The sequence below is a fragment of the Panulirus ornatus genome, chromosome 66 (genome assembly GCF_036320965.1).
Source record: "Panulirus ornatus isolate Po-2019 chromosome 66, ASM3632096v1, whole genome shotgun sequence".
In the NCBI taxonomy this organism is placed as follows: Eukaryota; Metazoa; Arthropoda; class Malacostraca; order Decapoda; family Palinuridae; genus Panulirus; species Panulirus ornatus.
In genome coordinates this window covers 22,228,404-22,300,492 of record NC_092289.1, presented here as the reverse complement: position 1 = coordinate 22,300,492, position 72,089 = coordinate 22,228,404, and the positions used below count along the sequence as shown (strand labels likewise).

The window sequence follows — 72,089 nt, the reverse complement described above, 5'->3', positions numbered from 1 at the left end:
AATCTTGATGACATTTTCGACAAATAATGGAAATAATGCGCCCTGCATCGTCATGCGGCTGTATGTAAATGAACGGTGAGGCTTCAGTAATCTCAGATTAACAGACACCTGAACCATGACAACGTGGCGGTATTAATCCAACATGTGTGAGCCACCAACGCCGACTGTTCTAGGTTTGGGAATTCGCTGTTAATCGGGGCAGAACCTTGGCAAACGATGAGAATGACACGCTGGGAAGCAGGAATGAACTGCATGGGTGAAGGAAGAGATACGGCCACACGTTACTGAAGCATACTGACAGAAACTTGCAAGATTATACGGTACACCTCACACGTTCACAAAGATATATATATATATATATATATATATATATATATATATATATATATATATATATATATATATATATATATATACACTGTCATCATTATGAACGTGTGAGTCGTACTATACAATCATCATGCAAGTTTCTGTCCGAATCTTACATTTACTTGTGAGTGAGTGCGTGCCTTCCTCGCTTCCTTCGTGCGTGCAGTTTACTCCTGCCTCTTAGCGAGTCATTCTCATCGATCGATCGCCAAGGTTCTCCTGTCGCGGTTCACAGCGAATTCCAAAAGTCAGGACTCCCAGCGCTCCTTCCCCCCCCCCCCCCCCCCAACACACACACACACACACACACACACACGGCGGGTCATGATTATTACTGACATGTCGTCATGGCTAGTGTCGAGAGAGAGAGAGAGAGAGAGAGAGAGAGGACAAACCTCTCGTCAGGACAACTTTCAAGATCTCGCTAATGAGGCAACTACGACCCTGGTCATGGAAACCACTACAGCTCATCCACGCATTCTAAAACCGATGAAATTTAGGATTAAGGTTAGACCTCCACAACTGCTGTTACCTTCGTCCTCAAGCAAGTGAACAGGTCTGAGGCTTCGGCAGGATGGATGAGTCCCCAGAAAACCTCCAGCACTCTGGATCGATTCCAGAACGTGGCATGAAGAGTCCAAGCTGCTGGAAGTGTACGACGCCGGTCCATCCAGCTGACTCTCCCGTCAGGTTACCGGGGACCCATCACTGGAACCTCGAGTCCAGGTTGGAATCCCTACAATGAGCACGCGGGACTTCCCCAACCCCCAAGAGAGCTCCGAGGGTGACCCCTGGGTCGGCAAGATCATGACCTGGATTTTCTGGGACGTGGGAGGGAATCTGTTGAGTGATCACACCACAAGTCAGCCGTCGGCCACCACTGACTGTGAGTGAGGCTGGTGTGTGATGCGTGATATTATACAGTGGCATCATCATGAGGGAGGAGACGGCCGGGCGTGGTGACCCAGAGGTCTGGTCTTCACGACAACGCGCCGCTCCACAAGACCCGTCTTGCGCGAGCTCCTCCTCCTCACCTCTGTGGTTTCGAGCAGCTCAAACCTCCCTCCACACAACCCAGATCTGGACGACCCCAAGTGATTGTTTTTACATTTCGAAACGAAGGTGGTACTGTCTGGCCATTGTTACTTCGAGGATAACGACCTTATAGAGACTGGTGGCATCACCAACTCGAAGGACACACGGAACATGCGTACACAGGTCTGGGACCATCATTATGAAACATGAAATAAGATATACGTGTCTACATCTTCACTGTACAACACCTACTTCCTGATAGCGCCACACAGGTACTTCTGTCATGTTCCTAATTTCCTTACCTGTCACGTGTTCCGGGACCCCCTTTGTTCCTGTCCTGCCACATCCCCTTACCTGTCACGTGTTCCTGTACCCTATACCGCTACTGCTCCTGTTCCTGCGTCACTCGTTCCTCCGCCGATGTCTAGAAGGAAATGGACACCTAGTATTACTAGACACCTAGTATTACCAGACACCTAGTATTACCTGACACTTAGTATTACTAGACACCTAGTACCAACGGATACCTCGTATCAACGGACATCGTGTATTAACACCTGACAAATAATTCAAGTACACTGAAAGAAATACACTCGTGTATTACGAAATACCATCAACAAACAGTATATCAACAGTATACATAGAACAATTGAAAAGAGGGTGTTAACTCCTTACACTGATTCACAAGACAGTTACCTTAACTTACCCCCTGTGGATTAATACACTATATCTAAACACATGAAAATTTGTATCAACGCTTCAAAATCGACTCCAAAATCCAGAAATGATCTAATGTTACACAAAAACATCTTCCTGGACCAGGGTGGCTTTGTTTGTTTTCCCATATACTGCCTCTGGGCCAGGCTGGTAGTAGCAGGAAGAGTATAGTATAGTATAGTATAGTATAGTATAGTATAGTATAGTATAGTATAGTATAGTATATTATAGTATAGTATAGTATAGTACAGTATAGTATAGTATAGTATAGTATAGTATAGTATAGTATAGTATAGTATAGTATAGTATAGTATAGTAGAGTAGAGTAGAGTAGAGTAGAGTATACTACAGTATAGTATAGTATAGTATAGTATAGTATAGTATAGTATAGTATAGTATAGTATAGTATAGTATAGTATTAGTATAGTACAATATAGTATAGAGAATGAGATACTATAGTATATAGCATAGTAGAGAATAGAATACTAGAGTATAGCATTAGTAGTGGTTGGGTGATGCACTGGTGATGGTGGCAGTGGTGTTGGGAATGGGGACATTACAACAGGACCCCCATCTCCACCCGGTCAAGTTGTGGGTTGAACAACTTATAACCTTCCTGGTCATACGTGGGTTAAAAGCTCTCTCCACGATCTCAAGTCTCATTAAATCATTTTTTTTAGGATGTTTCTGGATTTTCAGAGATTCTGTTATACAAGTATACAAAATACTACGTACACAAGAATTTGGTCGACTTCCAAAGTCTACTGACAATATACTCTTCACTACAAAAATTCACCACTTACCGTCTGAATCATGTAAGTGTGAGGACATCAACTACAAATTCAAAAGTGTACACGGAAGACTGAGTTAAGTAGACGCCAGAAAACAGAAGAGTCAAAGGTAAATGAATTATGATCACTTTATCGTAAAGGGATCCGTCATGTACGGAGCAAGAAGGAGGTGGTAAGTGAATATACAGAAGGTAGGGATCTCCACACACTGATTCACAAGAGTTCAAAATGACACCATCATTGAAAACTCGAATATATGGATAAGCCACTCTGACAAATGACGATCATGCATTAACTAAAGTTCATAAATCATTTACCATGAGACGTTCAGTAACACGTCTCTCTCGGGGGCGAGAGGAGTGATCTATCTAGTGAAAATATCAAACACCGAGGAACCTTACAAAAGGGCCACCATTCAAAGCCTGAGTGAACCTTAGAACTCACAGCCAAGCCTGGCTGATGAGAGGGGAGGCCGGCGGCGGGGCGTGTGTGTGTGTCTGTGTCTGACGTTTGAGGACTCCTCCTCCTCCTCCTCTCTTGACAAGTCGTTCCCTTCCTCACTCCTCCAGGCACCCACCTTGTACCTCCACCTCCACTAAGCCTCTCAACCTCCATTTGAGACTCCTGCTGCTAATTGGAGGCTTAGTGAGGCAGTGTTTCCTGTGTTGGCAAAAAAGAGGAAAAGACAAGCCATATAGAAATGTGCATGAACAAAAGAAATGCGTTACAGCAACAGCTTGCGAGTCTGGGCTCAATGCAATCACGGTGTTTAAGGATACCATGACAGGTTATTATGTGGCAGGGCAGTAGCAAGGTATTTACCGTTAGGCCAGGGTGCAAATCATACAAAGAAAAAAAAATCAGACATAACCAGGTGATGATATAACTTGCTATACTTACCACCAATCCTCAACACATGCAAGGCTCTCAAATCCCAGGCTAAATGAACCTTTAAGGATATACCATATGACCACTGTGATATAGGTGATGAGGAGGCTACGTCTCGGTTAATCGTCGAGGATTACCGAATGGATTATCCTCTCTTGTCTGTGTCTGTGTCTGCAGTGTACAGTACACAGACTTCCCCCAGCCCACCCGACAGGAACCCAGGCAGAGAGGGAGGCACTGCAGACATAGCCAGCCAGTCTCCCAGGAGCGACCAGGTGCGACAGAGGAGGCACACCTCAACCTCACATCTCAGACGAGGAATCTTATCACTTCTCGTTTCGTCATCATCCAGACATTCTTCGTCACCCAGGGGATATAACTTCATCTGAACTCAGCCTAAAAGAATTTCCCTCATTTTTTTCTCCCTTTTCCTTTATATAAAATTCTGATTGGCTACCAAAGTTTTTGTTTAACAACACATAGGTCCCTTTTCACTTGAGATTAATATTTTTTTCAAACTAAAAACAGCACTGAACTCATCATTATCTTGGTCCGCTACATTGTGTGTAGTTATAAGCAGCCGATGTGAACTGTCAATTCTTCAACCTTACGTCGCACTGATCTCCTCACTACTGCGAAATGTATCACAAATAAATACCTTTGCCTACACCAGACGCAGGAGCATCAGCACGTCAGGTGAGAAGTCGGTACGTCAGTGTGAGAGAAGAGGAGACACAACGGTGAGTCGTGGGACTTTCCCTAGCTGGGATGGCCAGGGATTCCCCCACACACCAGCTACCAACACGACTTCAGCAAGACCGTGGCGACCAAGGAGACTCAACAGACCCGGTGAAGAACGTCGCTTCAGCGGCCGTGACGACCAATGTAGTGTCTATCAACTCCGCCTCCTCGTCTCCATACCTCACCTCACCTCACCTTCCTGTTCCAACATTTCGTCATTATCTTCCGAGCTTTACGTACAGGTTCACTGACTGCGATATCCCGGTATCACTTACGATCCAGCCTTGTCTCCGTCCCCAACGCAGGTATCGTTCTACCTCCGACAACTCAACTCCATCGTACGATCTCTTGACTCTGGAAGCAGGAGGCACGTCGCCAACCGCGAGCGTCAGGTACACATTTTATGATCCAGACCTCTCAGCTCCACCCGCTTGCTGGGCAACACAGGGGATGCCCTGCTCCACGTGGAAGACCCATCTGCGTGTCAGGACCAGCACAACAGAAGGAAATGTGTTCGAGTACGTCATAAAATGTCGCCAGTGTCGTGTGAGTGGGTACGTCAGCTGACGGGGTGTGACAGACCAGTGAAGTGGAGGGAGGTCGAACCCACTAAACCCTTTAGACTGGTGGTGTCCCTCCCTCATCCCCCGCTTCAGAAACACAAATACGCCTCCTGACCTCCCTGTTCCCGTGGGGGGTTTAGGACCGATTCAAACTTTCCACATTCTGACATCATTTCTATGATTAGTGGGTCGCCAAGGAAAATCCGAGCGTCGATCCCCAGTGGCTTATGTATCAATCCCTCCCGGGAAGGCGAGGCGATCAAGAAGGATACTTTTAAAGGGGTAATGACGAGGACGTCTCACGGGACGATCTCCTACCCAGCTAATCATTTCACCAACGTCCCCGCGAGAGAGAGAGAGAGAGAGAGAGAGAGAGAGAGAGAGAGAGAGAGAGAGAGAGAGAGAGAGAGAGAGAGAGAGGATGCTTGTGGTGGTGGCGTGAAGGAGGCGTCACTTATGGAGGAGGAGGAAGTCGTCTTACGTTACGTAGCAGCGGCACTATTTGAGGTGTGAAGGAACCTTCAGGAGCACGAACGAGAGCACGAATGACGCAGGACGTACACAAACCTGACGAACCTGGAGGACGATTCGTTACATGGAGAACGAAGGACCTGGAGCACGAACGACCTGGCTAAGAGGGAACGAACCTGAAGGACAAACGACTTGGCGAAAGACGAACGACCTATTTAAGTATTAGCAACTGAGGCACGAACTCGTTACAGTCACCAGTTGAGATGTAAATAAGACGGGTGAAAGTTGGCCTGTATGTCAGCATAACTGACGGTTTCTATCAAATAATTACCATATGTTGACGATGTAGGTCAGTATGGTGGCTCCTTTATCAAGCCGGTTAGCAACGACTCTTTAAGAAGGCCTGGCTTTCAACGTGACCCTTATTAGCCATGGTCTCAAGGTCAGACCATCACACGCAAGGGTCGCACCGTCATGTTCAGGGTCCGTGTCGCAGCCCCGTGCTGGAAGGGCGTTAGTCCCACTGGGCTCGCACGATTCAAGACACCATAACAAGGACCTCTGAGACTTAGCACCCTATTGTCTCCACAGACACAATGGCACAATGAGATTAAACTGGCTAATGGGAGGAACCCCTCGGGGGAATATGAGGCAAGACCGTCTCATTAATGAGGGCCTCGGGGGAATGAAGGAAGAGCATGAGTGGATAGGCGACAGGGCCAAGGTACTCTGGAGCCTTGGACAAGACATGACGATACATCAAGTCCTTGAGAAAACTGGAAGACTCGTAAAAATCAGGTTGGTGAATGTGAAAGACAAGAGTAGATGTGAATAAAAGGGTGAATGAGAGTAAGAGGAGTGAAACGTAGATGAAGGCGTGAGAATGTCAAGATGAAGTAAGAGAGTGTACGTGTGTTTGTATGTGTGAAACTGGCAGGAACTGATCACAAGTTAGTTGTGTGAGTGACGTTTAGTGTGTGTGGGGGTAGGGGGGGGAGAGTGCGGAGAATGAGATGCTTGTATTCGAGAGAGAGAGAGAGAGAGAGAGAGAGAGAGAGAGAGAGAGAGAGAGAGAGAGAGAGAGAGAGAGAGAGTAGAGCGTAGGCGGGCGCATGCGCACCCGCGTCCGTCTCCAGTTTGTAACCACATCATACGGGACATTACGCAAGAACGAATCGACCGCTGAGCTACTGAGGCCGCATCCAACGACATTTATCCCACGGGTCGTGGTACTGACACATGCACAGCCTTCCCACCATCACCATCTGAAGGTCACCACGACCACCCCGCTGGTCGGGGCGGAGGGAGGGGGTGAGGCGCTCCCTCTGACACTGCCGGAGGAAACTACTTCCGCACTCGGTCTGTTGACGAGCGGATCAATCCTGTGCCTTTATCTTTTCGATAAAGATTTGCGTTTACATGCTAGACATCTAAACTGACACGAGCGTTCGGTAATTTTTTGTTTGGGTGTATCGAGAAAAAATGACTAACTTCAAAAGACTGCTGGATCAAACATCTATATAGATTCAACCATTTGATATCATCTAATTATGATTCAGCCACTCGCAACGTCGAACGGTGAATCAACCCTTAACTGCGTCTGATTCCGGTTCATCCATCAGCTACGTCCTATTCTTACTCATCCAGCTGCTACGTCTGACACAACCATTAGCCTCATCTGAGTCAGAGGCGACCATTACCTCCCCGTGATCCGTCTCAGAAGGAAGGAAGGTCGACGATTACACCCATGCATCTCTGCCAACGCTCAAGGTTCCCAGGTCGACAGCTGAGGTATTGATCCTCCTCCTCCTCCTCCTCCTCCTCCTCCTCCTGCTGCTGCTGCTGGTGGTGTGGTCCTCCTGTTGTTCGCCCGGCTCCCACATCCCCGTCGACAGGGAGGAACCTACTTCTGTCTGCGTCGCTCATGACCATTCTGGATCAAATCTCCCTCCCCTCAGCTCCCTGAGGCACACGAAGACCGACCACCAACCCCCTCTGGTAGATATATACATGTGCAACCAGACCTTCTCCTGCCAAGAAACAGACACACACACACACACACACACACACACATACACACACATACACACACACACACACACACACACACACACATGCGAATTTCCTACAGATCGCCCAAGAAGATGGCGTTGATGATGCTTTACAAGAGAAATAGGCTGACTGAGCCTGTGTGTGATGCGCGAATACGATTCATTAATCTGTAAATCAATTAAATAATTTTCTTCTTGTCGCCTGAAGTAATCCTTACCATCACTGCAGAAGACTAATCACACACAACAAACATGCAAAACATTATCATGGCTGTAGGAGGTAAGCCCTGGTCTCACCTCTCCGCGACCCCATCTGACCTGGTTCCTCAGGCTAGAACATTCTGACATTACCACTCGACGGGTCACTGTAGAAAAAGAAACTTCACGGGAAAGCAGTGAAATGATGGTCTCGTTCCCCCAAGACTTTCACCGCAATCCAGAATCCAAATATTCACAGTACAACACAGACGTCTGTACTTTCTTAATAGTCACAGTCTTCGTCACATTATATTTGTCGCTTTAAACTACACGGAGGAAGTCAAAATGAGGGTGTGAGCTGCGCGTACTGCCACAGCGTACGCGTCTGCCAGGTTCCGCGCCCATCTAACTCGGAGCCTGACAGTTGGGTGACACTGCAGCTGAAGGTGAGGCAACAAAACGTGTAAACGGAACGGACCGTTGAGGGAACAAGCGGAACGGGCCGTTGAGGGAACAAGCCAAACGTACCGTTGTTATTGAAGCTATAACACATACCTCTGGTCCCAGACGATGCCATCTAGCCGGACATGTAAACTCGGCTTTAGAATATCCTGTTTACCCTACAACGTCACAAATCCACGTGGGTTTTCGAGGTCACGCACGGAAGGAGACGCCCGTCAAGAACGACCACCACACTGATAGTCACGGTGTGCGAGGACAGAACGATCACTTTATACTGGGGTGAGGAGGAGGAGGAGGAGGGGTAAAATGTCTTCATCCATTAATCACTGGTCGCGGTCTCTCGTGGCAGACGCTCGCGGAGTTGATCAGCTCAAATGTCAACAACACCAACTGGAAAGCTGCACTACTCCCCTCATCCTGGAGACGAGCTGTGAGTACCCTCCACCACACTCGTCTTACTCTCGGCAAACTTGATCAAAAAAGTGGGGGAGTTCCTCTCTAGTTTTTCTTCTTGTTTTACATAACTTCCGACAGGCTTAGTTACAGAGGTTCTCCGCGTCTGGTCGCCGTGTGTTGAAGGTAACGTTCGTCCATCAAGACTGAAGTCTGGAGACTCCCAGCAGCCGCCGCTAAAGACGACTTTTGTCTTGTATCAAATCTCAAGGATTTGTTTTTCTCCTCAGACTATAAAAACTAAAGTAAATATCCAATGAATTAAAATCTATACATTTTCACCATACTGAAGGCATCGCTGACATTCATAAAATCATAGTATGATTGATACATTTAAGTCATACACAGAATATCATTTCAAATTCATATTTTTCTTCCCATTTTCACCACCGTGCAATTGCAAGTCCTTGCTTCAGTGCCATAAACTGTCTCAAGTCTCAAAAGCTCGTAAATGTGATGCTTTCTTGCCCCGAAACTGACGGCTCCAAGACCCCGTCCCGACAGCTCCAGGCTACTTTGGTCCCGACAGCTCCCTTAAGACTTCCCCAGGCCTGACGCCTTCAAGTCTTCAATCCCGATGGACTCAGTCCCTCGGTCGTCCCGACAGCTTCCCTAAAACAATTACTCGGATCCCTGACCCCACTCCAAATACCTCCCCATCCTGAGACGTTAAAGCTCCCATCATTAGGTCTTCCAGATCGCGTCTTAAGAACTAGAATTCCAGACCCTGCTCTTCAAGAAAGCTTCCAGGCTGTGGAGGGTGAGGTACTGACCCCACTGCCTCTTTGCTTCCTCTCCCATAAAGAAAAAAAACTTGTTAGAGAAGGTGTTTCAGGAGAGTAGAGCCTGAACTTCACTTCCATCTGAATGCCAACGTCGAACTGTTTAACTTCAACATTTTAAACTGGAAAGGAACGTCCGTTTTCTAACTTCAACATTTTAAACTGGAAGGGAACGTCCGTTTTCTAATTGCCTGATTCTCACCACAATGGATTTTTCTCTACGTATTCTTTGTCTCTTAGTTTCCTTAACATTCACTGATGGTCAATTTTTTTTTCGTTCTTTCTTCAATGGTAACATTCATTACATCAACAGCTTATAATTTTGTGCTTGTATGACTAGTAAAAAAAACCTCTAAACTTCAGTATTTTATCTAATATTCTTTTTAACTCTCAACTTGAAATTACGTCGACATCTGGAAGTCACTGATAACTTTCTTAGACGTAGATCCCATTTCTTGTGTGTGTGTGTGTGTGTGTGTGTGTGTGTGTGTGTGTGTGTGTGTGTGTGTACAGTCTGTTCAGGTATCGAGCGTCTAGTCCAGCATCGCCAAGGCCGAGGCAGAGGTCTATTCTGGGAGTGGGAGACTAAGTAATGCACCAACTGTGTTTAAGGTCACCGCTGGACATCCCCTACGCTGCTACCTAGGTCGGCCAGATGCGTGCCTCGAAACCCGCCCTAGACACACACAGTACGCAACCCACTTCCGCACGACGTCCTCCGAGCGAGTAGTGGTAGTAGTAGTAGTAGTAGTGACAGTAGTAGTAACAGTAGTAGCATTCGTAGTATTAGTAGTAGTGATAGTATAGGTATTAGAAAGATATGAAAATATCAATGATATTAATCATTTTCGTTCTTTCACGAAAATAAATCATTTTTCAAAACCGTTACACATAATATCCATTTTCTCATCATTTTCATTTTGCAAATAATTCCCGCGTGTTCTCCTCAGCCCAATTATACAGGACATTTGAATACGTCTGTATTGTTTTATTTGTCATCCTCTGACAGTATCATTTTACTGACTGGGGTTTTACCGGAAGAAAAAGTCGTTTTAAAAATCACCACCCGCGTATATCGCACTGGCTCGCCATCCAACTTTTACACACACCCGTCGATCGTCATCCGCGACACAGTCACCTGCAACTCTACATCCGTGTTCCTCCTTCATCCTCACCCACCGTCAGGTTGGTACACTCTTGCTCCAGGGATTAATCAAGTCTCCCACTCTCTTTCCAGGCTTCTGCTGGAACCAAGACCTGGTTCTGCATCTCATGTTTCCAAAATCCAGCCATTCCTTCCGGGGTTTTTCTCAAATTTTCCGTGACTTTTAGTCTTCGCTTTGATCCATCTCATAAACTTTCACCCATAAATGCAAAACATAAAAAAAGTACCAACTTTTGCTGAAAATGTGATTAAACTACACTTAGTTTCGCCCGCGGAGTCTCAATTCCAAGTATCATTTTGAGATGGGGTCTTTGGACATAATAGTATAGTTCCAGTTTGATACGATCTCTGGCCCTCCAGTTCTGTCCTCAAGCTCCAGTTCTTTCCAGGCCCTAACCCAAAACCTCTCATACTAAAGTTCCCTTACCAAAAGCCCCCAACTTCAAGCCCCAATAGCTTTCACCTTTCCGGCCCCATCCCAAAAGCTCCCAACTTCAAACTCCCATCCCAAAAGCTCTCACCTTCCAGCTACCATCCTGGGAGCAGCCACTTTCCCAGCTCTATCCTCAACTCCCCCACCTTCTAGCCCCCACCCCGAGAGCTCCCACTTCCCTAACCTTAACTCAACAGAACCTGCAAGTTCATATTTGCTCCTCCAAGCACATATTTGCCTCTGTGGACTTTAGTGTTCGTATGCGTTTCAAGATGGATGATTAAGCAGCATTTCCTTCACTCCTAAGCTAAACATTTAAGAAAAACTTGAAATTATGCAGTTATTTTCTGTGATCGACCTCGCCACCACCACAGCCTGTGGTAGTAATGGATGTGGTCAAACAATAGCAGTAGCAACTATAACAACACCAGCAACGGCAGTAATGCTCTTACAAACACCAGCAATAGCAGCAGCAGCGCCTTCGCCACAACCAACAGCAGCAGAAGCAGCAGTAAATTCAACAGTTCCAGCAACAACAACAGTTCCTTTAACAGTATCAACAACAACAACAACAACAGCAGCAGTACTTGCAACACCTTCAATATGTCCTGCACACGATCCCCAGCCCACGAACACCTCCCCTACCTCACCCTCACACTTGGCCCTACGTAACGCCTCACAGCCCTGCTATCCTTCCCTGATATACGAGTGGACCTGAATCCATCTCCCAGGGCGATGGTATAGTGAGGCTACAGCCCTTAAACTCTCGCTCCACTGACACTTGACTATACACAGTGATTGATAACATTTTGTCCTACCTCCGCTGGATGTGATTTAGTAAACAGTGACGACGACAGAGTGAGGTAATGAGCAAAGATGACAACTAGACATGAGGGGTTAAGCGTTCATTTCCCAGAGGTGCTGGATTCTCCAGCGTCTTCATCTAGATAATTACTTCCTTCACCAATACAACTAATTACTACATACTTAGACGAAGTTACTTCTTTTTCCCTTCACTTTCTAGTCATCCCATGGACCGAACACTACTGTGCTGTCTACCTAGACCGTTGTAAACACGTATCGTTAATGAGTTTCCAGTGGGTATATCAATTCCAGACTGCCCTTGTTTACCCGAGCTGAAGAGGCAGTCGGGTGCGAAGTGGTCACCTTATCTTGTCCCAACACTAGTCCCGGGATGTGCGCCTGGGACGGCAACACCAACACTTACCCAGTAATTACCAATTTCCAGCCAGACTTCCCCGCTCACTTACCGGGGCGAGCCGATCCATTAACAGGCTAAATGCTCTCTCACCCGGCACCTGCGGTTGTCAGCCGACTCTGCGAATGCCGGAGGGTTCACGGGTGCCATCTGTTTTGCCCCTGAGGCAAGAGGGGCGTACTTCTGTATTGCCAAACGCACGTCAGTGCCTCTATACTGCCTGGCACCTCATAGAGGAGAAGGGACCTCAACACGTACGCTAGACTAAGATCGCTAACACTCTCGGGACGCGCTTGTGCCTCGCTCTACTAGTGACCATAGCAGAGCTACAGGGAGGTAACTATCCGGCCTTCTCACGCCCTCAGTGCAGCCACCAACCCATCGCTACACACGCGCTCTGTTTACACCAGTATGTATGAATAACCAAAAAGGAGCGGTGGTCCATGAACGGGGAGAGAGAGAGAGAGAGAGAGAGAGAGAGAGAGAGAGAGAGAGAGAGAGAGAGAGAGAGAGAGAGAGAGAGAATCCTTTGAGCCTCTTCCTTTACCACTCTCACACCTAGCAGGCAGCCTCATCTGGTCCTCCATTCGGTATCCCCTCATCTGCCTCACCAGCGATGAGGTGAGAGACTTAGCCAAGCGCACCTCGTCTCATTCCCTGCACCACCTGCTCTCCAACTCCTCCTCATTTATCTTCCCTATCCTACGTCTTCACTACTTCCTCTCCCTCTTCTTCCTCATTTTCCTCCTCCTGTCCATGTTCCCAATCACTCTTCTACCCTCTTCCCTCCCCACTGCAACATCTTTCTTTTCCCCCGTTCCGTCCACGCCAAGCGCCCCTCATTCCACTGTTCCCCACAACAACGACCCATTCTATGGGACGGTGCACACGGACTGGCACCACACCCTGGCACCCTCAAGAGTGCCACACCTACCAGCACTAACCACATACAAGACACAACCAACACCCGCCCAACCAATCCCCTCCATGTCCTCGAGTTCAATAACGACATTCAGTGTGAGGACATTAACTACATAACTGGATTCCCCCTGAGAGTGGGTCAGGTTTGCTAGGTCAGGAGTCGCGCTGGGCTCAACCTGTATTAAAGAGCAATAGATGTATGGGGAAACAGAAAACGTGGAGGTTCATTCCAGCTTCATTCCAGGTTCCCTGTACGGGAGGTTCCAGTACGTGGTGTTATGACCCTGACTGCTTAGGTCCAGCTCAAAGGTAATGCTGACTCCTTCGGCACGACGATGTGGCTCATTGACTGTGACGAAGGCTTGGCCTTTGAGGCGACCCTTAAGGGCCAGGTCGTCACAACCAAAGGGTCACACAGTCGTGCTCCTGTGGTCACACAACGACCCGGGGTCAAAGCTTTCCCTTGGGCAGATCATTAGACAGGCGAGGAAATTGAGCCATATGAATAAAATATGCACATTGATTTCCCCTTTACACTATTTTGTTACGAGGCGAAAATGTCAATTTAAATTCTACACAACTATGAAAGACGAAGTTTCAAGGATCTACTTTCCTATGTACAACGCGTGACGTTCCAAACACCACCAGTCAATGGGAAACTAATCAAACCTCAGCTACAAATAATCCTCAAACGGCCCTTTCCCAATTAGCGAAGCTATCAATTCCTGTAACTGCCAGTTCACTGGATCACAGACAACTAGGTCAATGGTGGGGGGTCGTGTGGAGCGGATCGATCCGATTCTCTGTGGCTCAGAGCTCGGCCGCCTTCCTGCATCTGATTGGTGGAGAGGGACATTAAACTTCATGACGTGGCCGTGACGTCAAAGAGCTTCGCTGATGGCATTACAGAGCCAGCGGGGTAAAATGGTGGACCTAATTTAAACTAATCATGATAAATTGTTTACATTAACCCAGTGGGGAGTGCAGCTTCCAAATGCAAGAGAAACACTCGCATGACAGGATATATATATGAGTATATTTGAGCTTGTATATATATATATATATATATATATATATATTTTTTTTTTTTTTTTTTTTTTTTTTTTTTTTTATACTTTGTCGCTGTCTCCCGCGTTTGCGAGGTAGCGCAAGGAAACAGAGGAAAGAAATGGCCCAACCCCCCCCCCCATACACATGTACATACACACGTCCACACACGCAAATATACATACCTACACAGCTTTCCATGGTTTACCCCAGACGCTTCACATGCCTTGATTCAATCCACTGACAGCACGTCAAACCCTGTATACCACATCGCTCCAATTCACTCTATTCCTTGCCCTCCTTTCACCCTCCTGCATGTTCAGGCCCCGATCACACAAAATCTTTTTCACTCCATCTTTCCACCTCCAATTTGGTCTCCCTCTTCTCCTCGTTCCCTCCACCTCCGACACATATATCCTCTTGGTCAATCTTTCCTCACTCATTCTCTCCATGTGCCCAAACCATTTCAAAACACCCTCTTCTGCTCTCTCAACCACGCTCTTTTTATTTCCACACATCTCTCTTACCCTTACGTTACTTACTCGATCAAACCACCTCACACCACACATTGTCCTCAAACATCTCATTTCCAGCACATCCATCCTCCTGCGCACAACTCTATCCATAGCCCACGCCTCGCAACCATACAACATTGTTGGAACCACTATTCCTTCAAACATACCCATTTTTGCTTTCCGAGATAATGTTCTCGACTTCCACACATTTTTCAAGGCTCCCAAAATTTTCGCCCCCTCCCCCACCCTATGATCCACTTCCGCTTCCATGGTTCCATCCGCTGACAGATCCACTCCCAGATATCTAAAACACTTCACTTCCTCCAGTTTTTCTCCATTCAAACTCACCTCCCAATTGACTTGACCCTCAACCCTACTGTACCTAATAACCTTGCTCTTATTCACATTTACTCTTAACTTTCTTCTTCCACACACTTTACCAAACTCAGTCACCAGCTTCTGCAGTTTCTCACATGAATCAGCCACCAGCGCTGTATCATCAGCGAACAACAACTGACTCACTTCCCATATATATATATATATATATATATATATATATATATATATATATATATATATATATATATATATATCCCAATATATGAGAAAAAATGTTTTGCATTAAAGTTAAACATGTGGACATCGACGGACAAGACAGCAGTTCTCGTGGGTGAGTTACAACGAATGTTTGGCACCAGGACGACTGTGGTGCTTTGAGAACAACACGACACGACAGTCTCACCTCTTCTACTGGCCATCCACTCCTCTCGAACACCGATATCACTACATAGTTTACCACAGAGAGAGAGAGAGAGAGAGAGAGAGAGAGAGAGAGAGAGAGAGGTGAGGGTTTACACGACGCAGCTCACGATAAGACTCTGGACGACCCTCCACATCAACCCTTTTATCCGCCCCCTTGACCTTCAACTGTTTACACACTTTCCACACCGCTGGAGTCTTAGATCAGCGTGGCAGGGGAGCCTCCCTCGCCCCGACCACTTCACCCTCCCAGTCCCACTCGAGCCCCTCACTTGCCCCGCTCTCCACCAGAGAGGCCACTAACAACGTGTACATATTTTCTTATCCACAACTCGGAGGAGGTTCTCTCTCACAACTTGGTCCCTCTCAGCTCCGGCCTCAACTGCGTAAATTATGGTCAAGTACGACTTTGCGTAACAAAAGACGTCCCTGGGTAACAAAGGAACCCGTTTAGCCCAGGTGAGAGACTCCTGACGACGTGCGGGTATGATAAGATAATGATATACAGGAAGGGAGGGAGGGAGGGAGGCGTAGGCCAGGCCGGCCGGACGATGGGGGAATCTCTGGGGCGTGGCGGCCGACACCGGGAAGTCGCTGGCTTATATAAGGCGACCACATCTATGCCCCCCCCCCCCCCCTCTCCCATCCCCAAGCCTCTACGTCGTCTTACCCGGAGGGGGAGAGGGGGGGGGGGAAGGGGAGGGAGATACCTCGATCGAAGGCTCAGTCACAAACTGCCTGTCATTTTCAGGTCAACTACTACGAGGCTATACCGTGAGAGCAGCGCACTGCCGGAGCACACAAGACGGGGTCGATCCTACAACTTTCTGCCAACTACGGTTGTTACGGCAATGGGGTCGCTAGCCGGGACCACCACTACCCCCCTGGGTGGGTAACGACCACCATGAACCCCAGGGTTGGTGACGGCAACCCTGGGGTGGAAGTGCACTACGACGCCGGGGAGTGACGGACGGTCGTCACCCACCCAGCATAACGACCCTTACAGACCGACAGTTTGCTCGGCAACGGTTACTTCCTGATATGAATAAAATACCCGCCTTACATCCGTCTCCCACTACATCAACTCATGCTGCAGTACTGTGCCCACTATCTATGCTAACGCGGCTCGAGCAAGATGTAAACAAGCTATCCTGAGTCCCCATCTAAGTCGCTTGTAGCACCACACAGCCGAGCCAGCTTAATACTCCTGACCCAGCCAGTCCTCACCACCTCACCTCCCTCCCTCCTCCCACGTCATTCGCTGCAGCAGCTGAGATATACACACACACACATACCTGCAACCTCAGATCTCCTTCACGCAGGGAGTGAGCTCCATCCGGCCGTCTCTTCACCACCATTCATGTGACGACACTAAAGCCAATACCGTGTGGCTGGTGGCCCTACCCGCCACAACAAACCAACCATCGAGTGACTGCTCGTTACGTCGTTCCATCGTTATTCAGTCGACAGACTACTTCCTCCCTCCTCAACATCTATAATGTTCTTGCAAAGTACAGCACAGGGAGGGTTTATTCAAGACGATACACGTGGAGCAGTGAAAGACGATAGAGGAATTTTTTTAGCTTGACCGTGAGGCAGGTGTGAGGCGTGGCGAGCCGCCACGACCTGCGTCTGGTAACGTCTCTGCGGACCTCCTCCTGCGTCAGGAGTGACCTGGCTCCTCGTGCGTGAGTTACCTTGATGACGTTGGATGATGTAAAGGGCTATGCGCTACCACGTTTGTACAGGCACCAGGAAAATGCACTCCGGGGTTTGACGTCGAATGTCACGCAAGTTGCTCCTGTCTCTGTTATATGAGGAAGCAAGTTCTGTGCTTCATATTATTTCTCGAGGCAACTGTACAGAAACGCGTCAACCCATCACGAACACAAGCACGCAAACAGAGACGCCACACGCACACACGCACATACACCAGCGTGTCGTTACTCACACACACACACACACACACACACACACACAAACACGTACAGCCACACAAACAAAAATGTACACTCGAGTGGGTTGTATTACCATGAAGGGTGTGGCCTGGCTGAATCATTATAGTGGCGAGGCCACGACGCGTTGGTAATGGGGACAATGGCCGTGGTGGTGGGTATGTTGCGTGCTTAGGAAGTACGGGGAAGCGGGTAGGAGGCGTGGCCAGAGTGTATGGCTCTGGCTATAAGGTTGGAACAAGGGAGTGAAACTGTCAGTCATGAGGACAGTAAGATGAGTATGACTTGTACTTATCTGCCGTCCCCGTGAGTGAGGAAAGAGGAGTTCGGTGTGAATCTTTCATCCGGAGGTCCACCTCATACACTCCTCCACGACCCGACGCTCCTACTTCATGAACTCCCTCTCCCTTCAAGCCAGGGTCTCCCACCCCCATCTTATCTCCCATGAAAGAAGATCTCCTTAATGGTTGACAACAACGTCCTTGAAATCCCCTCTGCAGGCGGGTCCTGAGCCTGCCGAATTACTGAACCAAAGCCCTCACTAACGTCTCACTTGTCTGTGAAGAACATGGGATGAAAGACCTGTCCTTCGACTCGTGCCATCGTGCTCAAGGGTCGTGCCATCGTGCTCAAGGGTCGTGCCATCTTGCTCAAGGCTCGTGCTCAAGGGTCGTGCCATCGTGCTCAAGGGTCGTGAATTCATGTCAATTCAGAAGTAACTAATAATCTAGTTATCATTTCCAGGCATAAAAGTTATCATTTCCAGGGAAGGAAGGTCTGGGCGTTATCACGTCTGGTAAAGGTCTGGAGATTATTATTTCCTGTGGGAGCCTGGAAGTTATTATTTCCAGGCAAGGTCTGGAACATAGTTTTTTTTTTTTTTTTTTTTTTTTTATACTTTGTCGCCGTCTCCCGCGTTTGCGAGGTAGCGCAAGGAAACAGACGAAAGAAATGGCCCAACCCCCCCCCCCCCATACACATGTACATACACACGTCCACACACGCAAATATATATACCTACACAGCTTTCCATGGTTTACCCCAGACGCTTCACATGCCTTGCTTCAATCCACTGACAGCACGTCAACCCCTGTATACCACATGACTCCAATTCACTCTATTTCTTGCCCTCCTTTCACCCTCCTGCATGTTCAGGCCCCGATCACACAAAATCTTTTTCACTCCATCTTTCCACCTCCAATTTGGTCTCCCTCTTCTCCTTGTTCCCTCCACCTCCGACACATATATCCTCTTGGTCAATCTCTCCTCACTCATTCTCTCCATGTGCCCAAACCATTTCAAAACACCCTCTTCTGCTCTCTCAACCACGCTCTTTTTATTTCCACACATCTCTCTTACCCTTACGTTACTTACTCGATCAAACCACCTCACACCACACATTGTCCTCAAACATCTCATTTCCAGCACATCCATCCTCCTGCGCACATCTCTATCCATAGCCCACGCCTCGCAACCATACAACATTGTTGGAACCACTATTCCCTCAAACATACCCATTTTTGCTTTCCGAGATAGTGTTCTCGACTTCCACACATTTTTCAAGGCTCCCAAAATTTTCGCCCCCTCCCCCACCCTATGATCCACTTCCGCTTCCATGGTTCCATCCGCTGACAGATCCACTCCCAGATATCTAAAACACTTCACTTCCTCCAGTTTTTCTCCATTCAAACTCACCTCCCAATTGACTTGACCCTCACCCCTACTGTACCTAATAACCTTGCTCTTATTCACATTTACTCTCAACTTTCTTCTTCCACACACTTTACCAAACTCAGTCACCAGCTTCTGCAGTTTCTCACATGAATCAGCCACCAGCGCTGTATCATCAGCGAACAACAACTGACTCACTTCCCAAGCTCTCTCATCCCCAACAGACTTCATACTTGCCCCTCTTTCCAGGACTCTTGCATTTACCTCCCTTACAACCCCATCCATAAACAAATTAAACAACCATGGAGACATCACATGTCTGGAACATAGTATCTCTAGGAAAAGTCTGAAGGCCATTCTTTCCAGGGAAGGTCTGGAATTGCTTCCAGGAAAGGTCTGTCAGAGCCACAATTTCCCGGTAAGGTCTGGAAGGGCTGTTATTTCCAGACGAGTTATACATCATTTCTTTCATGGAAATAACGAGGAAGTTAGGATGATCAGGTATATTACGGGGTTATTATAATTTTCCGGCACGTAACATGTTAGCACAAAAGTTGTAGGAGTTATGAAAAAATATTTCTCCTGGAGGTTATCTGGGTCAATAAAATCCTGTAGTAACCAGTAATGACCTGTAGTAACCAGCAGTAACCAGTAATGACCTGTAGTAACCAGCAGTAACCAGTAATGACCGGTAGTAACCAACAGTAACCTGTAGTAACTTGTAATTACCGTGAAAAAAAAAACCCTGAAATGACCGAAGTCACTGGAATTATCATGAGACCACAGGCGACTCACGCAGGACCATGGGGGTTCTTAACTCCCCCCCCCTCCCTCTCTCTCTCTCTCTCTCTCTCTCTCTCTCTCTCTCTCTCTCTCTCTCTCTCTCTCTCTCTCTCTCTCTCTCTCAGTATCCAACATGGCAGGGGCAAAAGCCGTAGCCCATCTCGGTGGAGAGGAAAATTTGGAGAGAATTAGACATGGAACATAAAAGTAGAATAAACCAATCAAGAGTTGCTCGGGTATTACCACACCTGACGCTGGCTGGTCACAGGAAAAGAGAGAGAGAGAGAGAGAGAGAGAGAGAGAGAGAGAGAGAGAGAGAGAGAGAGAGAGAGAGAGAGAGAGAGAGAGAGAGAGAGAGAGAGAGAGAGAGAGAGAGAGAGAGAGCACACGTGCACACAGAGCGACTGATACCCTGTCATGCGTCTGACAACCAACACCACAGACAAAAAAAAACCCTCCACCAGCCACTCCCTCACTGTTTGTTCCTACTGACCTCTGACCTGACTTGACCCGGCACCACCGCCTAGCTTACCGTGTCACCCCGATGGTCATGATGTGAGCGGGAGCGCGAGAGAAGTACAGAGGTCACACGAGAGGGTCTTAGTCTGACTCCCTCACTTCCATCATTCTCCCTCTATCTTGAATATATCTCGCCATCTATCTCATTCTTCCTCTATCTTAAATATCTCTCTCCATCTATCTCATTCTCCCTCTATCTTAAATATATCTCTCCATCTATCTCATTCTCCCTCTATCTTAAATATATCTCTTCATCTATCTCATTCTCCCTCTATCTTAAATATATCTCTCCATCTATCTACATATCATCTTGCACATTAGATCTCAAGGGTGGACGCATATTTTTTTTTCTCCAACACATCTCCATCACTACAATCCACCCCCTAAACTCCACCACTGGTTATACATATTTACTCTTTCACCCAGTGTTAAGAATTATATAGATGTCAAGTTTATAATCATTTATAAAAACCTGCTGCCATATGATGGCTTCAAAGTACATAATAAGCGCCTGATTTCTCGCTTTTGAGGATTATACGGAACTTCAACCCTTTGCTTGGCTACATGACGAAAAACAAGTTTAAATGAGTTATACTTAAATTTTCTTTCAGACTTGGAGGGTCACAGAAAACGAGGGAGAAAACGTGAACGGGCCATTACCGTGCCTGGGGGAAGGGGTTCCTAATGTCAACAATGTTCCGCTCGCTCCTCCGGCCCACTGGGGACAAAATATATACTGATGTCCCGCCCATTACACGGGACGCTGCACGCCAGGTGGCGCTCCTGGGGGTGGGCAGGGAACGACGCCAGGGAGAGAGAGAGAGAGAGAGAGAGAGAGAGAGAGAGAGAGAGAGAGAGAGAGAGAGAGAGAGAGAGAGAGAGAGAGAGAGAGGAAGGGAAAGCGAAGAGCTCAGCGGGAGACGTAGTGGAGAGTGGGAGCTAAATGGAAGGGTGGTCGTGGAGAGGGATGGGGCGAAGGATCGAGGTGAAAGGTGGGAGGTAAGGACGGCAGTCTCATGCAACCAGACGGGAAAGCCTGGAAGATGAAGACTAAGTGAAGAAGAACGACCAGGAGAAAGATACTGGAAGCCTCACTGGAAACGGGTGGTACAGAAGGCTGGAAACTAAAGATAAGATGGCATATGGAAATATAGGATGACCAGGTCAGCATAACAGGGGTCCATTTCCATAAAAGCTTGAAGGCAGGTGAACATTCCAGGCAGAATGGAAGGTACGTGGATCCTCCAGGCAGGGCTGGAAGGTAAGTGCCTTATCTGGAATGATGACACAGAAGGAGAAAGAGTCGAGTACTTCCATTCTGGGTGTTGCCAGACCGGTGTAACTCTCGATATCCATCAGCTAAATCAACTCTCCTGAACGTCTAGTTTTTACCTTACAAAAATTATGGTTGTAATTCCAGAGGGTGAGTACCAGAAGGAAGGTCGGGTAAGCTGGCCAGGGGAGGAGCCAGGCCTGGAGCAGTGCTGACCAGGGGCTACAAGGGACAATCAGCACAAGTCAGGGGCAGCTAGGGCTGGGACATCGCTGGGTAGGGCTAGGTCTGTGCTGGCCAGAGGGGAGAGGGTGAGGCAGGTCATCCCACACACCCTCGACAGACGCCACGCGGAGGGGAAGGGAAGGGATGGGAGGGGAAGGGAAGGGAAGGGAGGGGAGGGGAGGGGAGGGAGGGAGGGGGGGGGCTTACCTCTGACGTCGTGCCTGACCTTTACTGCATGACACTGTTACATCCCCCCTCCCCCCCACCCGGGTGGCTCTGCATGCCTCCAGTACAGCCCTAGAGCCCATGATCTATTCTCCTCCTCCGGTCATGATGTATTCTCCACACTGCACTGTATCGTCTCGTCCTGTAGCCTCTAGCTCTTCTGTATCCTCTAGCCTGAATGTATTCTCATGACTCTACTGTATTTCCTAGTCCTGTATTCTGTAGTTCCGCTGCATCCGTCAGAGCTGCTGTATTCTCCAACCTCTGCTGTAGTTCTTATTCCTGTATTCTGCAGCTGGGTTACATCGTCCTGTCTTACTTTATCCTCCAGTCTGATGAATGTAGGGGAAACCCCGACTCCAGCCAGATGATCAGTTGGAGAATGATGAGTATCTCGATCTTTGCTTCTCCTCCTTTGTCCTCCTCAACTGATCAAGTCGTTTTTCTCGAGCCTTGAGTCTCTGCCAACATTTCCCGCGTCCGTTCATAATCAGTTTCATTCGTACTAATAATCTATATTCTTCTCTCTATCTCCTGACCTCTGGTTTTGCTCTCTTCTCTGCTTAGCAGTCGTCAGAACCAGCTAAAATTTAGTCTCCCTTTTCTTTTTACCCTTCTGAACTATCTCTGATGACCAAATTCTCCATTTTCCTTCATTCGAGACTCGGACTGAAGATCACACCATCTGCACGTTCTACTGATGAGGCTATTTCTCTTGCATGCTGAGGGCTGTACCATGCAACCACGGCACGGTGGAGCGGATGGCTCCTCTCCAGACACTCCTGTAGGAGTCCACGTCCACACCTGTGGTTCCTGAGGGCCTCGTCATGCACTGAGGCGTACGGTGGAGCACATAACTCCAGCCGGAGCTCATGCCCTGTCGCGCTTGTGGCTGGCGAGGGCCCGCGTGCGTGGTAGGTTCTGCCGCCACGAATGCACAAGACCTCTGCCGAAGTGCTTCACATTCTGGCCTGGCTACCAACGAGAGAGAGAGAGAGAGAGAGAGAGAGAGAGAGAGAGAGAGAGAGAGAGAGAGAGAGAGAGAGATAATAGATAGATAGATAGATAGATAGATAGATAGACAGTGTGAGAGAGAGAGAGAGAGAGAGAGAGAGAGAGAGAGAGAGAGAGAGAGAGAGAGAGAGAGAGAGAGAGAGAGAGAGAGAGAGAGAGAGAGAGAGAGAAATAACGATAATGAATCAGAATTCTATCAAACGCAGCCAAAGGCTTACAATGCAAGGGAGGACGTCAATGAACAGTAAGTTTCCGTGCTAAAAAAACTAGGCACAAACGCGACACTAGAAGTTGTTGTTTTTTTCTATGAAGTAATTGCTAGAAACTGGTTCAGCCAGCTGCCATGTCGCTGAGATGAAGTGTATACGACGAAACTCCGCTACGCACTGGGCCTTACGTTTATCTAAGCTAATAGAGTTAATACCGAGGCCAAGATCTGTCTTACTTCACTCTTCTACCTCGTATACCGTCCTTCAACCATTCTGTCGGCAGGGGTCATGAGTGGGGAGGAGCCTTCTGCTTTCCTGTCCTGCCTCCATCTACAGTGGTGGGTGGGGAGGAGCCATCTGCTTTCCTGTCCAGCCCCCATCTACAGTGGTGGGTGGGGAGGAGCCTTCTGCTTTCCTGTCCTGCCCCCATCTACAGTGGTGGGTGGGGAGGAGCCTTCTGCTTTACTGTCGTCTCCACTGACACAGACCAAGAGTTAAGGCTACTATTAGTCATGAAGGAGATTATCTCGCCATAGTCCACCAGGTCTTGTGTCAAAGCTGGCTCCCCTGTTCAATCCTTGTTAACACACACACACACACACACACACACACACTCCTGCCGCAGAATCTATACACGTATCTGATGAGCCACCTGGACCTCTGGAACATCCCTCAATGAAACCCCCGAGAGACAGGCACCAACCAGCTGAGCATACACCCGAGCCAGCTGTATCCGCACCAAAACCCTCTTTATTGATCTAACGCCCCACATTGGTCGTCCGGGTAGCGTAGCGTAGGTGGGTGGGATCTGATCTTTCTGCAACCATACGATGGCAAATGAAATCTTTACATGCTGGTGAGGTAGGTCGAGATAGGGCACTGTGTCGATGCTGTCAAATGACAAGAGTAGCGGTTCGAAACCCATTATATTCGTTTCGGGTTGAATCCTCTGGGTGAAATGACGGTGATATGGAAAACGGGTTAATGTGGTGGTTCACGAAGCAGTCTGGAACGATCAGTGGGGACGACCGTGACACCAGGCGTTAAGGGCGAGGACGTCCTTGTTTTCCTGCACCTCATCCCTAACCACAGGGCCAGAGAGTAAGGCAACGGTGTACTGCCTCGGAAGTTCTATAGGACAGTGTGCACGGGGTGAGCTCCGTGGTCTACTGATACATGAGCTGATACATGAGACAAACAGAGGCCCATTTTCGTGGAGTGACTCTAGAAATAATTCCTCCTTGAAAAGGAAATATTGACCGATAACAGAAGCAGATGTGGTGTTGATCCAGCGGACGTCTGTCAGGCAGGATGGTGTATAATAGGTGTGATGGTCACCTTCAGGATCTGTGGTGAGTATGGAGGTTATCCTCGAGTATGAAGGTTATCCTAGAGTGTTGGAGGAGCTGCCAGAAGGAACGTAAATGGTGGTGGTGGTAATGTTTGTATATATGGTGGTAATGGTTGTGGTTGTGGTAGTTGTGGTGGTTGCCTCATCGGTTCCTGTAGCACCACTTTATATATATATATATATATATATATATATATATATATACCAGATTGAGAGTACAGTCTCGTCAAAGAATTCACTCCAGATGAGGCCATCATTTCCATGCTAACCGAAAGTAGCGCAGCCGTGGAACTGCAAGAGCTCCTGCAAAGCGGTCCAAGGTAACACTAAGACCCTATCCGGGAGAAGAGTCCAGTCGAAAGCATGTGGAAGTCCAGTAGGGTAGAGGCAAGTTCGGACCACTGCTTCGGAACGTCAAAGATTCGCTCTCCTGGTCCACTGCCGTGCGTCACTCGCGTCGACCTGTCCGAAGCTTCAGCACACCTCCTCCTGGTTTTCTAATAGGTAATGACTCGCTGTTACTCCATGATACAGTCCTTGGTAATCAGCAGTTCGCTGTCATCCCCCACCCTACGGTTCCTGCAGTTAAATGGTTCGCTGTCATGATGCTGGACGCCTCACAATACATCACCTTTAGAAGCGTTGTTCCAGATCACGTGCTGGAAACAACACACTTTCTGCTACAGATCCAGAGATTTACCTTGTGTTCAAGTTTTCTTCTCAGGCTCTTGATCCTCTTCTGAGGCTGATCTATATATATCGTCAGGTTATTTCATACTAGATCCACCACAATTCATCCACGACCCAACTCATGGAATATCCCCTTATATCAGATCTTTTCCAGGACTATCCTACACTGAACATATCCAGGTTATGTTCTGGTTGTACTATGCACTGCTCCTAGGGTGGGTGTGGTGACCAGGTTTTGTTCTGGTTGTACTATGCACTGCTCCCAGGGTGGGTGTGGTGGCCAGGTTATGTTCTGGTTGTACTATGCACTGCTCCCAGGGTGGGTGTGGTGGCCAGGTTATGTTCTGGTTGTACTATGCACTGCTCCCAGGGTGGGTGTGGTGGCCAGGTTATGTTCTGGTTGTACGCAGTGTTCTCTTGTTGGGTGTAGTGGTGGTGGTGGTGGTGGTGATGGCCGAAGTCTCTTCCATTAAAGGTGACGGATGGGAAGGGCTGGTCCGTCGGTCGGGGGCTGGAAGGCCTTGCGTCCGCTTCTGCCAAGGCTGTGCTCTTCATTAAGGCGAGAAGCAACCAAGCAAGCAGTCTGGGCAGGCAAACTTGAGCTGGCGGGCGGCCCTCACGTCTGAGCCAGATAGCACATCACTCCGCAGCGCCGAGGTCAAGAGGATGGTGAGTGGTGGGTAGATCTTGGGTGGAAGGGAGGTCTACAACCCATGCTTCCAGCCTCCCATGTCTTCGTCTCTTGCAAGGTAATGTGGATTTGATGATACCAGATAGCTTCCTCTTAGGTTACCTGGTGAGTCAATACACACACACACACACACACACACACACACACACACACACACACACACACACACACACACACACACACTACATTCTTCTATGAACAAGTTTGAGGATGAAGCCATGGTCATGGACAAAGTGCAAACTCATAAGGACTGCACCAGCTTACAATGGGACCAAGACAAGCTCCAAAGTCTGTCTGATACATCGAGAGGAGAATATCGTTCGTCAGGAAGGTGAAGAAAACAGAATGTGGGGGAGAGGAGCGAAGGAAGATGGACTGGGGGACGGACGACTGACAGGCACTAATCGAATACGTAAGAATGGAAATAGATTAGTCAAGCGTCAAGAGAGATCTGGGGGTCGACACGATGCACGGAGTCCGAGGCCAGAGCTCTACAACAGCAGAAATATCAACGAGACAAACTCTCTCCATTCAAGTTCATGGATAAGGAAATGGTCGACAAGTAACTGCCAAAGTGTGTGTGTGTGTATCTACCGTGCGAGAACACAAGCCAGTGGCGTATCTAGGGTATGGTAGGTAGGGCAGGTGCCCTAGGCGCCACTTGAAGGGGGGCGCCACTCAACAGGTTTGTTTTTTGACAAATGCTGCTCGAATGACATTTTTAACGGTTTGGCTTTGTGAGATAAAAAAGAAACTCGTCTACTTTTCAACTATGGTAATATTTTGCTACTATCAGTTGCATTACCGTTTCTACGTTACAATCCTGATAAAATAAGTCTTTAACTCTAAGTCTTTAAGAGCTTACAAAAATCTAAGCTTGTCCTAACTCTTCAACACTTTATGATAACATGTATATATTTTCTCATACATCCACTGTATGTACCTTTTTATTCAAGCCAGGGGCGCAATTTCAATGCTTGCCATAGGCGCTATTCCCGCAAATACTCTTCTGAATATATAGGGGTATTTTTTAGCTAAAAATAATTTTTACTTCAAAATTAAAAAGATGAGATATTCAAACACTTCTATACTTGAATGAATCATGGAAAATATATCGTAATCCTCTCATTTACCGATACATACTCATTAAATACGATGCAAATGAGCAGAAATATTTTAAAATTGACTTCATTTAACAGCTTAATCAAGTGTCATCAAGAGGACAAAACGACATTTTAACACTAGATTTGTATTCAGCAAGAAAATATTTCTTATAATGAGATTTTACAGGAAATCTATTTTTCTGAGGAAAATGCCAAAAATTGAAGGTATTTTTTAGCTCAAAAAATTTTTTGTTTCAAAATTGGAAGATAAGATGTTCAAACAATTCTATGCTTGAAATAATCATGGAAAAGATATCATAATGCTCTCAGTTACCGATACATACCCAGTAAATACGATGCAAAGCCGAAATTATCTAAAAAATTGACTTCATTTATCAGCTTAAATGAATGTCGTAAAGACGACTAAACGATATTTTAACACCGTATTTTATTCAGTATGAAAAATCCTTCTTATAAAGAGTTTTTAAAGTAAATTTTTTTTCTGAGGAAAATACCAAAAATTGAAGGTCATAGTTACATTGGCGTATCTAGAGCATGGCAGGTAGGGTAGGTGCACTGGGCGCCACTTGAAGGGGGGCGCCACTCAACCTCTTTTGTTTTTGACATATGCTAACCCGTTGATATTTCTAACGTTTTGGTTTTGTGAGAAACTCACCTACTTTTCAACTATAGTAATACTTTGCTACTATCAGTTGCATTACCGCTTCTACGTTACAATTTTGATCAAACAAGTCTTTAAGTCTTTAAGAATCTATATAAATTTAAGTTTGGCCTAACTCTTCTTCAACAGTTTATAACTACACTGTATATATTTCCATATACATCCACCGTATGTACATCTTTAATTAAGGCAGGGTTGCAATTTCAGTGCTTGCCATAGGCGCTATTTCCCCTAGATATGTCCCTGCTTAAAGTGAGATGTTTGTGTGTTTGCCTATGTGGGAACAGCGCACTCTGGAACCTGCAGGAGCCCCTTGAAGAAAATGGGATCCTGGGGTTGTATAATAATATTATTAATAATAATAATAATAATAATAATAATAATAATAATAATAATAATAATAATAATAATAATAATAATAACAACAACAATGACGATAATAATAATAACAATAATACTCGCGAATCTCAGATATCTTTACAACTGTAGAATAAGTCATTACATTTCCAGTGAGTTCATTACTACATATCAAAGAATACATCTCAGTCATATACATAAAAATCTTGACTACATTCGTTGATTCATTCAAACGTATGACGTAATTCACTATATCTATACTGAAAACTACTACGAACATTACGAGAAAGTGACATTTTCTTTTTTTAGGACCATATCTTATTCTTCACACAAAAAGGATTATGCATTTCATGTTTATTCTCTGGGCAACGCACGACACGATATACACGAAGGCAATGCTGACGCGGTCCAAAAGTTATAAAATCAGTCGATAGATTCATAACATGAGCGATGACTCCCACGCCCTGTGGCATCGACCCACCCCGACCAGCAGGGGGCCAGGCACTGTGACGTACTGACCCACCCCGACCAGCAGGGGGCCAGGCACTGTGATGGGCTGACCCAAATGCCCCTCCGCGCTGGAGATGGTACATTTCCCATCTTCTATAAATGTTACTTTAGTGTCTGTCCCTCGGCGCTGGCTACTTCTGCGCTTCCGTCATCAGCTAGACGACGTAACACTAGTAAGCCAGTACGTCACATGATCTCGGTGAGGTCGCTGGCAACTCCAGGGATACGCAATTGTGATGTCTGTTTCTTTCCGTACACCGATAAGCTTTGGAACTCTGTACCCCTTTATGTCTTTCCTAACAACACTAACCCACCTGTCTTCTTTTAAGGGAGATATTCTACTCCCTCCAAAACTATTATATCATTTCCCCTTTTCTCCTCTCATTTCTCAAATAATATTTTTTCCCGTTTTCTTATTTCTCTCTCTAACCCTCTTCTGACCTCATTTAAGGTCAACCATCGTTCTGGGTATTAGTTCGTGTCTGCAGCTTCAATGAAAGTTCTGTTGTTACCCCAAGACCTCTTTCCTAAAGCCTCCTGTAGCACAAGGCTGCGCTGATTCCGGTAGAAGGGAAGTTTGGACTCCTTTGGAGTGAGGGTTTCATTGACGAGGCGGTACACTCGATGGTACAGCCTCGCTAAAAGTGACTTTTCGCTCGCAATGAAACTTCCAGCAGGTGGATCCTTCTCTCTCTCTCTCTCTCTCTCTCTCTCTCTCTCTCTCTCTCTCTCTCTCTATATATATATATATATATATATATATATATATATATATATATTATATATATATATATATATATATATATATATATATATATATATATATATATATATATATATATATATATATTATCCCAGGGGACAGGGAAGAAGAATACTTCCCACGTATTCCCTACGTGTCGTAGGCGACTAGAAGGGGAGAGATCGGGGGGCTGGAAATCCTCCCCTCCCGTTTTTTCATTTTCCAAAAGAAGGAACAGAGAAGGGGGCCAAGTGAGGATATTCCCTCTAAGACTCAGTCCTCTGTTCTTAATGCTACCTCGCTAACGCGGGAAATGGCGAATATGTATGAAAAAAGGGTGTATATATAAATATATATATATATATATATATATATATATATATATATATATATATATATATATATATATGACAACCTGAATGTTGCAAGAGAAATCATCCAAAAAAATCTACATCATTTCCCAGAATATATATATATATATATATATATATATATATATATATATATATATATATATATATATATTCTCTGATGAATCTTTTTTTTTGGGTGGGATGAAAACAAAATATAGGTTTATAACCAAAATACGACACGCACGCCACACACAAATATCGAGGATAATTATAGACCAGGCTACGTGAAGCTGGGAGACCCCGTTGGTCAATACGTCACTCAGACTCGGTCCCTACCAGTCCAGGTGACAAATGAAACCTAACTGTAAGCGACCACATCCAGGGACAGGTAGCGACCCAGCCCCAGGTAACCTAACTGTAAGCGACCACATCCAAGGACGGGTAGCGACCCAGCCCCAGGTGTATTTCAGTCAGCGTGGGCGACTCCAGTCACCTCAGTACAGGTCTCCAGCTGGCGGGAGGGGGACAGGCCAGCTGGTTCGTGACACAGCGGCCGTTTCTCACAGCAACCCAACCTACCCTACCCCACCCCCCACCTCACTAACACAGCAGCGACTTCCCTCACTAACCCTTACCAGCGGTGCTGGGGACTCCCACATCAACCCCAACACAGCAGAGCTTAACACAGGAACACGATTACGACTGCAGTGTGCCACCCACTAGCACAGCAAGGGGGGGGGGGGCTGCTACCACAGTAATCCCCCCCCTGAGACAGCGGTCCTCCACCGTAGTCCTTCCACAACTGAACAACAACAAGTTCATTTGGGTCAAGTTATCTGAATAACATCCATGTTCGTCTTGCAGTTTTCTGAACCACTTGGTCGTTTTCTAACATGAGAAATGAAAGAAACTGTAGTCAGGTTTCCTCAAAGCCACAATTCCTTTCTCCAGTCTCCACTTTAGTTCACTTTACACTTTTCCGATCGTATATGATGAAGACTCTTACTGTTCTCACGAGACAAAAACTGATTTGGACTTACGGTAGGTCTACACTTCTTCCTCCAACAATTAAGTTTTGGAACCCTGAAGATAAGTTCAATTTGTGCTCAAAATAATAAAGTACATAACCATAAAAAATGCATAAATCACATGCGACTGATTCCTCCCAAGGGATTGGTGAAAAAGAGGAAAATAATACTGTATTTTTCAATATATATATATATATATATATATATATATATATATATATATATATATATATATATATATATATATATTCCTATGAGTCCACGGGGAAAATGAAACACGAAAAGTTCCCAAGTGCACTTTCGTGTAATAATCACATCATCAGGGGAGACACAAGAGAGAAATATAACAGTCGGTTGATACACATCGAAGAGACGAAGCTAGGACGCCATTTGTTTACCAAATGGCGTCCTAGCCATGTATATCAACTGACTGTTATATTTCTCTCTTGTGTCTCCCCTGATGATGTGATTATTACACGAAAGTGCACTTGGGAACTTTTCGTGTTTCATTTTCCCCGTGGACTCATAGGAATATCTTGATCACGCGTAAAATTGTGATCCTTTCCAACATATATATGTGTATATATATACAAATATATACAAATATATATATATATATATATATATATATATATATATATATATATATATATATATATATATATATCAAATTCAATGAACCCATATCATGTTTATGATGCATCCAAACAAAAGCAATGTGTCTGAAGTGAAAAAAAAAAAAATGATCCATTTCTGAGACAGGAATAAAACAGGCCATTGATATTTAGTGACTTTTATTATACCAACCAAATAGGGCGCGGGGGGGGGGGGGCAAGAGGGGGGAATGAATGTGAGCCATGACGTCATAACGTTTGGAAGTCCAGGAAGAGCTGCAATGCGGGTTAGACCCGCTGATGTCACGGAAGAAAACGGGAGGGGGTGGGGGAGGGGGGGGAGAGTGAATCCCACGTTAGTGACTGTGTCATCCTGAACACACACGAGATAGGGGGAAAAAATATGTATGTATATATATATATATATAAATATATATAAGCTGGTCTATCCTACGGAAAGTAGTGTGAGGTAAATAAGCTTCTCTGCTCTACTGTGCTTTGAGGGGTGGTAGGAGGGGGGAAGGGGGGGAGGGGGGGGGGGGTGGGGAAGGGGGGGGGGGCACTGACCAAAGTTAGAAAATCCATGATGGCCGACTGGATGCCAGAGGAAAGTTCGTGGCAGGAATATTCAAGCATGCATGACCGCTGTAAGACCAGGGGATGTGTCTAAAGCGATCAAAAAAAAAAAAAAATAATTGCATGCCGAGGGTGGGATCCAAAACCCCTTCAGATGGGATTTCCAAAAAAAAATGAAAAAAAAAATAAAAAGAATTAATGAAAAAGACTAAGAAAAGAGCAGGCTAGATCTATGCCATACAGTACCTTTCAAAAACCGATTACGATACGGCATTTGCCACCTCACGTAACCAACGAAGGAGCTAGAGTGGTTAGCAACAGTAGGGTACAGGTAATACAGTGGTACACATTAAGCTAGTAGTGCATACTACACAAACACACACGCACACAAGACACCGAGAAGACTACTGTGAACGTTAGGCCATGCGGCTACCAACTGACGGCTGCCGCCACCCGCCTCCATCATACGTGCCACACGCCCCTACCTAACACAACCTCCCCACCAACTTACAGACCCAGGTACGAGCAAGGACCGACCTTAGCTTTGTGACTGCATCTATGGTAGTCCGTGTGTAGTGGGAGTGGTTAAGGACATCTCCTCTCTACACTCTAAGGGGAAAGAGGTTTTTTCAGGAATTGATGGGAGTCAGAAGGCCTCCTGCATCTTCGCCATCGATCCATCTTGCGCAGACGCGATTAACTCTTGGTCTACATACACACAAGTTGAATATGTTGCCTGTACTTTTAATAGGTGATTTCAACTCTAGGACAGGTGGTCCTGACAGTTTTTATTCACTAAACCGAGAATTCACCTGTCCCTCTGAGTGGTAAACATACACTGCCAAAAATCATATATTCAGGAGAAATACGGAATATTGCACGCTTATTACACAAGATGGAGAGTACACTGGGCTACAATGTGCTTCGGGTGAGATGAGCATGTGAATCGTTAATCCGTGTTGTGGAAAAAACTCTTGTTTGTGGGGGTAAGAAGATTATTAAATCTAAATGAATCAAAGGATATGAGTATGGTTGAAGAACGCCCTCATCCTTGCAAAGCTGCCTTTATACATAAATACATACATATATACAGATGCTCCTCGACTTACGATGGGGTGACGTTCCTATAAACACATCGTAAGTCGAAAATACATTTGATACTGTACATCTAACTTATCGAACATCAAAGCTTAGCCTAACCTACCTCAAACGCTCTCAGAACACTTACATAAGCCCACAAGCTAAGGCAGGTACCCACTTCATCCAAAAGCCCCAAAGGAAGGATGAACAACTGGATTGACTGTGGATCGGTTACCGCGACGAAAATTCGAACATCTGCGGGCTCCTCCCCGGGCGGCCCACGAATACGTCATGGTCATTAAAGCCAAACCGTATCCGTCGTGATGAAGGTCGTACCGTCATGCTCAGTAGTTTAACCTTTAACACTTACAGACCAAATGGCCATCTCGTTACCTCAGTGCCAATTCTCCAATCAGCATCACTTCTACTCCCGTCTACAAGCAGTGCTCTCATCTGATCGTTACGTAGTTCTGCAACACCCACACGGTCGTAACAATGAAATTACTGACACCGTTCCTGATGTCATCCATGCCATAGTTCGCTTGTTAAATCAATACTTGACACGGGGGAAACTGTGAACCAACACCTGACACACTTTCTAGTCTAATTAATTATGGAAACAACTTTGTTAATAATGGGATGAATTCCTATTATTCCCAGTGACGAAATTAAAAAGGTATTTACGAAATAAACAAGTATAATATCCCGAGCCAGAGCCATACTCAGTGTTTATATATATATATATATATATATATACATTTTTCCCCCACATTATCTGAAGAGGAAATGTCAAAGGGCACCACTAACCCATTCATAAATAACGAGTTAATTAGTAAAAACTTGTTCATTAGAGCAACGACATGTCCTCAACGCTGGCATGGAAACCTGACCAGCCTCTTGTGATTCAGTCCCGCCATCTCAACTTCCCTTCCTCCTACCTTTGTGTACCGCCCTTCCTCCTGCCCTTGTGTACCGCCCTTCCTCCTGCCCTTGTGTACCGCCCTTCCTCCTGCCCTTGTGTCCCGCCCTTCCTCCTGCCCTTGTGTACCACCCTTCCTCCTGCCCTTGTGCGCAGCACTTCCTCCTGCCCTTGTGCACGGCACTTCAACTTCACACGCCTCCTTCTCCGACCACATCAGACACCTTCCTTCCCTCAAGTCAGGATCCGCCCCACTTCCCTTCACCCGCCCCCAGCCCCTCCCGGGCTGATGGGTCCCTGCCCATCGTCCCACCCGAGGCCGCCTCCCCTACACCTGTCCCATCCCTCTCCACAACCACCGTCCACGCCGCTGGTCCCTTCCCTTTAAATTCCTCCTCCCTCCATCGGTTTCCCAATACCTTCTCCCGACCTAGCCTCCTCCCCAGCACCTCTCCCCACCCGTGACTGTTCATTCCCCTACCCAGCCATTTCATCGACACCCCAAACTTCGGCCAAGCGTAGCCCTCAACCCTCCCCTCTCCCAGTTAAACCCCCTTCTCCTCTTTCCAATACGCCCAGCGCCCTCCCCACCCCCTTCCTCCTCTCACTTACATTATCGGTCAGCCTCTGGATGCCCTTTGACCTGCTCCGTCCACACACCCGTCTACCAGTCTGGGACTCGGGTCGACCAGGATCATAGTTAACACACCATGAAATACAGTGACGCCACAGGGGGAAAAAATCTACGAAACAAAATGAAAATAATCCTCGTTTCGTACAGCCGGTGGCGACCTTGACCTCTGGTGACCCAGCTTCCTGTAGGTCAGTGGGGATGACCCCATCATGGAAGAGTTTACCACAAACCGTCGTAATGTCAGTAGCGTCTCCGTATATTTCTGCCTTTGGTGGTGTCAAGCGTCGCCTCTATTCCTGATGACCTTGACCTTTGACCTAACACGCAGTCACCACGCTATACTTCGTCACCACTCCACCACGACCGGTCCAACACGTACAAGATAAGGCAAGTAACCTTCATATATTCATAGACATACTGTCATACATAAATGTATTCATAATTGTATACATATTCTTGAACTGACGTGAAAACACACAAGATATACCCAGCTTCACGGTCTTTTTTCTTTCAAAGTAAAGAAGAACCAAATTTAAATGGAAAAAAGTGTATTAAATTAAACGCCACTCCTTTCCAGACTCAGATTTCCAGAGATTTCGTGTCCGTCGTCCGTGCGCACCAATCAACCTGGAAGGGGTCAAATCTACCCACGTCGTTCAGTCTGGAACACGACAAGTGTTGGCTCGTGAGGCACCAGTGGTAGATTCCAGTCCTCCTCCCTGACCCTCACACCTCACACAACATTGGCATTCGTCATCCAGCTGGGGAAAAATACCGCTTACGTAATCTTTTCATCACGTTCGTCATCCATTCCAGTATAAGGTCAACCTTATCTCTGGATGGTCTACACTCGGGCCTGGAAAGGTACGGACGGGCTGGCATAAAGCCACAAAGATTTCACATTTACGGTTACGTGTGCGACTTAAGTCTGCCTACTATTCCAGGGGCTACGACGAACGTGGCATTCAATCCATTCTGGTGCGACGGTACGACGATATGACCCTTGAACACGACAAGACGGTACGACCCTTTAGTACGACGGGCCGGATCTTGACACGGTAAATTACTCGATCGGTTGTCAATGTTTTAAACGACTTAAACATAACACTGTTGTGAGCTGACGTTAGAGGCGTTTGGTTCAGCTATTCGAAGAAATCCCCGGCCATCCGTGACACATCAGCATTTGTGAAAATATAGTGAGAAAAAAAGGGAAGAAGAGAAGATCCCACTCACCGCTCTGGTTCTAATTTCCTCCCTGATTTATGGTGATGAGCCACACAATTACCAGTCTTCCTAGAGAGAGGAAAAAAAGGGGGGAAAAATAAATCGAAGAGATGAGGAGGAGCAATGTGTATCAATGCCTACGTTCATAAATGATTTTTTTCTAAATCTGACAGACATTCATCCTCGACTTCATGTCTCTACTTAAAGACCGACATGTTACGCCTGTACGACCACTAAACCCAACGGCACGACCCACTGGCAGGAGACGATGGTTTAATATCTAACCCAACCTTCAGGAGTCAGGTTTTATATTCTACTTTTATGGACCTCCGAGGTTTGGCGGTCTACGTCTAAAAATAAACTAATTAAAAATCTCTCAACTTCTCCTCCTGGGAAATCCCTCCACACACACACACACACACACACTCTCTCTCTCTCTCGTCAGGCCCAGCAGCATCTACTCTCACTGCTCCCTGGGGTGCCGGGAGCAAACTGGTCTCACTTCAATATCATCATCAAATCACTGCGTACAAGGAAATTAATTACCGCCTCCGGCAGGGCGAGGGAAAGGGGGAGAAGAAGATGATGATGATGATGATGGGTGTGAGGGAGCGGGAAGGGTTGGGAGAGAACTTTAAGGGAGAGGGAGGTAGAGTAGATCCTCCTCTCACTTCAACACTCACAATGTCTTTGAAAAAAAAAAAAACCTGGAAAATCTGGCACACGAAATACATTAGCCAGGTCTTTCAACTGGACCTTGACGTGGCAACGCTGTTATACCGCTCTAAAGTCAACCTATAATAATAATAATCAAAGGTTTCTGACCCATAAAGATCAAAAGCCTTTATCCTACATATGTATATTAAAAGTCTCTAAACAATATTAATTAAAAGTCTCTCCAAAAAAACAAGGCGAAACCTCTAGTCTAGATTGATCAAAGACCCTGTAACCTACATAAGGTAGAAATCCTGTAATCTACACGAAATCAAGGGCCTGTATCCAGCACAAAGCTCAGGCTAAGCTTTATGAAATAAGCTTCCTGAGTGTTTCCCAGTTTTCCTCTCGAGAAAGCAGCACATTGAGGCCCCCTTCCCCTCCCCCCCTCCCCACACCCTGGGGCAGGCTACGCTAATTGCAACGAGTGCTGGAGGGAGGGTTATATTCCCCCCCCCCTCCTCCCCCCCTCTCTCTCCCTCTCTCTCCCTCCCACTAGGACCAAACCCTGTCCCACTCTGTCCTAGTTCCATGACAAAGGTTTTTCCCCATTATCCTTCTGTATGGTACAAACTTATCACGTCTGGCGGTACTAATGTAAACAACGATACCCGGAAATATCATTACACACACACACACACACACACACACACACACACACACACACACACACACACACACACACACACAGGCCAACACATCACTGACATACGAATTAAGATATATTCTATAAAGGCCCCCGAGATAACGCTCTCGCATCTGCCAATGATAATCTCACCTTTAATCTTCCGTCATTTATAACCAAGCAACGGAGAGCAGGTTCCGTAAACAAATGATTACAACATAGCAATGCTCACATATATATATATATATATATATATATATATATATATATATATATATATATATATATATATATATATATATATATATGTTGAAAAGGATCACAATTTTGCACGTGATCAAGATATTCCTATGAGTCCACGGGGAAAATGAAACACAAGTGCACTTTCGTGTAATAATCACATCATCAGGGGAGACACAAGAGAGAAATATAACAGTCAGGTGATATACATCGAAGAGACGAAGCTAGGACGCCATTTGGTAAACATGTTGACCAAATGGCGTCCTAGCTTCGTCTCTTCGATGTATATCAACTGATTGTTATATTTCTCTCTTGTGTCTCTCCTGATGATGTGAATATTACACGAAAGTGCACTTGGGAACTTTTCGTGTTTCATTTTCCCCGTGGACTCATAGGAATATATATATATATATATATATATATATATATATATATATATATATATATATATATATATATATATATATATATATATATATATATATATATATCAATAATAATATACGCAGAGTAAAAAAATATATATACGTCAGAGAAAACAGTCGCTCACCGAGGTCGCCGCTGGGAGTGGCTGGCGGTGGCGCGTCAGCCATCGTCCACGTCAGGAACCATTTCATTCTTATCAATTGATGTGGACTGGATTACCAACACGGCGAGGACAGAGCTTATCATCGTGGCCTGAGCGAGCAGCCTAGCGCCGGTGTGAGGAGTTTCAGCCAGGAATTACCACCTCCTCCTGCATGACGGGGAAGGTAAGTTAAGTAACTGTGATGAAATTATTACCTATGTATGCATGTTTGTATGGACACACTTATGCATGGCAGTTTATATGTATAAATGCATGGAGGCCCGTAGGCTACCCTGAAACACGTGTATGTATGACAGTGTACATGTATGAATGTATGAAGGCTGCTAGGAAGCTATTATCCAACACATGTACGTATGGCTGTGTGTATATGAATGTATATTGTATACATTAAGTAGGTACACATCCACTCCGCTCGCTAAACCGCCATGAAAATGAAGGAAATTCTGAAGAAAAAGGAGATGGAATAGTATTACAGTTAGTAATGACGAATACAGAAAAATACAGCGTCACTTTACGAGCAGGGTACAGATGCAGTCCAAGCATCGCAGTGGCTGTGAGGAGAGAGCAAAGGCAGCCAAGCGTATATGACTGCAAGTACAAGGAGGTGCCCGTCTGCTTGCCCGCGCGCGTCTCTTTTCTTTTGATGCTTTTAAAAGGCACGGTACGCCTGGCCCTGCCTCATGTGCCCCCTCCCCCTCTCTCTCTCTCACCTGATGAATGTCAACAAACCTGGAAACGTTTTCTTTCAGGGTAAGACTTTTCTTCTTCTTTTATCCTTTCTTCCTCACACGAGTGAATGTAGTAGGGAAGGGGGCGAGGGAGGATGGGGGGGTCTTTCAGGGGAAGGAAGGGGGGGGGGGGTCTTTCAGTCTAGCTGTGTTGCTTCAGTCTTGGGTTCAGGAGGGCTTAAGACTCGTCGTCTTCCTTCAAGGGTCAAGTCCAAGACTTTTCAGGTTAGATTTACGACAAAGAGAACAAACTAAACGTTAAGGCTAATTCCCTTAGCTAAAGAACGCCAAGACTTAATAAAAAAAGAAAAACATATCATGACTGTAAAGTTACGGAGCATCGCTGAAAGGCTGAAGACTAATGGAAAACAAAGACTTGGCATCTGGGGACAACCATTCAGATGAAAGACTGGACAGCTAAGACTAAATATCAATAGAACATGATGAATTACACTATAAACTAGAGAAACACACTAAAACGAAGATCTAAGAACAAAAGAACATACAAAGAATACCAGAAGACCATTAAGACTTACTGTTCAGAAACCACCATAATACTCAAGACTGAACGAGTCTACAAAGACCAAAGGGAAGAAGCTGAGGCTGGAAAGACTGTGGGATCCTCAACATCAAAGACTGAATCTTGAGACTGAGCAAGACTACCCAGACCTCAGACTGTGCCTCCGTCAAGACTAAAGACTGAGAATTCCGCCTTCAGGATGTTAGGAAAGACTAAGAACGAGGAAGACTCACAATGCCCACCAAGACTTGATGCGTGTGAGGAGGAGGGGGGAGGGGTCCAATATGTCTGAAAGACTGACTGTGACCCACTAAGACTGAAGACAGACACCAGAACTTCGGACTGATCTTAAGACTTTGTGGCGGAAGGTACACACACACACACACACACACACACACACACACACACACAGACTTACGAGTGAGGGAAGGCCAGCGCGACAAATGGGCGTGGTAAACCTGCCGGCCTGACAGCGATATGGCAACACTAGTATCGATCACATTCTGGCAACACTGCACTCATGACGTCACTGCCGTCATAGGCAGGCTGGTCACGTCCAGGTCAGGAGGGGATGTGACCTGTACGAGTCAAGGACAGGTCATGCTGGAGCCAGGTGCGAGTCAGAGGGTAAAAGCTGTGACCTGTGCGGGTCATGGACAGGTAATGCTGTGACCAGGTACAGGTAAAGGTAAAGGCTGTGACCTGCACGGGTCAAAAACAGGTAACACTATGACCTGTCAAGAACAGGCTATATAAGGTAATACAAGTCAAAAAAAAAAAGCTATGCTCAAGCCACAAATGAAAATATAAACACCGCGCTTAAATAAACGCAAAATCCTTCTTCCATAAACATAAACCTTGAAACACAAAAATACGAAAAAAAAAACTTGGAAAACATCATTTGAGTTGCTGACAGAAGTTTTGTTATTGGCCCACAGACGTGACCTGAAGTGTTGCGTCACAGAGCCCAGCGGGACCAACTGTGTCTCCCACACCTGCCCTACAATATCTCACGAAGCCATCACAATATTACACAATTCTTCAATACCTTTAAAAAGCTCCAATATGGAAAGGTGTCTGTGGTATGTTCCGAGCACAAGACTTGGGTCTATCGCCGGCCACATTCAGTCACTTCCCTCCCAGAGAATATTAGCGAGACTTTTCTTTTTATTAAATCTATTTTCATCCTGGTTCATCACAAACACATTTTCAGCCCAACGGGACGAAGGAAAATATTGTCTCAAAAGAAAAAAACAAATATTTTGATCAGTCGTTTTGAAAATATTTACAATGATCGTGTTCTTTCTCTATTTCTAATTAAGACTCCACTCACATCGTATGTCGAATAAACACATAAATCTGCACGTATTCATCATGTCGAATATTGCAAAGGTACAGCTGCAATATTGGCAGCCAACAACTGCCCGCAACTGGTCCGTCCTTGCAAATCCGTGCAACCGGAGAGTCTGGATATGCAAGGAGATTACAGAGACGATTTGCATATCGGGCAAACCTTCTGTGGTGCGCTCAGGATCATGCTGAGAGAGAGGCAGGAGGAAGGTGACCCAGGCTCGGACCAGGCTGGCAGGGGACACATGGAAACATACATACATATGTATACATAACATGGTATGTATCAGGTCCCGATGATGAATGACTGAGACTTGTTTATTTTGATCTACCACTTTATTGGTCAGGAGCCTCTCATGGCGAAAGAGCAAGCCCATGGCTTTCGTGGGTTTCTCGTCCTCCAGCCCGTGGGTTCGATCCCAGCTCCTGTGGGATTCGATCCTGGCTGGGGTGGTTATGAGGCAGCCATAGGAATGTCTTGCCTCCTTTATACTCAACCCTCCCACCACCGTCTCAATCATGCACTTAGTTCATCCAAATGGTTTTTCCTCACTACCTTGTCCCATCCCACCTCCCATGTCCATCTCCCTCTACCAGACCGACATTCTACCATGTCGCCCAACCCCACTCTACCATACCGTCCTTCCACCATGTCCCTCCCTCTACGATGCCTCCAACCCTCCAACACACTCCCTCTCCTCTTCCCTCCCACTAATTCTTTTCCTCCGTCATTCCACCTCCATCCAATCTCCCCAGGCCCTCAAATTACCACCCTAGCACCTTCTCCCCTCCCCACCAAAAATATCACCTCAGCTCCCCTCTCCTTCCCTCCCCTCATTGTCAAGGCCACAGCATGATGCAGGCATCGTCAACGTCTAACATTCTCTAAGATAAACTCGACCAATCTTCCCATTTTCTAAGCCATCAGTGATAATCCATGATAAACTCGTCTAATTTTCCCATTTTCTAACCTATCGGTGACAATCCACGATACACTCAACCAATCTTCCCATTTTCTAACCCATCAGTGATAATCCACGATACGTCAAGCTTTCGCAAGCTGTTTAATCCTGCAGTCTACAAAACACATTTCACAACGTGACGTTAACAAAAACCTTTATAACTGGGTGTTGAACATCAGCACTGACCCCACTCTGCGGGCGTGTCATACGAATCATTCCTTCATTCTCCTACATCAGACGAGTTGAGCCAATTATCTTACTCCTCGGGAAATGATCTTCACACAGCACCCCTCCGTAGCCTGGGTAGCTTTTACAGCTATACACCCCGTGGAACTCATGCAGCGTTCCAAGGAAAAGAAATCACCAACCAGTTACAAATGGGAGACTGTGGTGCGCGCACCTCAGCGAACTGGCAACGAGGTCCATTTTACTTTATAATAAATTTTTCGAAATCTGAATCTGTGATCTATGTGTCAAGAAGGGTCCTTCAGCTTTGAGGTAAACCTATGAGTTTACCTTGAAGAGGAGCTTCAGCTTGTAGGTAAACCTGAGAGTTTACCTTGAAGAGGAGCTTCAGCTTGTAGGTAAACCTGTGAGTTTACCTTAAAGAGGAGCTTCAGCTTGTAGGTAAACCTGTGAGTTTACCTTGAAGAGGAGCTTCAGCTTGTATGTAAACCTGTGAGTTTACCTTAAAGAGGAGCTTCAGCTTGTAGATAAACCTGTGAGTTTACCCTGAGGAGGAGTTTCAGCTTGTAGGTAAACCTGTGAGTTTACCCTGAGGAGGAGCTAAGCAGTGAGGCAGTTCTCTGTGACCGAGGCGGCCCAACCATCAAAGCTATGGATCATCCAGGCAGCACAAGCCACACCAACCTCCTGGGTTGTGATCAGTGCTGGGCCAGGTTGTAGCTAGGCAGGGGGGAGAGGGGTATGGCTAATGCAACGGGTCAGAGTAAATGATAGTAATTACCTACGACTCACTGAATCAAATGTATCCAAAAGCTGAAATATGGTGATGAAATACCTAGAGAAATGAAAAAAGTCTCGTTATCTTGGAGCCAAACTTACCTAAAGTACGTAAGTCTGTACCGGTCGTGCTCCCGCCTCCCTCGGGAAACACCAACATTTCCACAAAAGGAACGAAAAAAAAAGAATAAAAATATATTTCATATGTACGGTCGTCGTCATGTGTGTCGCTTTTGTTAAGAGCCTTGTGGCTGTGGACTGTCAATACGCCCGGTGCCAGCAGTGTGTTGGACACCTGTCGAATCGCAGTCGTGTGTATCACACCACGGGTGCTGGTAAGGCTACCCCTACAACCTCTCCAGGTCCCAGGGACTGGTCAGGCTCCCTCACAACATCCCTATAGGTCCCAGGGACTGCTCAGGCTCCCCCTACAACTTCTCCAGGTCCCAGGGACTGGTCAGGCTCCCTCACAACATCCCTATAGGTCCCAGGGACTGGTCAGCCTCCCCCTACAACTTCTCCAGGTCCCACGAAATGGTCATGCTCCCTCATAACATCCCCCTTATAGGTCCCAGGGTACTGGTCAGGCTCCCCAACAACCTCCCTACTGCTCCCAAGGACTAGCCAGGGTCAGCTGGTTGGTTGTGCTTGTTATTGATCTGTCTGCGCCCACTCAAATGTTCCCGAGGGGCGTAACACAGACCCCACATTTTAATCTTGAAATTTACTAGGAAATACAGACGTTTCCTGTATATCCAACTCGTTTTCTTTTTCTAGAGAGGTAATATATCTAACAACGGTAAATTTGAAAAGAAAATTAAAATATTTTTGCCTTCTCTACGATATTTCATTTTAATGCTTTACTAGAAATATGAAATACTGTCTGAATTAACCCGTGAGGAGGTACACAAAGAGAACAGTAAAATGGTCATTTAATAAATGATGTTGTTAATATAAATGACGAAACAGTAAACCTGGTTTCAGCTCATATTTCTCAGTTATAACTCAAGCGCACATAAACCATTACGTAAACGGCGCACATAAACCACTGGGTAAACGGAGCGATGCGTTAAAACTTAAATACCAAGACTCGATTTTGGTGTTATAGAAAAAGGCAAATTTTGGGGTATTTCTGTTATTTCGCCAGCACGATCTCACGGAGCAGCCTGGCTTGGAATGATATGTGTTGACGAGGAAAAGCTTCATTGATACCAGTCCTTACAATCTGTAAGTCTGGCCATACAATCATACTTCCCGAGTCCCCATTAGCGAACTATTTCCAGGTAGGTAGATTGGCAAGTTGGGTAAGTAGACTGGCATTTAGTTAGGGTCAATACCGGCGTCGGCGTCAAGTTCCTATGAATACCAACCGAAAGATATCCAACACCTCCTTCAGAGGTATCAAAGATCATTCTCAGACCACATACTCCCTCGCTATGTATACAGACCATATTACACTCACCAGGTGTACAGCTCTTCACAAGTGTTCCGGAGCGGCGAATTCAACTGCATCGTACCCGTAATACCTGACGCAGTGTTGCCTTCTGTACGATAACGACAATGAAATAATGTACAAATATATCTCTTAAGACCAGGTTGAGCCTCTTTACTGTGTTATGCTCATATCTATTAACGTGTCAGCTAATAAGTGCTAGATACTAAATTGTTATCCTGCCGCAAACTATATGCGAATATATATATTAATCCCACAAGCTAATCAGATTGGAAATAACACATCCTAACTCATGTATTACACTTATCTTTGTAGGCAATGTCGTTACTTGCAATACATGAAAATAAGACGAGACAACTATACAAAAGTATATATAATTCTTGCTCTATATGTCTCAAAAAACAATGACCGCACTTTGTGAATATTAGCTACGTGGCAACGTCATGGCGTCGGGTAGCAACGAGCACCTGGCAACGCTGACGCAAGACAACATTGCTGTGGCGAGGGGAGACAGTGTCTCCTGCCCTCTTTATTTTGTGATATAATCCCGGTGATGGACGCTACCTACAGTGACAATGTTCTCAGTGATAAACAGTGCAGACCAGGGATGGTGTGTGATGTAGTTCCGGAGGTAGGTACACACACTTTATTGATTACTATCGTTGTGGATACGAATATCTCTACGGAAAGTTGGGTGAAGATACCTCGTCAATGGGATGTAGTGAGAATGCCTGCGTGAGAACCAGAAACCATGGAAACTATATCGCTGTAACTTGATACCGAATCGACCCAAACGAATCCATGGTTGCATTTCGGAGTCTCGTTATGAACAGGACAGATATTCGAAGCTAGTTCACTAACGTATGTTGTCAGACTCTAATGATTACAACCGTTTTCTGTTAGTGCTAACATCTCACGGATCTATATTTCATCTTATTATGTAGATTTAAACAAAAATCAAGAGTCCCACAGTTTCTTTACAGTGAAGAACATCTCTTGGTAAGTTTTTTCAAGTAATCCTACGAACATAATCCTTTTGTAGTACTCATGATCGAAACTTTTTATCAATATAACTAGATATATCGGGTTATATGGTTTTAAAAACACCTCAACACATAAAGGCTTTCACTTTTAACATAGCATCCTTCAGTATCTAAAGCAGAACTCACTGGTATTCAGGTACGAGGTGATGTTGATGATTTTCTAAATGCTAAAATGATATATAATCCTTTGACGCCACACACCTTGAGGAAAGTCTTCTTCAGCCTCTCTCTCTCTCTCTCTCTCTCTCTCTCTCTCTCTCTCTCTCTCTCTCTCTCTCTCTCTCTCTCTCTCTCTCTCTCCAACACTCTCCAACATAATCAGGTAAAATACACACACACACACACACACACACACACACACATACACACACACTATCTCTGTATCCTGCACGTATCAGCACATCATGCAACCCTGACCTATTCGCTGTGTCTTCCATGTTATATCCAGGTCGGTGGCACACCCTGCTCTCCCAACCCTCAGCTGATTTTATAGTCAACAGTTTCATGACGGCCATGCAGCCACGCCCTTGCCTAAATACCTGCCCTCCTCTCATTCCATATCTCGTAATCAAAAGTAATTAGTTCCGATCGCTAACTCCTCCAATGATCATCTCCATCATTGAAAAACTTACTTTCTCTCTTCCAACTTTACTTTATTCTCCGTCTCTACTTATACAGGGTAGTATAGCCTTACTTAATCGTATGTCTGTACTTATACATGGTGGTATAGCCTTGTATTACACATGGTGGTATAGCCTTGTATTATACATGGTGGTATAGCCTTGTATTATACATGGTGGTATAGCCTTGTATTATACATGGTGGTATAGCCTTGTATTCACGCTTACGGCACACTGCTCAACACTCCAGCATAAACATATCCATTTACTCTGTCAACTTCCGGACGTCATCTTAGAACCTTAGCACATTTTCCCTCAAGCTTGTCCCGTTTTCCATCACATACATATCGGCTAGACACACACACACACACACACACACACACACACGCCAGCCCTACCTCTCAAATAGCTTGACCTTTAACACATTACCTCGCCAGTGATGAAGACGTCACTCCCTCAGGTGTCGTGCGCGTCAGGAGAGGACAGCCTTGACACATGACACCCTGACACAGCAGACCATCAAGACAAACAACTGAACGACTAAATCGCTCGTCAAGCATGGTTTCAGGAATTGAACAGTCACCTCAGGCACTGAATTAAGAACAGGATGTTCCCATCCATCCTGAAGTTAACGAGACATCCAAATTTCACACGCATATATATATATATATATATATATATATATATATATATATATATATATATATATCACATGACCTTATCTTTCCCCCTTCTCCATAATGCCATATGACCTTCTTTATCTTCTTAGTCTCACTGTTATTTTCCTCTCCGTTGAACAATCTTTTATCTCGTACAATTTTCAGTCATCTTAATTAGCATATTATGTACCATAATCCTCCCCTTCTGACGTCACGTATCCTCAAGTTTCGAACCATCTCTTACGAGCATCTTCCACGTACAGACCCCCTGACACTCTCCTTGTTCCTCCTGCTGCAGAAGCCAGCTAGTTCTTGAGGGTCTGAGAGACACCGCGTGGGTCGTCCTCGACATGTCGGACTCGGAGGACGAGACTCTGGAGCGGCAGGTGAAGGTGGCGCTGGTGGGGGCGCAGCAGGTGGGCAAGACCTCGCTGGCCCTCAGGTACACGCAGGACACCATCAATAAGCTCTATCAGGTCGGTGAAGGACTGAGGTCGTGTCTATTTGTTTCCCATCCACTTCCCAAATGTGGTGGTCTGTCATGGTAGTGAGAAGGAGTGATGGAGGAGGGGAGCAGGGGAGGTGGAATCTATGTACCTGGGCTGATGCACACCGCGTCATGCGAAGGCGTGGGCAATACAGCGGTTTACGTCAAAGCTGTTTCATTTATGTTCATGGTCACTACTCAAGTTATTTCCACAAGGGAAAAAATATATCAGTCCCAGACTCCCCTCCCTACAGCTCCCTTTTAAGGACTGCTCTCCTTGCCACTCAAACTATCAGACGAGTTCACAGAAGACAACAATCTTGACTTCAACATTATAGTATAACATGGCCAGGCTGATAAAGTTTGGGTTAGTTTCCAAATTGACGGTGTTTAAAGTATACGATTGATTAGTCCTTGATGGTAATTAGCTGCAATACTGCATGGTGTCTCCATTATTTCTACGATGAATGAGTTTCTGATTGCGTATAATACACGGAAGAAAATGTTTAAGACACCCTTAAAAACAATACATTTTCTCTGTTGACCGCTGTGCTCGTTTTCTTTGGCTGCAGATGTCTGTATATACAGAACACGCCTGTTGGCTTTCAGCAGCTAGGGAACATTAAGCCGGGATCTGTACCATGCGTCAAAATTACAATATTAAAAAATTATCTGCAGGCGTCTATGGGGGTGGACTTCTACTTGAAGCGGCTGGTGCTGGGCAACGAACGGAATGTTAATGTTCAAATCTGGGACGTGGCTGGATCTGCGCTCGCCGGCAAGATGACGGATAAGGTACTTATCTCCAATTACATTATATATGTATCTTTCTTTTTCTTCTTTCATACTATTCGCCATTTCCCGCGTTAGCGAGGTAGCGTCAAGAACAGAGGACCGGGCCTTTGAGGAAATATCCTCACCTGGCCCCCTTCTCTGTTCCTTCTTTTGAAAAGAAAAAGAAAAAAATATGTATAATATTCCTAAAATTAGTTGGTTGGTTATTTAGGCCATATACACCATGTAAACACTCACTGCAATTACGGTCTTAAACTAGAATTAAGTACAAAACACTCATGCAAATTCAAAGAGAAAATTAGTTTTATTTCAACATTTTTGTTCATATAATGAATGCGATTTAGGATATTACACTCTTTGCTGGAGAAAAACAGCAGATTAGCGAACAGGTATGACATAAATAATTAAACTGAAAGTTATACGAACGGAACCCGACACAAACTGACCCATTTACCATCATACAACGCAAGAGTCCCACTCATATGGTGCCAGAGGGTTAGAAACCTTAATGCTGTAGCCCGACTCTATTAAGACGAACTGGAAATTCTAATATTAGGTTTGCCCCTCCAAGTTCTTAGTAATTAAACATGTAAACTTTGCCAGGAGAATCATATGTATTTACTAATGATATGAATTAAGGAATGCTGGCAATATACGTACATAAATGTGAAGACGGACCGTGTGTATGTCCTAACAATATTGTAATATAAAGTCAAATAAAAAATCAAAGTTTATCAGAGTTATGAACAGTTAACAGAACACAGCAAGATAATATAGCCGTTACTCTACTGGAAAAACACTATCCTATGTACTCTTCTTACTGTGTATGGAAGAATACATTACCTTGTATAAAACTACATCTACAGTAGGTGGGATAGACTCTACTAAAGTAATACAATATGGCTGAAGATAACCGGGTAAAACTGTATGAACAAAATGGAGAAAGAATGCTGGGGTTTTCTTCACAAATAATAATAATTCTTTCAACATTTTCCCGAACTCCACCAGACGCTGGTCAACATCATCCTGTGCAACAGGTTCTGTGGGATGTTGCGGACCAGCAAGTTGCAAGGTGGAACGCGTTCTCTTGCATAAGCAATATGCAGATCACAGTCATACTGCAATTCAACTGGACTAACAACCGGATATCTTCTTTTTTTCTGCTTTGAAAAATCATATTCCAGACATTCAAAAGCTGCGTCGCTAAATGCCAGACAGTATTTGAGGTGCGTCGCTATATGCCAGACAGTATTTGAGGTGCGTCGCTATATTCCACACCCACTTTAGCCACATACCACTTTCGCTGACCACATAACAGATCCATTGAACAAATGTACATAAGGAAGTCAGGGAACAAGATGAAAAGTCTGGACAATACATTCAAAATCAAGACAAAAAATTTTCCATAAAATACTACTACTACTACTACTACTACTAATAATAATAATAATAACAACAACAATAATGATAATAATAATAATAATAATAATAATAATAATAATAATAATAATAATAATAATAATAATAATAATAATAATCGTTTTTATTATCAATAATGTCTTTCGTCACTTAGACGTAAATTTTTTTCCTTGTCCACAATCAAACGAAATATCAGGCGTATTCCCAAACCCCCAAGTATTTCCCACGCACCACAACGCCCTGATGTATCACAATGATTACGTCCTCCAAATTAACGACAAAACTATACATCGCATCCCGTTTTTTATGAGGGATCAGTGACCGTTTCGTTGGCATTCTGGGCCAGTATAGTGTTTGGTCCTGAACAAACTCGCGGTGCGGGTGCCCGCCTAACTTCCTATATTTTGTTTGGCATTGACGTGTCTGAAGTATCGTCATGTGGGCAGAGCTACGTGTGGCCAGGAGACACTGGGTTGCGTCAGTGAATAACACGAGCCATTGTAAAATTCATTTGGAAAACGTAGGATTAATTTGTACGTTTACTGTCTTGACATCATTATATAAGTATATACCCACTCTAGACTATAAGTATATACCTACTATACTGAAGACTCGTACCATGTTCATAATCCATGATCTAAGTACATATTGGGTGACGTGTGCAAGTTATTTCGTAATTTATTGGTGTTACTTGTTATAATATCCTTCATTACTGTCACTCACTGTCTAAGGTAATTTGTGCTTGGCTCTTCGAATGATTAAGGTTCATCCATATAAATCATCTTTTCGGATCCAAAATAATTTCAACTGGTATTTACGTGTTATTTATGCCGGCGGGTAAACACAGGAGAGGAGGAGCATCTGAAACGCCGACAGAACGAACGTTATTCGTTATCGCAGACGCACAACGCAAGTGACAATTTCGTTCAAAAATCATAATTACATCATGGTTATTTTGATTACCTTTGCCACACCTGACTACCTTCACCACACCACGGCGCTGCTCAGTACACCCCTCACCTTCGTCTGTGTCATGTTATTTGTGCCGGGGGTCCTTGCGTTACTGTGTCACGCGGGAAGGGGGTTCCTCTCCTGACGATCTGGTCCTCCGCAGTATCTGTACGGCGCCCACGCCATCCTCTTCGTGTACGACGTGACCCTGAGCGCCTCCCTGGACGCCCTACAGGACTGGGTGGCTGCCGCCCGTAAAGCCGCCCGAGCGCAGGAGCGGCCGCCTATCTGGGCCCTGGTGGCCAACAAGGCCGACATGGAGCACGCCCGACAGGTGAGTGAGCCCACACACTGGACGGTGTGGGGGGATCCTGAAGGATCCTCCTCGTTATTGTCACCTTCAGGACGTTTGTAGGATACTCTAGGTTAGGTCTGTGGGAAGGTCCCGGCCCTGGCCTTACTGGTACCATCTGTGGGAAGGTCACAGACTCGGGCCTTACTAGTACCATCTGTGGGATGGTTCAACGAAGAAAATACAACCACACCTGACGGTATCTGAGGATGGTCGATCATGTACGTTCAAAGCCAGTTAGGTGGCTGAAATTCCACACTGTGACAATGGAGCAGCGACAGCTCTTGGTCTGACTGATGCATCACAACTATAAGAATAAGCTGTTCTAAGTAATAAGTTATTCTAAGTAACCTCAAATCCGTATTCCTTTGCCATGTGTGTCTTTTTTTCCATCAATTTCCACACTAGATTATTCTGAGTCATATATCTTTTTCCACTTGCACCCCGGCCTGTTCATTTCTATAGCGTCTCACTCCACGTTCCACATGTCTAGTAATTTTCTTTCCCATCGTTCCTGTGTTCCGCGTCGTGTTCACTGACTCTCCTCCTCTACAGGTGAAGAGTGAGCGGCATCACAGGTTCGCCAGCGAGAACGGGATGGTGTCTTACGTGGTCTCAGCCAAGACCGGCGAGGGCGTGGCGCTCTCCTTCCAGAAGGTGAGGCAAGTAGGGCGTGGTGGTGGTGCTGCTAGGGAAGGTGAGGCAGGCAGGGCGTGGTGCTACTGTGGGGAAGGTGAGGTAGGCAGGGCGTGGTGCTGCTGCTGGGGAAGTGGAGGCAAGCAGGGAGAGGTGCTGCTGCCGCGGGGAGGGGAAGCAAGGGCGTGGCCTTGTTCCACGGGTAAGGCATGAGGTGTGTAGTGATGGCGGTCCAGGAAACTGGAGATGGAAGTGGTGTTGAAGGCCCACTTGGTTTATCACAAGGCCGACGGGATACTCCATCAAATGGGATTAAATCTGAAACGGGCATTCTTGATCCTTTTTATTCTTCACGTACTTCTAAGTTGTCATGAGGAGACTAAAGCACCAATACATCACAGTGTTTATGAAATACGTTCACATGTGTGTCAGTGTAAATTTCTTGTCAATTACGCAGTCTACACACACACACACACACACACACACACACACACACACACACACACACACACACATTACTACTGCACTGTGGCGCCCTTTCAGGTGGTGGCTGAGCTCCTGGGTGTGCGGCTGACGAAGGCGGAACAGGAGCAGCAGCAGCCGGTGGTCACTGCTGAGATCGTCACCTTCCCAGAGACGTCCCTTCCCAAGGTCCCCCCCGTCGTCAGCCCTTCCTCCTCCACCGTGTGTAGCCTCATGTAGCGGCAACAGCAGCAGCAGCAGCAGCCTCTATACGACCCTCCACCAACAGCTCCTCTCCTTACAAGTTTCTGTTCCAAGACTCCGTCTGTCTCACCGTGACGTGGGGGTCACTTCAAGACCTGTAGCGCCGGGGAACGATCATCAGGAGGACGAATCAGTGCTACAGTCGTCTGTTTCAGCTCGTGAAGACACACGCAAGGACTTAAGGCGCTGTCTATCGGCCTTGGGTCGAGTGCAACGCTTGAAGTGCAGTCTATCTCCAGCCATGAAACTCTGGCTGGCATACATAGAAAACTAGAATACGTATTCTTAGAAAACTAGGTAGGTAGGCCTTTTGGACAGCTCCTCAGCTTTAGAAGAAAACCTGCAGACAGTACTGAACAGAGGAACTAGAAACGTTTACATTGCCAAAAGTGCTTTTGTGATGCATACGAGTAACTCAAAACAAGTTTCCTGATAAAACAGACACCTTCATCTCCCACGTACGTGTACGTGGGGACAGCAGTACGTCTTTTAAACGGACTGGGTGACAACAACCAGCCTTGTGGTACAGGGGTCATGAGATGGAAAATCCTGGAGTAGGATTTTGAGATCTGCAATAAAGAGAGATTACAGGCTCACAGAAAGACGAGGCTTTTAAGACATGATAGCTTGCTGTGATATCTTGTGTCCTCTTGCAGTATAGCTATGGAAATAATCCAGATTATTTCCCCTTTGATTGACATGCTAAACTTGCTTATGTTAAAGCCTGGTTAATTAATCCCTCCATTTGCGATTAACATCGAATATTGTTCAAATAACCTTCAGTAAATGGCACATTCTTCTCGTAAATGTAATGAAAAACATTCTTGTCTATCAAATCATTACAAAACGAATGAAGGTTGACAGTTTCTGTTTATAACACAGACCATCTTATACATGGTTCTAGAACAGGTATCAAGATCTGCCTCGACTCTATTTTTCTTTCGACTATTAATCAGAAAATTATAGGAAAGCGAGATCTTCGCCCATACAAGAGATCGAAATAATACATCTAAAAATCGCTTCCGCTTAAATGAGTAATCGAAACATATTCTTTCGGCCAGTTAAAAGCCGTGGTATCATCTTGGCCCGCATTAACCTTACATCACTTCCGTCTGCCCAAACGGCATTCCTTTCTATAAATGCTTTCCCACCGGCGGTTCCATCGTTCGGTAACAGATCATTTCCGTGAGCCATAACTGATGAACTCGTTTAGACAAAGCACCAGGGGTGCTGCCAAGTGTTTCTCCTCCTCCTCCTCTCAGTAATGGAAGTAACCTGTTCGCTTTAATCAACTGCAATATACTTACATATCTCTATTGGGCATACGCGTATAAGATGTATGAAACGTGGGGAGACAATATATTGGTTGTGTACGTAACCTCTGAGCTAAACATTACTTCCCCAGATTGTAATCACGGTTGACTTGTAAAAGATATACGTATGTCCAGATGTAGGCAGTGTACTCGATCCTGCCCTCTGGATGGGCTGGGACGAAGACGCCTCCTCTGGGACGAAGACGCCTCCTCCCAGTCTTGGTGTTAAGTCATCAACCACCCAATAGTCGGAGGGTCGTCTTCTGGACGAAGAGACCTCGACTCTGATGTATCTGTGATGCCCAGGATGTCTTGATGTTCGTGTCGTCTTGTTACTCCGTGGTCGTCGCTAAGAAAATGAATTTCTTGCACACACGACGTCGGTGAGTCTGTCTTGTGTCGGCAGTAAACGCGTTTGACGATCAACTTTCCTTCCGTAGACTTACTTTAGCTTCCGCGACGCTGCCTAACTCGAAGTCGCTCGCGGAGACGGGAGAAAATCCGTCCACTGTACAACGCTTGCCAGTAATGTTCTTCTGTACTGTAGATCCTGTCAGATGCCAGGAAAACACTCCCCTACATTGTAACCATCCTCAGACTGGGATGGAAAGGTGACTTTATTATTTCTGTGGCTCATATAATCTGTATTGGCTTAAGATTAGTGATTTATTTTCACTGAGGGGGACTGGAACAGAAGGATACATGGGAACAGTCGAAGGATATTCGACCCGCAATGGCTGATCAAGAGTGTGTGGTTCGAATCCTGAATACGTTTGGTGAACTGGATGATACGAAGCTGAAACTCTGGGGTAATGATGGACACCCTAAGGGATCTTCAGAAACGTTCCCTGACGAAGAGCTTCCTGAGGCCTACGTCCATAACCCACCGGCAGGAGGCCTTCTTGAGTCTAAGGCCACGAACCATAAGCAGAAGCCGGTATAGAGGCCCAAGGCCCTTCTAGGGGTCACTTGCCATAATCCATCGGCAGGAGTCTGAGGCCCAAGGCCCTTCTAGGGGTCCCTGGCCATAATCCATCGGCAGGAGTCTGAGGCCCAAGGCCCTTCTAGGGGTCACTTGCCATAATCCATCGGCAGGAGTCTGAGGCCCAAGGCCCTTCTAGGGGTCCCTGGCCATAATCCATCGGCAGGAGTCTGAGGCCTAAGGCCCTTCTAGGGGTCCCTGGCCATAATCCATCGGCAGGAGTCTGTGGCCCAAATCATCAATAGAACCCGTCAGAGTTCCAGGGTTTTAACGTCTTCCAGGAATCCAGGTTCGCGATCCTTCAGGAGACACCACGACCCTTCTGCAGTCGTCACGAGGTTCCTAGACTGCCTGTCCTCCTTCGGCAGGAGACTCCGGGGTTTAATGGGCCGAGCCACGGCTCGCCGGCAGTAGCCCAAACAGCTCCCCCACAGCATTACCACAATCTTTGGCTACGTCAGAGATCACGAAGGTTATGTACTATCCTCAACATGTATCACCATCAACTACCAGTTTCAGTGTTGTTAATAAGACAGAAAATGCAACACTTACATTTGATTCTGAGCTGTGGTTTAGCTATGACCAAGCCACTAGCTATGCTGTCAACTTGCTAGTTAAGGTTATGATCCTTTTTATATATTCTATTTTCGCCTGTGTTTACTTTTGTTTCACATAGCCATGATTGTAATGTAATTTCTTCTACTTATAACTTCAACTACTTATAACTTCAACAGCCAAATAATAGTCATTTCAGCTTCACCATAACCAACAGACTTATTAACTGCCTCCCTGTATTTGACGTTAGGTTACCACGTAAGTTTATAATAGATTTTAGGGAAATACAACATGCAGGTTTCATGAATATGTCAAGAAAAAAAAAAACATCAAAACTCCCGACGCAGCCTTTTCTTATCATGATTTTTTAAGATAATAATTCAACTTGCGATTAATCACCATGTCTTACGATGCTATTCAAACATTGGAGAGATCTATAGCTTGGTAAAAAAGAAAAGAGGAAAAATGGCATCCAAGCCAGGTGTCCAATGTGGTATACAGGATGTATATGTAAAATATCAAGTAACATTTGTTATATTCAGAGGCTCACGCTGAGATGTGATTTATCATCACATTACCCATAATATTAACCAGATAATAAATAATTTAATTCCACAGCTTCACCATCAATACAACCAAAGGAACATATACTCTGGATATCCAATAAATCGTGAAGCACTTTAATGACCCCGTGTATCTATCTCCGTAACAACTAAAAACACCTGATAATGAACAACAAGAACTATAATCCATTAGTATAATAACTAGTATAATCATTAACCTATGGTGCAGTGAGAATCATCTCTCATACCACACACTGGTAACCCCTGTTCACCTTCAAGGTTTTGACAATTATCTATCAGCAAACTGGTGATCCTGGCTCAACATAGTTTCTGGTGATTAATTATCTATCGTACGAATACATATATAATCTTATATTTATAGTCGTCCTGGATTAACTTAAAAGCTCTTCACCCTCCATAATTTCGAGTAACTATTATCTTAGTAAAAAATCAAGTAATTATCTTTAATAACTCGATACACCACATAAATCCACCACATGAGAGTTGTATATCCTGATGCCATAATGAAATGATCAAGGAGTACTGATTAATGTGATTAAGGCATAAACATCCCCCCAAGAAAATTATGAAGTTAAACATTATGACAACTTCTATGACACTCTTATTATCAAAGACTTCATACCATATCATGACCTAATGCATGAAAGGAAAAATCACACAGACACACACACACACACACACACACACACACATATATATATATATATATATATATATATATATATATATATATATATATATATATATATATATATATATATATATATTATATATGGGCTGCCAATATAATAGTTCCATATTCCTACTGTTATAAAATTCATGATACATATAAGAACGAGTTACCTGGATATTTAATGTAATTTGGTTAATGGGTGAGTTAATAATTTTTGGAAAAAAAATTAACAAAAGACAGGATGAAGGACTTAATGACACCAGCCTTAATACTATACCCAGGATAATCGAGCTGTTGACCTGCGCTCACCCTGCATGACCTCTCAATCGCTGCCCTGGTGTATGAATCACTAATGACTTTCGGTGATTTAGTCCAGTTCGTAATGGATGATTAAGGGTCAGTTTCCGGATCCTGGTGTGTGTGTGTGTGTGTGTGTGTGTGTGTGTGTGTGTGTGTGTGTGTGTGTGTTATGAGCTATACCGCCTACTGTGATCACACTGTATCTAATCCTCCGTCGAGGGGTAGGGAGGAGGAGAGGTGTTCCTGGGAGATGATCTGGGTTGGAATCCGGATTCCCGATACAAAAACCTAGCTCTTCAGATTAGGAGAACTATAGCTATGTAATACATCTTAATACATCCTGGAAGATGTCTCAGTGTTCCAATGTGTTCAATAAAACATACAAGTTAATTTTCTTTTTCAACTTAAACATGAAGTTTAGAACAAAATTTTGTACAGTTCGTATTTTCAGACTTTTAATTTGACTTTAACTGAATAATGAATTCCCTAAAAAGTCATTCCACGTTTAATGTATGCATGTGTTCCCGTGTGCTGTGTTAACACACACACATACACAAGATACAGCAGTCACTGACTGTATCATGAAAACAATGTGTGTACCCTTCACTCTATCTCCGACATGGTAATAATTACTTTAATAATGGAAAATGAATAACCAGAGGTTCTGTCATTCACTGAACGGGAATAACTCATCAACCAACTCGTACATACAACAAGAAACTATACCTAACCTAGCCAAGGGTCAGCCATGTTTGTTTACAAGCTCTGTAGCACCAACACCTGACATTGTCCGACCATACGGGACGCGTTTAACGTCATGCACAGTTATAAAGCTTAACGTGAGTTAATCCTAAGGAAACACGGGTCCCCATGAAACCCTCGTTGAACGTCATGACGCCTGGCATGGCTTCTAGATCCCCAGTGTACCGCCTTCCCCCAGCACGTCCGGGTGGGGAGCCCTCACTACCCCACACATACCACCACTTCCAGGTAAGTCACGACACAGTGTCCGACGTCACTCATCACATTACACACGATATCAAGACCTGTTTCGGGGGGACAGACTCTCTTCTCCTCTAGCCAGACCCCCATCATTACGCCTCAGCTAGTCTTAACCCACACCCCACCACTCCTCTAAGGCCCCCGAGCATCACCGTCTAACCCACTACCGTCTCAGTCGTAGACAGTGTCACGGACGCCCGAGGATCAAGGACTGTGGTGAGCGATGTGTGACATGGATCAGGGAGATCGCTTATACACCATACAGCCGAGGGCATGCATGTGACCCATGACCACAGGGTTGACAAAGTGCCTGATACACGAATGGTGAAGTTGAATGGCTGCCTAAATTCAACTGATAATTCATTATTATCATTATTATCCCGGTTACACAAGGTCACACCAGGGCGTTGTAACCACTGAATTTGTCACTTCGCTACCAGGGTCACAGTATCTACTGGTAGGGTCACAGTGACTTAGACTAGGGTCATTATGCCTAATGCCAGGGTCACAGTGCCTCACGGTGGGGTCAGCATGCCTCGTGCCAAGTTGAGAGTGTCTCTTGTGAGGGGTCAGAGTGTCCACTCGTTGCGGGGTCACAGTGCTAGCCACTTAAGGTCAATATCCCCTGTGCCAGGGTCCCATATACCATGTCCAGTCTTGGTCACAGTGCCTAGTGCCATATTCTCCCAGTCCGGGATAAGATCAATAATGCTTAACATGAACCTCACACCATCCCACGTCAGGGATACAGTATACAATACTTGCGATACAAACACCTAACCTATTATGTGTTAGAAATAAGAGTATCTAGTACCTAGTTCTAGGGAACATAATGCTTAATACTACGACTTCAATGCTCAGTTCTAGAATCTAGAAGGCTAATTCTAAGTACAGACAGCTGTCAGTACAAATTATAGCATCTAGTATTAAGCTGCCAGAGTGTCTGTATAATGATGGGTCACAGAACGTTTCTGTGAAGGTCATGGTATATTTCACTATACAAGTATGAGAGAAAACCAAATATCATGAGCCATGATAGCCTACGGTGAGGTTATCTACTGGAGGACAGAAACTACAGTAAAGATTTCTAGTCTATACGGATGGAGACATGATAACCGAGCAGGTGACTCCTTCCCACCCACTACTGTAGATGGAGACAGGAGAGTAAAGTAGAAGGCTCCTCCCTACCCATCACTATAGATGGAGACAGGAGAGTGAAGTAGAAGGCTCCTCCCTACCCATTACTATAGATGGAGACAGGATAGTAAAGCAGAAGGCTCCTCCCTACTCATCACTATAGATGGAGACAGGATAGTAAAGTAGAAGGCTCCTCACTACCCAACACTGCAGATGGAGACATGAATAGTACAGAAAAACTAAATATTTAATTCTGTCTTCACATGTCCTTTCAGTGAAAATCCACTATCCCTTTTGACCACGTTGATGTAATGCCATAAGATATTTTGACACACACGTAAGAACACTGTGAGGAAAGCCATCAAGGATCGTGAACACTGAGAGTCATACGAGCAGAGAAAATACTTCACTAAAACAACGAGACACAGTGGTCATTCCCCTGGTCGTTCACTGATCATGCCTCCATACTCACACAGCGTGAACACATCCTGGAGTTTAGACCCACACACACACACACACACACACACACACAGTTACGACAGCCTGGATGATGAGTTCAGGTGAATAACGACCCCCAGCGATGAATTACAGCCACTCACGAGGAATTTATATGAATCTAATTAAAGATGAGTATGAGGGGGAATGAGTACGTAATGTGAGTGTGTTGATACACGACGGTGAGGCGAGTAGATACGTGATGAGTAAAGTCATTCACAACCAGTGAGTTACGGTACCTTATGATGAGTAATGAATAAAGTAGATGATTGACGGTGAATAAAAATGAACCCGGATTGAGTTATGACCGGGTATTAAGATCTTAACGAATCAAGGTGAATCTAAATATATATATTATTAGAAAGGATGAGTTACGATGAATATACAGGACTCACCGTGAGTCCAGAGGAGCTACGATGAGTCACCTACCCATGCCTTTAAAGAACCAAGTACAGGAGAGCAATAATGTATGACTCTGGGAAAGCTATAATGATGATCATGAGGTAAAGATGCGTCAGAATGAGGCACTTGTGACAGCCGTTCACCTGAGATGGACCATGACAAGGGCATGTTTCTATCCGCGCCACGCCCGTCTGTCAGTATGAGAAGGAAAATCCGAGATCATATTTAACTATACAAACAGATATACATCATGATTCTGATATATATATATATATATATATATATATATATATATATATATATATATATATATATATATATATATATATATATATATATATATATATCATGTATACTTATATTCCTACACTGCCAGATATGTATGTTCTCATCTACACCATGCGGATAATGTATATAGATCCATCTATACTATATACACAAATAGACGTGTACATTAGAAACAAAGGTGTTCTTGCACTATATCACACACACGGAATATTTATGTATTTTTGCGTTTGGGCAGAATTAGTGATCACTGCCGGACTCTGCCTGCTTGAGGAGGCAACATCGTGAACTATCGACACAGAGAGCAGTCCCGTCCAATATCTTCTCGCTTCGTAGGAGTCCATCCTGTCCCTGCTACTGTACGTAGCGCAGACGAGGAGCTGCAGGAACCCCTAGGATTATAGCACCTGAATCCCTCTCACTAAGATTATATACGGTGCTGTGTAATCTTGAATTTTATCGATTATTATCATCAAGCTCTTGAATTATATTGATTATATCATGAAAAACTCACTACATATCGATTACATCATCAAGATCTTAAATTATATCGATTATATCATTAAGGCCTTATATTACATCGATTATGTCACCAAGATCTTAAATTATATCGATTATATCATTAAGATCTTAAATTATAACGTATATATCATTAAGGTCTTATATCATATCGATTATATCATTAAGATCAATGGTCGACCGTATGTTCGTTCGTCATCAACTATTCCGTATGACAATCAACACAAGAGCTAAATCAAAGACAGATTACTGTGAGGCAGGACATGATGAATCATTCTGAATACGAGACATGGGATAAGAAGAGACAATACAGTCCGGGTTAGTGAGTAGTGAGGAAACATGGCGGATGGTGTAATAAGAGGGAACTGTGGTGATTGTGGTGGTGTGGTGTGGTGGTGGTGTGGTGGTGGTGGCAGAAACGTGTGGGGCGGCAGAAATACACCCAGCAGGAGGCCGCCCGCCCGCCCGCCCGCCGTACACGGTTCCTGTCTGGCTGGGTGAGCGGATGAGCTCCTGGATGATAAGCTGGGTGGGTGAATAGGTGGGTGAATCAACGGGGGGGTATGGGTGATTAGGGGATTAAGGAGTGATTAGCCAGATGGGTAGTAATGCTGATAGGCTGGATGAGTGCAGAGAGAATGGATGACTTGGAGGATGTGCTCTGAGTCCCTGGATGAAGATGGGTAAGCCGGTGGTTTGGTGGGTGACGAGACGGTTGAGTATGTAAGTGGATGAACTGGCGTGCGGATGGATGAATGGGAGGATGGCCAAGTAAGTGCCTGGTAGCTTAGCAATCTAAGAGTGTGGAGGACTAACCAGGCAATCATCCAACCACGACGGATGAAAATGAGCCGTTGTTGAGCGGATGAATGGCTGTGTTACTCACGGGTGAGGGACAGAACAGCGGTGAGTCCTGTAATTCCACCGTTAGGATGACCACTGCTTCTAACTAAGGGCCATTCTTAGCTCTAGCCACTCTCTACATCTACATAGCACTCCTAACTCCTAGTAGAGCCCACTCTGCCTTTAGTCACTCTATCTTTACATAACTCTTCTAACTCCTAGTAAAGCTAATTCTAACTTTAGTCACTCTACATATACGTTAGTACCACAGGAGACCTACCGAGCCTTCAATAAAGTGATCCCCAAACCGTCGAATGCATCAGCCCTCTTTACTAACTATTATTCGTTATGTCAACAAAACGACAAAAACGTCTTCGAGAAACGACGAGAAAAAAACAAAAACAAAAGCACATCGCGACGACAGAGCTGAGGGTGTGGGGGTGAATCTATCGGTCGTGAGAGCAACAAAAACTGGGAGAAAAAATATAATGCGCCGACGGCGATGAGTCAGCCAGGGCGCATGTCATCTGGGACCACTGGCGCATCTCTGGGGTAGAGCGGGGCGCCCCCTGCTGCGCTACCCCAGATCTCTGGGGAGGGAGAGGGCGGGCGGAGTTCCGGCAGAGGGAAGAGGCTTCTGTCATGAAGAGGAGGAGGAGGAGGAGGAGGAGGAGGAGGAGTTCCTGGGAAAGAAAGAGATACTCGAGGATGATCAGGCCAACACGGCCCTCTGATAGTGTGGATGTCTGGTGATGTCTCCCTGTGTCAGGTCATTAACTCATGACCTGATATTCATCTGTGACCTGAGGAGGAGGAGCTGTGAGGTTAAGACCAGAGGAGGAGGGGTGAGTTGGGAAGTGGGGAAAGTAGACACTGGGGAAGGGAAGGGAAGGGAAGGGAAGGGAAGGGGAGGTTGTGGAGATATTAGGGGAGGAGGACGATACTGCGTCGCCTGTGGTGTGGTGAGGGGTTAGTCTCGTGTGGTGTGGTGTGGTGTGTGTCGTGGCCTGTGGTGTGCTGTGGTGAGGTGTGACCATTTGATCCTTGTTTAATGACACTGTGAACGCCACCTATAGGCAGTGTTTTCTTCCTTTTTCATTAGTAATTGTAATTCATATTATCACCTTCCATTTCTCTCATGTAGTTCAAGTATCTGTCAATATATATGAACAGATATTTTCGAGTAACCACTGTTAATGTAGTCAAACGATACTAATTATAACGTTACCAGCTCATTTCTTCATAATTTGCATATAAAGACATACTATAATACCTGCTTACTGTATCTATAATCAGTTATATATAATGAAACAAGAACTATAGGATGCTAACTTCCTCTCTATATAAATCTATCTTCCTCCTGCAATACAGGCAAGTGGAACCTTCTACACAACATAGACAATACTTAGAGGGATGAAGGAATACTTGTATATGCAAATTAGAATGACAAAAATACTTGATGATATCAGTCAAACGCTGGAACACGACAGTACGACCCTTGAACACGACAGTGCGACCCTTGAACACGACAGTACGACCCTTGAACACGACAGTGCGACCCTTGAACACGACAGTGCGACGCTTGAACACGACAGTGCGACCTTGAACACGACAGTACGACCCTTGAACACGACAGTGCGACCCTTGAACACGACAGTAAGACCCTTGAACACGACAACACGGCCCTTGAATACGACAGTACGACCCTTGAACACGACAGTACGACCCTTGAACACGACAGTACGACCCTTGAACACGGACAGTACGACCCTTGAACACGACAGTACGACCCTTGAACACGGACAGTACGACCCTTGAACACGGACAGTACGACCCTTGAACACGACAGTACGACCCTTGAACACGGACAGTACGACCCTTGAACACGACAGTACGACCCTTGAACACGACAGTACGACCCTTGAACACGGACAGTACGACCCTTGAACACGACAGTACGACCCTTGAACACGAAGGTACAATCCTTCACAACGACGGTACAACCTTTGCGCACAAGGGGACGACCCTTCATGACGGTACAGCCTTTGCGCACGACGGTACGACCCCTGACAACGACGATACACCACCCCCTGACCACGAGGCACTTCCACACGACCCTTCCGCGTTAGGTTAAAGGTTATGCCACCACCACACCGACACGTCTTGCTCTGGGGGTTAAGCATAATTACCCTCGCGCTACCGAACACGTGGTCGCAGTACATCCCTGGGGCCCTCGCCTGAAACGTGACCCCAAAACCCGAAATCTGAGAGTCCTATTTTAGGTCAGAAGTGTATGGTCGGGGCTGACGCTAACCCCTTTTTTTTCTTCCAAGAGCACGTGTGTGTGTGTGTGTGTGTGTGTGTAAGGGGGAGGGGGGGGGATTGGTGATCGTTTGGTGTGTTTGTGGTTCGTTTGTTTGGTTTGCTGTAGTCTGACATATACTTGAAGTAAGGTTCGTGCATGTTTGTCTGCCAGTATGTCATGGGTCACTCCCGTCTGTACACACACACACACACACACAGACTCGGGACCAAACGTAAGAATGTCTGCGAATGTGGTACAAAGATTCACCCTCACCTTTACCCAGATGTGGCGAGAACTTTGAACATGAAAAGGTCAAAAAAATTACGAGTACTGGAGGTCAAGGGTAGAATTACGTCAGACATTTTCACTCTCTCTCTCTCTCTCTCTCTCTCTCTCTCTCTCTCTCTCTCTATATATATATATATATATATATATATATATATATATATATATATATATATATATATATATATATATATACGTAATTCCTGAAGTATTTTACATATTTAGTCAGAGGACAAAGATGGAGTTGGGTGTTGAGTGTATATTCCTCATTAACGCCTGTATATGAATACATAAATGAATACAGACAATTTACTGAGATATCGTTCATGGTTACAGCCGGTACAGGTCAGAGGTAAGACTTCAAGGAACACTGGATTGAAATCGTATAATAATAATGATAATAATAATAGTAATAATGATGATAATAATGATAATGATAATAAGAATAATCCTTTCCCATATATATATTACTAACATCATCATTACAGGCGTCCGTCACAATTATCATCATTATTATTATCCTTACGATTATCATTATACAGAAGTGCATCATTATTATTGTTATACTTATGATCATAATTATTATCATCATCATCATCAATATACTGATGCTGGAACTCTCTTGGAATCACTGGCACATGTTCCACCTTGACTATAAATTTTCATTCACTTATTGACATGAAAATAAAGTCATCTTCGGCCAGGTTGTATCGTCTATGGACGGAAAGGAGCACAGTCTTGTCGAAGGATACTTGTCGCCTCATAAGAGTCCATAACATCCCTGCTCCTGATCGGAGCGCAGCCTCAAAGCTGCAGGAGACCTGTGCAAGGGCGGTACGACCTGTGAGCAACGCGTTATGACCCCGCACGACGGATGACCTGGCCTTTCACCTGACCTTTCGTACCACTGAAATACGCGTGAAACACAACACACCTGTCCGAGCAACACCCTGGAACACAAGGTTCTCAGCTGTGTTCCACGGAGAGGAAACGAGACACACACACACACACACACACACACACACACACACACACACACACACACACACACACACACACAGGAAATACCACTTACGTCACAGGTTAGGGAGAGAGAGAGAGAGAGAGAGAGAGAGAGAGAGAGAGAGAGAGAGAGAGAGAGAGAGAGAGAGAGAGGAGTATACATTTTTTTGTTTTGTTTTTTATTCTGGCGCATAACGACTCAACCATCAGTAACTTCCTGTATTTACGAGTGACAACTAGGGGGGGGGGGGGGGGGCACACGGGAGACATGCCTGGCCAAACCTGACCTAAACACGTGTATTTCTAAGTAACAAAACTGAGTGTCTGCCTGACTAACATCATCCACTGTTCCTAGATTAAAATGAATGATCAGTATGATAACGGATCTCAGATAATACTTTAGGCTACGTCTGGCCAAACCTCATCATTTCTCATGAAAAGATGAGTTGGGTGTAGCCAGACAGGAGGTGCTTCCCATGAGCCATGAGGTATTCATGTTTAGAAATGAGTTATTTTGAGACATGTAAGTTCTTACTGGCTTAATATCATTAGTTATTCAGAGTTAAACCCATCTATTCGCTTTGTTCAGACATGAGCGGGTCATACCCAGACATGGAAATTATCAATCAGACATACTCTAATTATCTCGCCAAAGCCATTGTCTACTCATGTTCACACATCAATCACCTATCCAGAGGTAATGAGGCATTCTTGATATAATAAGGTTGTTTGGGCGTGTACGACAGTTACTCCCTGTCAAACATGAGTTATGTCCTCACCAGACATGAACGTCTCTCACATCCCCTCAGTTATTCTGGACTATAACAAAGTTATCAACATAGTCTGATGCGAGTGATATGAAGCAAACATGAAATAATGATGCTGTCTGAACACGGTAATTCCCTCACTAAACACGAGTCATTCTTGCTCAGGAGGGCCAATTGTTGAAGTATAATCCAGCGTGAGTCACATGAATGTCATATATATATATATATATATATATATATATATATATATATATATATATATATATATATATATATTGGAAAGGATCACAATTTTGCGCGTGATCAAGATATTCCTATGAGTCCACGAGGAAAATGAAACACGAAAAGTTCCCAATCACATGTTTAACAAATGGCGTCCTAGCTTCGTCTCTTCGATGTATATCAACTGACTGTTATATTTTTCTCTTGCGTCTCCCCTGATGATGTGATTATTACACGAAAGTGCACTTGGGAACTTTTCGTGTTTCATTTTCCCCGTGGACTCATAGGAATATATATATATATATAGAGAGAGAGAGAGATGTGTGTGTGTGTGTGTGTGTGTGTGTGTGTGTGTGTGTGTGTGTGTGTGTGTGAAACATGACTCTCTCTCTCTCTCTCTCTCTGAACTTTTGGGCAATTTTGTTAGCGGCCCCTAACACTCTTCCACCTTCTGTTCTGATGTCTGGCGCCAGACAAATCCTACAAAAAATTCTGAAAATTTGTACATAATCTTCAACTCACGTGTGATTTAAATTTTTTTGAACTATCATGAGAAGATAAAAAAAAATAGTATCTTAAATGCGACATTCCTTGAATTTCAGCGTCTGACTTTGATATTTGAACCTACGATCTTCAGTATGTATAAGAGAAGGGACACCTTGTAATTTTTCTTATCAAATATAATACATAGATACATTTCTTCCCCCTGGCCATACACCTGATGCTGGTAAAACCACAATCATAACACCGAATATGCAAAATCAATTTTTTTCTTCTTGCACGAGTCATTTGCCAACGTAGTCGCTGTGTCACTTGACCCCATGAGCACGGCGGCTGTGGACGATGGCGTGACCTTTGACCTGATCCGTATGGGACGAGTTACAGGCCGTGCAATTGTCCCTCACGTTCGTCCCGTCGTGCTCAATGGTCGCACCGTCGTGCTCAAGGGTCGCACCGTTGTGCTCAAGGGTCGCACCGTCGTGCTCAAGGGTCGCACCGTTGTGCTCAAGGGTCGCACCGTCGTGCTCAAGGGTCATACCGTCGTGCTCAAGGGTCATACCGTCGTCTTATCAAGGGCGTTTGGTCGCTCTCCGAACGTAAACAAACCGATGCGAATCGGAAATCGGAACGATCTCGCTGCGAAATGCCACCGAGAACAGCTGGGCGGCGGCGTAGCCCACTTGGTGTAAGGACGTATCCCTGGTGGAGCCGTGCAACCCAACGCCTGTGTCAGCAGACGAGACGCTGTGGGTGTTGCTTCGTCTGCTACGCTGAAGCTTCTGTAGTTATGTGTCTTGCTTGTGTCTCGGTTTCAGACCCGGGTGTGAAGTCTGTTTGCCGCTACGGACGGCAGTCGAAAGGCTTTTGTAAACAAATTACGAGACGAAATAGCAAACAATTCTTATCTTTTCTTATATCTACTGACCTGAGTGCAATTGCTTCATCTGTCCCTCAGTCTGGTGATGAAAGTCTTGCATAAGTCTTCCAATTACTAATGACGCCAGGCCTCAGTCGTCCTCTGTAAACACCTCGTGCGCATCACGGCCGCCACCACACACGTGGGTCTTCCAGTCTCGAAATATAATTTACGGTCACTTGGGGTCGTCCAGATCTGGGCTGTGTGGAGGGAGGTTTGAGCTACTCGAAACCACAGAGGTGAGGAGGAGGAGCTCGCGCAAGTCGGGTCTTGTGGAGCGGCGCGTTGTCGTGTAGGAAGACCAGACCTCTGGGTCACCACGCCCGGCCGTCTCCTCCCTCATGATGATGCCACTGTATAATATCACGCATCACACACCAGCCTCACTCACAGTCAGTGGTGGCCGACGGCTGACTTGTGGTGTGATCACTCAACAGATTCCCTCCCACGTCCCAGAAAATCCAGGTCATGATCTTGCCGACCCAGGGGTCACCCTCGGAGCTCTCTTGGGGGGTTGGGGAAGTCCCGCGTGCTCATTGTAGGGATTCCAACCCGGACTCGGAGTTCCAGCGATGGGTCCAAGTCGTAGTCCCCGGTAACCTGGCGGGAGAGTCAGCTGGATGGACCGGCGATATACACACTTCCAGGAGCTGGACCCTTCGTACAACCTTCTGGAATCGATCCAGAGCGCCACACATCCATCGGTGGGATCTGGACGTGTCCGTCCTGACCCAGGGGTCATACCAATGACTCTCACGGCCACACTGGAACCCTCTGACCCGCATTACTGAAGCGTCACATGAAATGGTCAACACCACAACACACCGTGACCTGCACACACTGAAGGATATCCCTCACAAATACACCACCTTCATGACCCCCTCCGAAACTCAAACTTGTAGATATTCATAATTTTTTTCCCGGATGCCAAACTGGAAATTCTCTCTCTCTCTCTCTCTCTCTCTCTCTCTCTCTCTCTCTCTCTCTCTCTCTCTCTCTCTCTCTCTCTCTCTCTCTAAGTAACTAGTAACACCACACGAGGGAAACAATCCTCCAACTGGTACCCCGAGGCTCATGGTCACAATACGCAATCGTCTCCTCTGACACAACCTCCACAACAACTGATTCCTCTTATCATTATTATTCATTTAATAATGTTTCTCGAGAACGAAGAAATGAAAATAAAAATCATTAATCCTTCATGTAATAAAACAACATAAATGTTCATATCACAACAGAACAAATCTACAGTCATTCTGTTCTTCCGTGTTCTGTAAGAACGAAATGATTTTACGAAATTGGAATATTATCTATTAACAGAAACATTTCTTTACAGCAATTAACTGTCCTAATGATATGGAAATCATAATTAGATTATACATTCAATCTTATCAATTACTGATGAATGACAATAAGTCTATAATGAAGATAAATGAGTCTGAGTATTTAGAAAAATAGAAAAATTAACTGGCCAAATGCTAAACTTAAATTACCTTACTTATAATTTCGATGCTATCGCCAAATTTCACACACACACACACACACACACACACACACACACACACATATATATATATATATATATATATATATATATATATATATATATATATATATATATATAAGAATTTTCAAGAGGAAATTACAATTCTTTATGTGAAGGCAGTGAAATATGTTTGAAGCGGACAATATATATATATATATATATATATATATATATATATATATATATATATATATATATATATATATATATATATATATATATATATCAACGTGTTCCATGATATCGTAAAAACAAAACAAGAGGAGAAAACAAAAGAAAATCTTTATAAAAATCAGACACCAAGTTTAAAAACTGTATGAAACCTTAAAAGAAAAAATTTATACATCCAGTCCTAATATTGTAGGTCAAATGTTCGTCAAGTGTGGCTTCCCCAGAGCGAGGTCTAGTGACCAGGGTCCGAGGGATCGCTCGTGCACCCTGAGGTGTGACCACGGGAGGCGGAGGACCACCACCACACCAGTAAATGTTTCCTCTGTGTTTCCTTGATGATGATGATGATGATGATGATGATGATGATGCTGATGATGATGATGATGATGATGATGATGATGGTCATGATGATGATGATGATGATGATGTGATGATGTTGATGTCTGGATTTATCCCCGTCTAGAAATTCGCAGTCTGCGCTGATGGAATCCTCTACATTTAGTCTGAGGTAGATTGAACATTGTATACAAATATATGAATGATAAAATGAAATAAAGAATACGATATGATATAATATAATGTAATATATATATATATATATATATATATATATATATATATATATATATATATATATATATATATATATATATATATATATATATCTACGTGTAACTGCTTTTCTCGCTTTATCGTGGTAGCGTCAGGAATCGGCGAACAACGATCTCATTCGCTCACGTCTATGTATAATACATCGAAATCAGATATATACATATATACATATATATATATATATATATATATATATATATATATATATATATATATATATATATATATATATATATATATTTTCCTTGCGGGGTCGCTAGTGAGGGAATGTTGCACCACCGCTCTAGCGTGTGTTAATTAGTATGCATGATAGATAATAACTTTTAGCTGAATTATATCTATTACACCACTAGCTTAAACCTCACGCAGCTTGGCATCAGTCACTCCTCAATAAGAGGTTTATGATATCTGGACATATCCTGGCCAGTAAGGCAATTTCGATGGATTGATGACCAAAACGCCGGGTCGATGTGTGCATATATTACGAAGTGTTCTGGAGCGATCAGGGGCTCGTGTTTCCAGCACTCGTATCCCTGGAAACGTCCACGATCTAGCTACACGTTCATCATGTCATCTACATGAAGTTACCCGTGTTAACTGCACGACGATGGTCCAGCACCGGTGTTTACCGCGGGTCCCTCTCCCGTGTACTATAATATATACCGTGGCTGACACGGTCTTACGTTACAGGCTATAGTGAAATACGTCACTGTAGGCACATTACGTCGTATAGCAGACGTTACGAGTACTGCGACTCAGCCTTTGGTTACTCACTGAGTGTGAGCTGAGCTCTGAGTGAGTAATGGAGAGGGAGAAGTTTCAGTAAACATAACAATAACTCATGAGGAACAGAGACTGCCACCTACTTTCGACTTTACCTACCTCCTTAACTACCTACCAACCTACCTACCAACCTACCTACCTATCTACCAACCTACCTACCTACCTACCTACCTACCTGCTTGCCTGCTTGCCTCCCGGCCTGATGGCACCTACCCAAGCGTCACGAAGATCTAAATTGAGATCCTCAGCGAGCTCTTTCCATTTTGCGGGAGTCTTCTTCACGTGTGTGGCGACACACCGTGCGAAAGGCTCCGTCTAAAACATAATATATTCAAGATGAGTTAAGCTTGCTCAGATCTGCTTAAGATTAGCTTAGGTTTTAGTGAGCGGAAGCTTAACTTGGGTCCGTGAAGTCAGGCGCTTCAACAAGCTGGGTGTAAATGGTTCTAGTTAAAGGTGATTACACACACGTCCCTGAAATTGTGGCAGATCCTGCCTTCTCTTGTTTTTTTTCTGCAATTATGAATATGTTAACTTTCCCACCTACTCTACAAGACACATGTTGAAATCAACACACCATTTAACATTATTTACCCGTTATGCAAAATAATTATTTCTTATGAATAATATTTATCCAGCTTTCCATCGTGAGATTCAACAGATATTTTGTGGCGCGAACCACTTACAGAAACCTAATCTAACCTAACCTGAGTTGAATAAAATGCTAACTAAAATAACAACTTCAACGTTGTTGGTTTTACTGCGATAACGGCAAAACATGTGCAGGTTATAAACCGCGACCTGAAGTGGTTGTGTGGTTAGATATCACAACAAACTAAATTCCGGAGAGACACCAATGTTCTTGTTCTGTCCCTTGCCATGTTCTGTCAGACGGAATGGGCGAACATTAGGCTCAGCTTCTAACAAGGCTCGACCATTCAGAGACTCATCTCTGAATGGCAAGACCTAAACTTTCTTGTACTAGAAGCCCATCATCATAGAGGAAAGGCAAGATGACAGACAGACAGACGGATTCTTTACCTGCAACACACAGTTCGTTCCAGTCAGTTACCTTGGCCATTTACTGCTACAGAACTCGAGTGAGCCAGACCAGTTCAACTTCGACATCATTGTAGACACAGAGCCCGGACCATGTGACGCGTACCTGATGCCTTTACACCACTCGTAAAATTAAACCATGATTATAATAGTGCGAGAAAAAGGTATGAAAACTATCAAAAATATGTGTCGAATGAAAAGGTAAAATAATGACAACTGCGATGGATCTATTGATAAATAAACTCTGCCTCAGAGAACAGATGGAAGTGGGAAAGCCAAAAAGGAAGGGCGTTTATAGTCACCAGAGATTAGTGCCTCACACTGTCAAATGCTTCGGAGAAAGTCAGTGAAAAAAAAAGAAAAAAAAAACCTGCTTCAAGAAGACGGCTAAACCCTTCCAGAGAGCCAAAAATGGCGTTTGATGAGGGAGATGAAGGATGGACGTAGCCAGCAGGAGGGGATGTACTGATGGATAAAACACAGGAGGTGACCAAAGCGCAAACCTCCCAGATATAATCCATGTAAACATGTATACGTATGTAAGAATGCTGATTTAATACCAATCAGTGATCGGCGAGTCAGAATACGATACATTTGTCATTCAAAATACATGACACTGATAACATGAGCCAGACACTCCCAGTACAAACATCACACACAGCGCAGGCAGCTGCCACCATTAGGTGATGTAACCACACGACATCTTCGCTACTTTACCCTTTCTCAAACATCTGAGAAACAGACATAAACACAGGAAGTTCACGGTTGAATAATGCCGTCGGATACTCCCAGGCCATACGCTCCGCCTGCCTGACGACCATTCTCCGCTGATGCCAAACTGATAAGCGACCATCCACACCGATAGAAAAAAAGTGGGGTATTGGGTATCCCACTTACAGTAGCTCTCGTGTGAACAGCTGTCAATACAGGGGGCTTGTGATCCTCCCAGTGTCTGGGACATCGTTACGCTGGTGTTTAACGATGGATCAC

The 72,089-nt window shown here is 45.0% G+C and overlaps 1 protein-coding gene across 1 annotated transcript; it reads left to right on the top strand.

Annotated features, from left to right (window-relative positions):
* The first annotated feature begins 44,636 nt into the window (after nt 1–44,636).
* Nucleotides 44,637–54,223, top strand: LOC139746721 (ras-related protein Rab-28-like). The gene is made up of 6 exons (XM_071658205.1): nt 44,637–44,783; nt 46,773–46,950; nt 47,640–47,756; nt 50,290–50,460; nt 51,034–51,135; nt 51,658–54,223. Exons 2-6 carry the CDS (start codon nt 46,825–46,827, stop codon nt 51,814–51,816), a joined length of 675 nt encoding a protein of 224 aa, XP_071514306.1. The 5' UTR covers nt 44,637–44,783; nt 46,773–46,824; the 3' UTR covers nt 51,817–54,223.
* Nucleotides 54,224–72,089: the final 17,866 nt, after the last annotated feature.

Bases quoted from the DNA above. Each gene is read 5' to 3' on its own strand.
- LOC139746721 (XM_071658205.1), top strand. From the start codon at position 46,825: ATGTCGGACTCGGAGGACGAGACTCTGGAGCGGCAGGTGAAGGTGGCG. The intron at 46,951-47,639 runs GTCGGTGAAGGA...AATTATCTGCAG, and splicing joins CCATCAATAAGCTCTATCAG to GCGTCTATGGGGGTGGACTT. The intron at 47,757-50,289 runs GTACTTATCTCC...GGTCCTCCGCAG, and splicing joins CCGGCAAGATGACGGATAAG to TATCTGTACGGCGCCCACGC.